The 53019-nt window shown below is 46.5% G+C and overlaps 2 protein-coding genes, 1 long non-coding RNA gene and 1 pseudogene across 3 annotated transcripts; 3 read left to right on the top strand and 1 right to left on the bottom strand.

Annotated features, from left to right (window-relative positions):
* The first annotated feature begins 1876 nt into the window (after positions 1-1876).
* SLA2 (Src like adaptor 2) lies at positions 1877-33248 on the top strand. The gene is made up of 8 exons (XM_008149759.3): positions 1877-1933; positions 5741-5874; positions 9696-9795; positions 10165-10251; positions 11936-12039; positions 31453-31602; positions 32540-32672; positions 33095-33248. Exons 2-8 carry the CDS (start codon positions 5784-5786, stop codon positions 33246-33248), a joined length of 819 nt encoding a protein of 272 aa, XP_008147981.2. The 5' UTR covers positions 1877-1933; positions 5741-5783.
* A 1191-nt stretch (positions 33249-34439) lies between these two features.
* Positions 34440-43581, bottom strand: RAB5IF (RAB5 interacting factor). The gene is made up of 4 exons (XM_008149652.3): positions 43254-43581; positions 41197-41300; positions 36158-36287; positions 34440-34717 (listed from the first exon to the last, which is right to left on the bottom strand). Exons 1-4 carry the CDS (start codon positions 43365-43367, stop codon positions 34676-34678), a joined length of 390 nt encoding a protein of 129 aa, XP_008147874.1. The 5' UTR covers positions 43368-43581; the 3' UTR covers positions 34440-34675.
* Positions 43582-43745: 164 nt separating this feature from the next.
* On the top strand, positions 43746-45221 carry LOC129150841 (uncharacterized). The gene is made up of 3 exons (XR_008557581.1): positions 43746-43854; positions 44865-44938; positions 45151-45221. It is a non-coding gene; the product is annotated as an uncharacterized LOC129150841 (long non-coding RNA).
* A 6166-nt stretch (positions 45222-51387) lies between these two features.
* LOC103293413 (splicing regulator RBM11-like) lies at positions 51388-52539 on the top strand (annotated as a pseudogene).
* Positions 52540-53019: the final 480 nt, after the last annotated feature.

Below are 53019 nucleotides of genomic sequence, written 5' to 3'. Positions count from 1 at the left end.
TTCTCGTTTTCATTTTCTTTCTTCCTGTTCAGTCCAAAAAAATCTTGGGTGCCTGCTTTGTGAGAGGTAAGGAAAGTGGCCAGGTGTACTGTATGTGATGATTGGATAAAGCTCTCTTCCAGCCCGGCTGGCATGGCTCAGTGGTTGAGCATTGACTTATGAACCAGGAGGTCATAGTTCGATTCCGGTCAGGGTGCATGTCCCGGTTGTGGGCTTGATCCCCAGTGCGGGGGTGTGCAGGAAGCAGCTATCTCTCTCCTTCTCCCTTCCTCTCTGAAATAAATAAAAATACATATTTTTTTCAAAAGCTCTCTCAAATCATTTTATCCATTTCACATGGCAAAGTGTATTGTTTTACAGAGAAGAGCTGAGGAGAGTTAAGTGATTTGGCCAAGGTCACCTCACTAGAAAAAGTTCCTAGTTCTTCCAAAATCAATGTATTTTCATGCTTTTTTCAGCCTTTTATTGAGCACCTACTACCGGCTGGGCCCTTAGCGCCTTCCTATATGTTTCCTTCTATTGGCCCAGTGAGATACACGCTAGTTCCATTTTATGGATGAGAAATGGTCACAAAGCTACTAAGCGTCGGATCTAGGCTCTAGTGGAGTGCACCTCCACTCTGGCTCCTTCAGCTCTCCATGCCAAGTGCTCACGGAGTTCATGCCAAACCAACCTTGCCTAGCAGAAATGGAGAACCTGAGCTGGAGTCCGCTGTATCAGAGCAGTGGGTCATTTGGTGTTTAAAAAAAATCTCCGCAGTACACTAAGCCCCCTAATGGAAAGGCTGCAAGTGGGTTTGGTTATTGAGATTTTAAGCTGGGAATTTAAGTTTCTATGACTGAAGGTAACAATAATCAAAGGCCATTATATCAGAGATTCTTTATCCCGGCTGAGTGATTCCCAAGCGAGGGGTGTGCCTCAGAGTTACCTGGAAGGCTTGTGGAAGATTGTTGGCCCCACCACGGAGTTTCTCACTCAGTAGATCGGAGATAGGGCCCAAGAATGTGCATGCCTAACAATTCCTGGATGATGCTGAGGCTGCTAGTCTGGGGACCACACCTGGAGAAGCGCTACCCAAAGGTCTTGCTACTCAAAGTGTCCCCAGACCAGCAACATGGGTGTCACCTGGGAGTAGTTAGCAATACAGAATCTGAACCTCACCCACCCCAGACACACTTACCCGAATCTGCTGTTGAACAAGATCCCTGGGTGATTCCTGTACACATGGAAGGTTGGGGCACATCACTCCAAGGCAGTGCTTCCTTCCCGGACTTGCCAGTCACAGGGATCGCTTAACCTGTTTAAAATTCAGAGTCCTAGGCTGCTGCTCTGGTGACTCGCATTCAGATGTGGGAGGATCCCAGGATTCTGATACTAACAGAATCAGGTGAATATTATAATTGGGTAAACCTGGAGACTCCTGCTCATTTGCCTCAGTTTTGTGTTCCTTGGGCAAGACCAAGCTGTGAAGACAGAAAAAAACCTCTCCCTCCAGGATCATGACAAGGCAGCCGCTTCTGCCCAGGAAACAGGAACTTGGGGAAGGTGGCTCCTTGATGGTCTGTGATGCCGTCAGAGGAAATGGGTGGTTGTGAGAACCACAGAGGCTGCAGATGTGAGCCAGGAGCCCCGAGGACTCGGTCACAGGCTCAGAGAGCTCTGGGCCTCCTCTGGCCCACCTGTGCTTGGGAGGCTCACCCAGTCCAGGCTCCTGTCCCATCCCAGGTAACCAACCACAGGCAGAAACCAAGCTACCAAAAGCCCTATCGAGGGCCTCTCCCTGAAGATTCTCCCAGGCCAAGAGGGTCCTGGGTGTCCTAGGACTAAGGATGTTGACAGGCTTCCAGAAGGACCCCCCAAAGCCCTAACCTCTCCGGCCAAAGCATGTGTCTCAGCTGAGCCCCCATCCCAAGCCCCTGGTGACAGGAAAACAGTAAGTACGCTTGTTTTGTTTTCCGATGGCCTTGGGCCTGTGGGGAAGGATGGGCCGCTCAGAGACTGGGAGTGGGCTTTATAGTTGGGGGAAAGCTCGAGAAGGTTTCTACTTAGGGTAAGGGGTGGTTTCTAAGGGTTCTGAAGGAACCGAGGCCCCCTCCTACACCTTTGTCCTCTGGAGGACTACATTGTGCCCTCCCGCTTGTCTGCATGCCTCGTCTGGTCCCATCTCAGTTACCAACTTGCTGTGTGACTTTGGGGCCCTCTCTGGGCCCCAGCTTTCCAACTTCAGTGAACGAGAGAAGTCGGGGTTATAATCTCTGAAGACACTTTCAACCCTAGTATCGTCAGTTCCTCTCAAAAGGGTGATATTTCTCAGCTGAAAGAGGGAGCCCAATCCAAATTCACCACTCCTACTCCACCACTGAGAAACTATCCTCGGAAGCACAAACACACCAAGGCAGGAATGGCAGGCCTCGCTCTGCACTGACCAGCTGTGTGACAGTGAGCATGGGGTCGGGCTCTGTGGGTCCTGGTTCTTGTATCTGAGTGGGATTCAAATGCAGACTCTTGAAGGATCAAGTGAAATGATATAAAAACAATTGTGGGCATTGTGCTGATCCCAGCTGCTTTTTACTGCCTCCTTCCACCCACTGGCCCAGGTCCCCTAACAGAGTAAGTTATTCAAATGCTTATATTGTTAATTATTAGGTCCTCTGTTTTAAAAGTTTTGGCCAACCCCTCTCCTCCTAGGCCTGCCCACCCCGTGGTCTTCATTTTGCGCCCCCACCCAGGAGGCTGCCTGGCCCCACCAGGTGAAGGGAGCTAGCAGAGGGTGCTGGGGGCTTCAGTCTGAGTGCACTTCTACTTCCTCCAGCCCATCCCCCAGCTCCACCTGCTGCGGGAAGAAGTTTCTGGGTTTACTGCAGTTGGTGATTGTGGTGACTTTTCTTGCTGAAGGAGGGGAAAGGAAACTAACCTTGACTGAGCACCCATTCTGTGCCCGGCTCCTCGACTCCCCCATAGCCCTGTGGACTCGGCATTATCCCTAATTCACAGATGAGACGGAAAGGTTGCATGCCCTTTCTGAGGTCACACAGCTCCAGCCTGGGTGGCCTGAATTAATCACTCGTGCCACCTAGGAAAGATCTCCCCTGGGATTTTCTGCACCTCATACTCAGGGGAGCGGCAGGAATGTTGAAAACCTGACCTGAAGGGGTGCCTTAGCAGCGAGGGAGTCAGAGACCTGAGGAGGCAGCAGCACCATCTAGGCTGCCAAGGCTCCAGAATCCCCGAGTCAGCAGGAGCCACTTCCTAATGAGGCCCGCTTTGTCTTAAAGAGCGCCTGTCCCATGAGTCCTCAAACCCCAGTGGGAGGCAGCAGAACCAGGCACTGTTACCCCTGTTGATGACACAAGATGGCAGAACTGAGGGCACTTCCCTTGCACATGTAGTTGCAAGGATTTTTACTCCAGACAGGACTGGCCTGTGAGGCCATAGAAGTCAATCCACGATAGTGACGGACACCTGTCCTCACCCGGGCTTGGTGTTAAGATTCAAGGGTAAGGACTGAGCCTGCTATATCACAAACTAGTGTAATTATGCATCTCTCTACTGAAAGGAATGAAACTACCTCCCTGAAACACTTTAAAACAGTGTTTAGAAAAATCAGCATTACCCTGGAAACCTGGGAATTTAAATTATTTTAAGAATAAGGCAGCTGAGCCGAAACCGGTTTGGCTCAGTGGATAGAGCGTCGGTCTGCGGACTGAAAGGTCCCAGGGTTCGATTCCGGTCAAGGGCATGTAAAAAATCAATAAAATATATTTAAAAAAAAAAAAAAGAATAAGGCAGCTGACCAGCCCTGGTCAGCTAGCTCATTTGGTTAGAGCCTCATCCCAATAAGCCAAGGTTGCAGGTTCCATCCCCTGTCAGGGAACATACAAGCATTAACCAATGAATGCATAAATGGGTGGAACAAGTCTCTCCTCTCTCTCTCCTTCCTCCCTCTCCCTCCCTCTCTCTCCCTCTCCCTCTCCCTCTCTCTCGTCAGTTTTTTTCCTAAGACACTTGTCTGAAGAACTAATAATTACATTCGTCCATTTAGTTCATATGTATTGACCACCTTCTATGGGCCAAGGGCCTCACAAAATGCTGAAAAAACAGGCAAATAAGGAGAGGTCCCATCTTCATTGAGCTGTAGAATAATGGCATCCTATATAATAAAAGCCTAATATGCAAATTGTCCCCTCGACCAGGAGTTCGACTGGGAGTTCAACCAGGGGATGGGGCAGACCGGCCAACCGCCCATAACCCCTCTCCCCAGCTGGTGTCCAGGGAAAGGGAAGCCTCGGCTGGCAGTCAGCTGTTGCTAGGGACCCTACCCGTGCACAAATTTTGTGCACTGGGCCTCTAGTCCTATATAATAAAACCCTAATATGCAAATTGACCGAACGGTGGAATGACTGGTCGCTATGAACTGACCACCAGGGGGCAGACGCTCAATGCAGGAGCTGCCCCCTGGTGGTCAGTGCACTCGCACAGGGGGAAGCGCTGCTCAGCCAGAAGCCGGGCTCATGGCTGGCGAATGCAGCGGTGGTGGCAGGAGTTTCCGCGGCAGCACTAAGGAGCAGCGAGCCGAGCTGTAGGGAGCAGCAAGCAGGCGGACAGTAAGGAGCGAGGGGTCCTGGACCGAGAGAGGGCACAGGCCAGGCTGAGGGACCGTGCACCCCCACCCCCAGTGCATTGGGCCTCTAGTATTAAACAAAAGCTTTAATAAATGAATAAAACAGGAAGGAACACAACAGGGAACCAAGAAAGAAAAGGGGAGGCTCTTAGGAGCAGCCTCTGGTGAAGTGACATTCAAGGCATAATAAAGGAAAAGCAGGCTTTTCACATGTGTTATCTCTAGGACCCGTATGTTAAGTATTGTTATCCCCATTTTTCAGATGAGGAAATGGAGGCAGAGAGGAAATGGCTCCACACCAATCTTCCAAGCCTTGCAAGTCATCACTGTGTCACACAGCCTCCTAGTCATCTTACTTTGCCCAGTGTCGCCTTAGCTTGCTGTGACACCAGATTCCCCTTGTCCACTTTTTTGTTGTTAATCCTCACTCGAGGATATTTTCCATTGATCTTTTAGAGAGAGTGGAAGGGAGAAGGAAAGATGGAGACATATCGATGTGAGAGAAACACATCAATTGGTTGCCTCCTGTGCGCACCCCGACCAGGGCCCCAGACCAGGGAGGAGCCTGCAACCAAGGTACATGCCCTTGACCGGAACTGAACCTGGGACCGTTTGGTCCGCAGGCTGACACGCTATCCAGTGAGCCAAACTGGCTAGGACCCCCTTGTCCACTTCTAACCCTAGCCATGGGTTATGGTATGCCTAGAGTGAACTCTGACCTATCATTGTCCCCTGTCACCCAAAATATGATCCCAGGTCAGGAAATGGTTCTGGGTGGGCCATCTGAATGAACTGCAAGGGCTGGGGGAATTCAGAGAAAGCTTCCTGGGATGGGGTGGGATTAAGACAGCCCTGAGGGGGAAATAGGATATTCCAGCCAACGGGAGGGTGCACCCCACACACAAAGGCCCAGAAACAGAACAGCAGGGCTGCAGCACAGTAAAGATGGGAGAAAACGGGTCCACTTTGAAGAGACCTTCACAGTCTGGAGCCTGGTCCTGATGGGAGGGAGAGTATTTGCAGGCATCAGCAAGGAGGTTAGTAGGACAGAGCCAGGGAGGGAGGGGGCCGCACCAGGCCCGGAGCCACAGTTCTGTCCCATCACAGCATCTCTTTCAGATTTCTCTCCACGATGTGCTTCTGAGAGTTCTTCTGAGGAGCAATGGGAAGTCAGCCCAGCAGAGGGAAAACCCTGCCAAGCCCAAGCTCAAGTCCCTCGGTCCAAGACCAGGGCCCTGTACCCATGCAACCAGGTAAGCTACGGGGCCCAGAACAGCCACGCCTTTCCCAGGGACCATCAGGCTGCACAGGGCCTTCCTGACCAGCCACTCCAAACAGCTTCAAGTGTCATTGAGTGCCTGCTGTATACCAGGCCCTCCCCGTGAGCCATCCAGGCAGGGCCCTGCTCTTGTAGAGCTTACATTTTAGCAGTCAGCATTAAACAACCAGGTACAGGAGAACATCTATGAGAGTGACAGGTGCTAACCAGGCTGGGGGATAGTCCTCCAGGCATTTCCCAAGGCTTCCTTCCTCCTCAATCAATTTATTTGGAGACTGAGCTGGCAACTCTAAGACCAATCCCACTTCTGCAGCTCTCCATAGCTGCACTGTCTGTTACAATATTCTCTAATGATGTGAAGCTATTTAAATTTAAGTTAACATTAATTTAAATGAAACAAAATTAAATATTCAGCTCCTCAAGTCACACTAGCTGCATTTTAAGTGCTCAAAGCCATATATAGCTACTGGCTACCTCAATTGGACAGCAAAATTATAGAACACTAGAGGCCCGGTGCACGAAATTCGTGCACGGAGGGGGGTTCTCCCTCAGCCCAGCCTGTACCCTCTCCAATATGGGACCCCGAGAGGGATGTCCGACTGCCCGTTTCGGCCCGATCCCATTGGGATCGGGCCTAAACGGGCAGTCGGACATCCCTCTCACAATCCAGGACTGCTGGCTCCCAACTGCTTGCCTGCCTGCCTTCCTGATTGGCCCTAACCGCTTCTGCCTGCCAGCCTGATCACCCCCTAACCACTCCACTGCCAGTCTGATTGATGCCTAACAGCTCCCCTGCCAGCCTGTTTGCCCCCAACTTCCCTCCTCTGCTGGCCTGGTCACTCCTAACTGCCCTCTCCTGGAGGGTTGATCACCTCCAACTGCCCTTTCTTGCAGGCCTGGTCCCTCTCAACTGCCCTCCCTTGCAGGGCTGATCCCTCACAACTGCCCTCCCTTGCAGGCCGGGTGCCTCCCAACTGCCCTCTCCTGCTGGCCATCTTGTGGTGGCCATCTTGTGTCCCCATGGGGGCAGGATCTTTGACCACATGGGGGCAGCTATATTGTGTGTTGCAGTGATGATCAATCTGCATATTATTCTTTTATTAGATAGGATAGAGGCCTGGTACAGGGGTGGGGGCCAGCTGGTTTGCCCTGAAGGGCGTCCCAGATCAGGTGGGGTTTCCCTTGGGGTGTGGGTCGGCCTGAGCGAGGGGCCTGTGGTGATTTGCAGGCTGGCCACGCCCCCTGGTAACCCAAGCGGAGGCCCTGGTATCTGGAATTTATTTTCCTTCTACAATTGAAACTTTGTAGCCTGGAGCGGAGCCAAGCCAAGCCTGGGGCTCCCTCCGAGGCCGCAGCCATTGTGTTGGGATTATAATTGAAACTTTGTTGCCTTAAGCAGGTGAGCCCGGCCAGGGTGTGTGGAAAGCTTTGCTTCCCCTGTTGCCGGCGGCAACCGTGGCCTGCTCTCTCAAGCTCCATTCTGCCGCCATTTGTTTGAATTTGTTTACCTTCTATAATTGAAACTTTGTAGCTTGAGTGGAGGCTTAGGCCTGGAAATGGCAGGCGGAAAGCTTGGCCTCCTCTGTTACCTAGGAAACCTTGCTCTCTGTGGCTGTAGCCATCTTGGTTTGGGTTAATTTGCATGCTCACTCTGATTGGATGGTGGGCGTGGCTTGTGGGCGTGGCTTGTGGGTGTGTCGGAGGTATGGTCAATTTGCATATTTGTCTATTATTAGATTAGATTTCCATCATCACTTCTGTCTATAAAATTCTACTGGACAGTGATGCCCCAAAGCCTCTCCTCTTGTCCTGAGAGGTGCTGTGAAATACTTGAAGCGAAATTAGAGCTATGACAATTGGAAAAAATTGGCATATGCAATGAACATGTTGAACCTATAGCTATTATTTTCTAAGGTAGTCCTGAATAAAAATGCTACTTTTTAGGACAATTAGACAATCAAAATAAATTCTAGTGTATTTATGTCAAAGCTACTGCCCCTAGTTTGGTTCTCGTTCCCCAAAATAGCCCACAAATCCTTTCTCAATGAGGTTGATTTGGGGTTTTGATAATGTATTCATCAGAGTTCTGCAGAGAAACAGAACCACAGAACCAATAAGGTGTTGGTGTGTGTGTGTGTGTGTGCACAGAGAGAATTTATTTTAAGAAATTGGCTCATGCAATTGTGGGGGCTGGCAAGTCTCAAATTTGTAGGGCAGGCCGGCAGGCTGGTGACCCAGGGAAGAGCTGATGCTGCAGAATTCCAGAGTTGAGTCTGGAGGCAGAATTCCCTCTTCCTCAGTGGACCTCAGTCTGTTTTTCTTAACATCTTCAAGTGATTGGAAGAGACCCACGCCCATTATGGAGGGTAATCTGTTTTATTCAGAGTCTACTGATTTAAAATGTTAATCTCATCTAAAAAATACCTCTACAGGAACATCTAGACTGGTGTTTGACCAAATATCTGGTGATTGTGGGCTAGCCACATTGAGAAAAAAATTAACCATCACAGATAACAGGATTACTCTACACCAAGTGGCACCTTTAGGAGGAAGGACATGGAAAACACACTTACACAGAACTAGGAGACAGCAGAACCAAATGTCTGCATATGAGTGTTGGACAGGATCTGAGTCTGAAAACTCCCTTACAATGTCTGGGGCTTCCTTCCCTCTCCTCAGCCCCTGCCCCCAATATCCTCATCTCCCTAATACCAGCCTCTCCAGCCACTACAGCCACTGAGTCCTAAAGCCCTAGGCCCTGTAGCCACCCAGTCTGCACAGAGAGCCTGGGGCCCAGCAGGCCTCTCAGGAAGAGACCGGGAAACCACACAGACCTGCCTCCACCTCATTTCCTCTGAATCTAGCTGCAGGCAGCAGCCCCAGGGCTGCTCTGAGTCATGCCCAGGCTGCTGGGGGGCGGGGAGAGGGAGTGAGGGGGATTGGATCTCCCAGCCCCCATGCAGGTGTCCTGCCTTCGGGGCTGTTCCCTCCTCTGCCAGGGTCTCCGGAAAAGGACGGGCCTCTCTCGGTAGGTCTAGTTCTGGCCACAGCAGAAACATGGCTTTTGGGCACCCCGTTCCGTGAGTTACCTGTGCATCAGACTTACATCCATCCAAAAGCTAAGGCTTTTGTGCCAGGCCTTGTGCACGCACAATCAGGGCTCACAGTAGCAGACGAGACCACAGTCCCTGCCTTCAGGGACAACCAAGTCCCAGAGATGAGTGCTTAACCAATAACCAGTTACCATTGTGTTAGATTTTGTCAACAATGTGATTGATGTAAGGGACTCTGACCAAGGGTGTCTGCTAAGAGGTTTGTCAGGGAAGGCTTCCCTAAGGAAGGGACATTTCAGGCGGGGAGTGAAGGGTGCAGGTGAGTCAGCCAGGTGGAGGGGGGCAATCCAGGGGACAACATATGCAGCTTAGCAGTTCCTAGAGGTGCATGGCCAGGGTTCCAGAAGGGGGAGGGGCCCTTCCCGGGAACCTGGTTTGACCCTTACTGTAGGATGCCCTCCACAAGACTTGCTTGCAGTGTTTATTCAGGCATCAGGAATTTCCCTCACCATGGGATGTCCAGGCCCTGTGCTGCAGACAGTTCAGAGAAAGAAAACACCCCAGGCTCAGAGGAGCTCCTATCTGGGGTCACCACAGGGATCTCCACGTGTGTCTGAGAAGACATATAGGAACCAGCCCAGGATGCCTGTGTGAGGGTTGATGGTGGGATCCCAGACTCCTAGATCTCACATCTGGAGACAGGGCTGGCCAAGAGGGTGACCATCTCTGTCCCTCCATCCAGAGAGGAGAAAGCCCACAGCCGTGGCCCTGGGCAGTTTCCCGGTAGGAGAGCAGGCAGAGCTGTCACTGAGACTGGGGGAGCCACTGACCATCATCTCTGAGTAAGTCATTCCAAGGGCATTGTGTGGGATGATCTGCTCCCTCCCCCCGCCCCATACCTGAAGATGCACTGATGGGAGAAAGGGCCACTCCCCCCAGGAGAAAAGAGCATGGCCTTTGGTGCCAAGCTCCCATGTGGTCCTAATGTTGGGATTTCAGGCAGCATGACACACCTACAGGGAGAAGCAGTGGGTGGGCAGGCCATGCAGGGGCCCTGAATCATGCCATCTATTGCCCAGGGGGTACCTCATTAGTTGGTGCAAGGAAACCTGGGAAACTCAGGTGGGATCCAGCCTGGAAGGGCCTTGTAAATCTCAAATGAGCAGTTCCAAGGGCCTTCTGAGAGGGGTCTCCCTCCTTTCTCTCTGCAGGGACGGAGACTGGTGGACGGTGCTGTCAGAGGGCTCAGGCAGAGAGTACAGCGTCCCTAGCATCCATGTGGCCAAAATCTCCCATGGGTGAGTTTCCACTCCAGGCACTGCTTTAGGGGACCTTCTTGCTTTCACTTCCCACAAGTGTAGTCCTTTATGTCCAGTCCTGTGCTGAGCAAAGTTGGGGACGGGGGAGAATCAGGCCCAGGCTCTGCCCTCAGGAGCAAGACTTGGGAGCCCAGAGGAGGTGGTTTGCAGGCCATGTGGTAGGACTAGTAGAGAATGCTAAGGGGGACTTGCAGGAGATGGAGCAGCCTGAATAAATGTTCTGAGGCAAGAAAACAAGGGCCTCTGAGGGAGGGCCAGACACGGGACACAGGGTCTCCACAGAGCACGGCATCTCTCTGCCAAAAGTGAGTGACAAAAGGAACTGACTCCAGAACCAATTCTGTGCCTGGAGAGAGGAAGGCAGTGCCGTGCCTTTGGGTGGGACCTACCTGAACAACACGGGGCCAGGAACGTGTCCCTGTCCCTGTGCAAGTGCAAGCTGTGACCTCCACTCTGGAGCTCTGAGAGAAAGCAGGGCTGCAGCACTGCATGGCCGTCCTGTTCTGGGGCTCACGGTGTGTCTGGCTCTGATGAGAGTAACACAGGGACCCTGGCACATGTGGACACCGCACAGGACCAGCTCTCAGAGTTGTCTGCAAGCCAGGCGAACCCACCTTGCCATGTGTTTTCTGATGTCTGGGCCTTCTGGTTGGAGGTTTTACATCCACAGCATGGCACTAAGTTTAAGCCACTGGATGGCACTAAGTTTGACTCTCTCTAGAAGTGCCTTTCCCTTGCCACTCCTTCCTTTACATCCTCAGTCTTCACAAGACATGACAGTTTTTATAAGTCAACAAGAATGACTTGTCTTATTTACTATAAAACAAGTCTAAGTTTGCTGCCGGCACCAAGTGAGACACAGCTTCTCTAATCTATTTACTTGGAATCATCTCCACCCTGACTCTGGCTTTGACTGTGGAATTTCATAAAATGACACGGAGACAGCATTTCCATCCAATCAGCTTCTGTAGGCTTTGCCTGGGGTCACAGGGCATGACCCTGAGGACTTAGGAGGCTGATGGCCTAGGACCAGAAAATTCCTGCAGAACCACCCTGAACTTCCCACTACGGTTAAGTCCATATAGATATATAGGTGAGGGGCTAAGGGAAAAGAGGAAGAAAAATATGGGATCAGAGTAATCAAAATCCCAGCATGGAGAGAGGCGTCGGGGAGCAGGGTGGTGGAAGGGCTGTGCGTTGAGAGGCACGTACGGTGACCAGTGGGCTGCATGATATTTTCCAAAATTTTAGGCGTCTTGAACATTTGAGTTCCAGCCTGTCTGTCCACAAATCAGCTTCATTTAGAGTTGTATTTCTGTGATAATGAAAAAAGGTTCGCCTGCGTACCTTTGGCTACAAAGTTAATCTTTAAAATGCCCAAATAAAATATTTACTAAAATTTTAAAAGAAACAAAACGCAACGGGCGGTTCTTGGATGGGTGAGTAGCAGAGTGGTGGGAGGAGGCGGGGCCGGGGGAGGACAGAGGCCAGGATCTCCCAACTTGCTCCCAGCCCCCTGGGCTCTTGGGAATGAGATCTCCAGGCAGAAAAGGCTGGGGCTGACCCCAGGAGGTTGTCCTCAGAGACCCCTGGAGCCAGGACCAGGAGGACAACGCTGGGGGGCCACCCACCCCCAGGCTGACCCCCATCTGCTCTTCCCCAGGTGGCTGTACGAGGGCCTGAGCCGGGAGAAAGCTGAGGAATTGCTGTTGCTGCCTGGAAACCCTGGAGGGGCCTTCCTCATCCGGGAGAGCCAGTCCAGGAGAGGTGGGTAAGCCCTACTGGGGCTTGACTTGGGGGCAGAGGTCAGAGGTGAAGTGCAAAGGGCTGGAGTCAGGCAGTCTAGCTGACTGGCTGCCATGAGAGCCCATTAGCCATTGAGCACTAACCTGCGTTTCTAACAGGGTGTCAACAGCCCTCAGGAGGGATCCAACAGCATATCCTTCCCTGACCAGCAATGATTTCTCCCTCCCCGAGACACCAGACATGATCCTATCGCTTAGCAAAAAGTTCACAAGTTAACAAAGTCTCCGTGCTTTGGGGCACCAGCCAGTCGGAGCCAGAAAACCCTTTGAAAGCCATCTCATGACCTTCCTTTCTCTGCTGTTCCGATGGAGAAAGAGGCCTAAGGAGGCATAGGGACATGTCACATTGCACTTCTCCCTCCTCAGGTACAGGGCCTTTGCAAACAAAACATGACATTGATGGAGTCTATCTCTGATGCCCCTTCCTCCCTCTGAGCTGCTGACCTGGTCCCTTACAGCAGAGGCAGGGAGGGACGCTGAAGGAGTGGCAGCAGCCACGTTTGTGTTTAGGCCCGTTCAGGGCCCTCAAACAATCCTGTGGGGGTTGTTCTTCCATCGTACCCATTTTACAGAGAGGAAACTGAGGCTTAGAGGAGAGAAACAATTTGCCTGGGGAGACACAGCTAAGAAGTGCAGAGCTGGGATTCAAACCCAGCCAGAGTTTATCTCACTTTAGACACCCAGGAAAGGCCCACATTGACAATATGGTAGAACTACAAGCACAGTGGTGGGGTAGGGAGGAGCTATTCAGAAGTGAGGACCAGCCTCCTGTTCTCGCCCTAATTAGAAACAACTATGATGGGCTGTCAGGGTCCTTTGTTATCTACTCAATCTCCCTCCTGGGGGAGCCCCTCCAGCGAACCCTTGCCTCTCCTCCCCTTCCTTGGGGAGCTCCCTGATCTGACCTCTCCCCAGCCCCTCTGGCTGTTTTCCAGGCAGCATGAGTATTACAAACACACACACACACACACACACACACACACACACACACACACACACACACACACACAGGCTTGCTGGAGTGGAGGCTGGGTCCGAGTGCAGCAGCTGCAAACAGGAAACCGCAGCGATGGTGTTGACTTGGGTCAGGGGCTCATAGACAGGGCCCCAGTGAGCACTGAAAGCCACAGGAAGTGCTTTGTGCTCAGCTCCCATGCCCACCCTTCTCTGGCCTCGTTCAACCCCAAGAGCATACTGACCAGCCCTTATGGTCACTGCCCCTTTCCTAAGAAGGCACATATACCAGGGAAATATCTGAGAAATACAGGAGAAAGCAGTAAGGATCCACATTGTGACTGGGGTTGAGGTTCGACTGGACTCTGAACTTCCCCGCGGCCAACACCACGGGGCAGATCAGGGTGCCGCTCTCAGGATCAGAGAAGGAAGAGGCTTGCCGACTCTGCAAGAAAGCCGAGGCTTCCCTGGTGTTACCTTGTATCCCTCATCCGGGCTTCCTTTGGACAGTTTGTCACACTGGAAACCGTGAGTCTTGTAGGGCAAGAAATCAGTTTCGTTCCGTTGTTATGGAGGGTCTCAAACTGGGTGGGCCTCAGAATCACCTGGTGGGCTTATTAGAACAAAAAACTGGCCCCCACACCCAGCGCTGATTCAGACGGTCCCGGGCAAGGCCTGAGAATGTGCCTCTCCAACAAGTTCGCAGGTGATGAGGCTGCTGCTGCTGGCCTGGGGACCACACTTTAAAAACCGCTGACCTAGACCTTGGTTGCACTTTGAAATCATCTGGGGGAACTTTATTTTTTTTTAAATTATATTTTTAAAAATATATATTTTATTGATTTTTTACAGAGAGGAAGGGAGAGGGATAGAGAGCTAGAAACATCGATGAGAGAGAAACATCGATCAGCTGCCTCCTGCACACCTCCCACTGGGGTTGTGCCTGCAACCAAGGTACATGCCCTTGACCGGAATCGAACCTGGGACCTTTCAGTCCGCAGGCAGATGCTCTATCCACTGAGCCAGACTGGTTAGGGCTGGGGGATCTTTATAAACTACTGATTCCTGCACCCACCCCCAGAGTTTCTGATTTAATTGTTCAAGGGTATGGCCTGGGCCCTGGAATCTCTAAAAACTCTCCAGGTAATTTTTTTTCCTTCTGGTGTGCTGTTTGTTTACTTGTTTTTTGGATTCCACATATTGCATTTGTTTTTATCTGACTTATTTCACTCAGCACAATATCCTCTAGGTCTATCCATGTTGTTGCAAGTGGCAAGATTCCATTCTTTTTAAAATTTTTTATGGCCGAGTCTTATTTTATTGTATATATGTACCACTTCTTCTTTTTTACTCATTGATTCGTGGGCACTTAGGTTGCTTCCATATCTTGGCTATTGTAAAAATGCTGCAATGAACATATGGATCCATGTCTTTTTTATTTATTGCTTTGCCCCCAGGTGATTCTGATGTGCAGCCAGGGTCAAAACCCAGGGCCCTGTAATCCACTGATGTAGTGGATCTGGGCCAGTGAGTGAAATGAAATGTAGCAGAAAACTTAAGAGTGTATCACTGGGGTTGGGGAAAATATTGCGTCATCAAACTTTTGTTTGTGTCCTGGGTCATAGTGTAAAATTTCATACTGTGGTTTGTGGTCAAAAAATGTTTGACACCGCAGCTTTAGGGGCCCGAGTGACATCCTAGAGCAGTGCTCCGCAGACTTGAGTGTACAGGAACTGTCAGGGGAGCTTCTTGACGGTGCAGACTCTTGAGCCCCACCTCAGACCTACCGAATCAGACTATTGGGCACCGAGATCAGAAATCTGCTCCCTTCACCATCCTCCCCCGACCCAATGCTTCTTATGTTCTTTTAAGTTTGAAAACACACTTATAATCCAGGCAACCCAGATTTAAGTAATAAGAGACTGTGTGTTTTATGTTTATACTAGTGGCCCGGTGCACGAAATTCATGCACATCAAAAGGGAATTAATTAGAGGAAATATTTTAATATTGCTATTTGCCCTTTCTCTATAATAGAAGTGTCAGAGATGAAAGAAAATTAGTAAAATGTATATGAAAATCTCCCTCCTGTCAGAGTCTGGGGTGCACTGCAGGACCCAGAGTCAAGTCCCCGCCCACCCACACACGCCTCAAAACCGCATGAGACCCAGACCCGGCCGGCCCCACTCCCATCAAGTCTTGCCGGGCGGGGGGTGCAGCCTCAGGTCCCCCAGCCCCTGCATGAGGGTGCGAGGGTGTGACAACCATTTGCATATTAGCTCTGTATTATATAGGATGTTGCATCTTGTCAAATATAATGGTAGTTAACTATTGACCAAGTGAGTAATGTCAGGACCAGCTTTTCTTTGGCTCAAGGTCCAGATGTACCTCTGGGAAGGCAATTCTGCAGGGGCTTTGAATTGTGTGTGGACAGAAGAGGAAGGCCTGTGAGCTTCCAAGACCCCTACTCAGAGTCTGTAGGGAGAAAGAGAAATCCCCCCTTCCTTCCTCTAGAGTCCCTCTGGCATACCTGATTGTGTTCTAGGCCAGGGGAGAGCCATGGCAGGGCCCAAGTCAGGCCCAAAACTTTGGTCTGTGAAGGAGCACTGAAGACTTTGTGGAGGTCATAGGACTGTTCCAGAAGTCAGGGCCAGGCCCCAACAGTATCACCCCCTTGTCTTCCTGCTGTCCTACTATGTGTCTGTTCTGTGTTGGACACTGTAAAGGTGATTGATTAGCAAGACATGCTTCCTGCTACTGAGGGGCTCACCTCTGTCCATTCTGTCAGTTAGCATCTCCTGGGAGTCAGGGCTGTTAACGCATGGTTCCTGCCCTCAGGCTCAGGCAGTGGAGGGTCCAAGGTTCAGCATCCTCCTCAGGCTGTCAGCTTCTCAGAGACCTCAGCAGAGGAAGTTCAGGAGGATCCTGCTAGGGCTACCTCCCACACACAGCTCCTAATCTGGCCCCTCTCACCACTGTGAACCACCCCCAACCCCCACCCTCCCCACTCCTGGCATTGTCATCAGAACACCTGGGAGAACATGGTGCTTGACCTCAGAGGTCTCTGCAGGCCAGGGCGTGACATTGGCTAAGGCTTCTGGAGCGTTCCCAGGGTGAGGACTTTGGATTTAAGTGTGACAGGGAGGGTTCTGAGTAGGGGAGTGACATAACCTGATCCCTCAACTGCTGTGAAGAGAGGGTTTGGCAGGGGGAAAGGTAGAAATGGGAAGCCACTGCAGGCTCCATCCGGGTGAGAAGTGGTCAGATTCTGGATGTGTTCTCAATGTAGCCATTAGGGTTTTCTGTCGTGCTGCTTGTGAGGTTTGAGAGAATGGCAGCAGTCAAGGATGACTCCAGGGTTAGTAGCTTAGTAATGGGTAAATAATGCTGCTGTGCCCTAGCCAGTTTGGCTCAGTGGATAGAGCGTTGGCCTGTGGACTGAAGATTCCCAGGTTCAATTCCGGTCAAGGGCATGTGCCTTGGTTGTGGGCACATCCCCAGAGGGGAGTGTGCAGAAGGCAGCTGAATCAATGTTTCTCTCTCACTGATGTTTCTACCTCTCTATCCCTTCTCCCTTCCTCTCTGTAAAAAATCAATAAAATATATTTTAAAAAATAATAACGCTGCTGTTTTCTGAGATGGGAAGATGGTGGGAGGATAAATCAGAACCATCCCTTGGGAGGCTCACAGTTGGTTATGTGTGTTGGGGCAGGTGAGGGGTAGGGTTGAGGGACAGATGATGGCAGAGCAGGATGCTTGGTGCTACAAAGCACTTGTGCCTGGGCAGGCCTAGAGCTGGGGCTTCTCTTCGGCAGAGGCATTCTGGAGGAGTTGTCTGAGCAGAACTGAGTTGTAAAGGGAAGGATGGGTTTGCTCAGGTGTTACATATAGAAGGAACAGTGTAAGCAAAGGGCCAGGGGCCTGGTGAGGGTTATTGGGTGTTGGCTACATGCCAGACATGCTAAATGCCTTACCTGCTTCATCTCCTGCATCCTCGTGGTGATCTGGACAGACTGGACAATTATCATCACTCTTTACAGATGAAGAAACAGATCTGAGAGGTCAAATAATGTGCTGTGAAGTGTGTGCAATTTAAACCAGGGAGTCTGAGTTAAAAAGGAGATGTTCTGGGACTGGCTGAAACATGCAGTGAAAAGGAACAGTGGGATAACAGGCCCAGAGGCCACTTACAGATGACCTTGGTAGGTGACCTGTCCCCACAATGGTATTGAAAGCCTCGCATGGGTTTGACAGAGCTTGCTTATTATACCTTTCTGGTTCTAGTAACTGTGGTGATAGTGGCCAGCATGGGGCTGCTGAAGAACCATCAGAGGATGTAGGGACTTGGTCGCTTAGTTTATGTGGGTTGGTTGGCCTCTGGAACCTATTTTCAGATATTTAGCCCTTTCCAAATACAGGGTTTTTCAGGGTCACAGCATAGCTCCAGAAGAGACTATTCTTTTTTTAAAAATATATTTTATTGATTTTTTACAGAGAGGAAGAGAGAGGGATAGAGAGTCAGAAACATCGATGAGAGAGAAACATCGACCAGCTGCCTCCTGCACACCCCCTACTGGGGACGTGCCCGCAACCAAGGTACATGCCCTTGACCGGAATCGAACCCGGGACCTTTGAGTCCGCAGGCCGACGCTCTATCCACTGAGCCAAACCGGTTTCGGCCAGAAGAGACTATTCTTAAAAGGACAGAGGTGAAAGAGCTTCTAGAATCATGTAGAGAACAAGGAAAGGAAGCCGGGATCCTACTCCACACTTCTCTTTGTATCCTTGCTAAATTCACTTATTAGTTCTAGTAGCTTTTTTGTAGATTCCTTAGGATTTTCTACATATATGATCACCATGTCTATAAATACAGTTTGTTTATTTTCCAATCCATATGTCTTTTATTTCTTTTTCTTGCCTTATATTACTGACTAGGACCTCTAATATGAATGAAGTGGTAAGAACATTTTTGCTATATTCCCAATGTCATCAAAAATATCCAGAAAAGTGCAGGAAAGAAGAGACTTTATTAAAGTGAAACAGTTTGCAAACCAGAAAAATGCAGGCTCCAGTGGAAACTGAAAGTGCACTCTACCCAGACAAAGGGGAGGCCGCCTTTTATTGAGAAAGTTCCCAATTGGTTTAACGTTATGCAAATTAGGTTCCCAAATTCATACCATTCTGAATGGTCTGAATTATGCAGTTCTGACTGGTCAGTATTGTGTGTTTTGAATGTTGAATAATCATTATAGGACAGTTCTTATTGGTTGGTATAGATGCAAAGGAGGATATAATTGTGTAATTCTTTTTTTAAAAAAAAATATTTTATTTATTTTTTACAGGGAGGAAGGGAGAGGGATAGAGAGTTAGAAACATCGATTAGAGAGAAACATTGATCAGCTGCCTCCTGTACACACCCTATTGGGGATGTGCCCTCAACCAAGGTACATGCCCTTGACCAGAATCAAACCTGGGACTTTTCAGTCTGCAGGCTGACACTCTATACACTGAGCCAAACCAGTCAGGGCCCGAATTCATTTATTAAGTCTAATAATTTTTGATGATTCTTTAGGGTTTTCTATGTACAGTATCATGTCATCTGCGAATAAGGACAGTCTTACTTCTTTTCCAATTTGGATGCCTTTTATTTCTTCTTGTCTGGATTGCAATGGCTAGTACTTCCAGTACTATGTCGAACAGGAGTGGTGAGAGTGAGCATCCCTGTCTTGTTCCTGTTCTTAGGGGAAATGGTTTTAGTTTTTGCCCATTGAATATGATGTTGGCTGTAGATTTGTCATGTAAGGCTTTTATTATGTTGAAGTATGACCCTTCTATTCCCACCTTGCTGAGAGGTTTTATCAAGAAAGGGTGTTGGATTTTGTCAAATGCTTTTTATGCATCAATTGTATGACTATGTGATTTTTATCTCTCAATTTGTTTATGTGATGTATCACGTTTATTGATCTGCGGATATTGTACCATCCTTGCATCCCCGGGATAAATCATACTTGGTCATGTGTATGATCTTTCTAATGTACTACTGGATCCGATTTGCTAGAATTTTGTTGAGGATTTTGGCATCTATGTTCATGAGGGATATTGGCCTGTAATTCCCTTTCATTGTGTTGTCTTTTTAAAAATATATATATATATTATTGATTTTTTACAGAGAGGAAGGGAGAGGATAGAGAGTTAGAGACATCGATGAGAGAGAAACATCGATCAGCTGCCTCCTGCACACCCCTTACTGGGGATGTGCCCGCAACCAAGGTACATGCCCTTTGACTGGAATCGAACCTGGGACCCTTCAGTCCCCAGGCCGACGCTCTATCCAGTGAGCCAAACCGGCCAGGGCCATTGTGTTGTCTTTATCTGGTTTTGGTATTAGGGTGATGCTGGCTTCATAGAATGAACTTGGAAGTATTCCTTCCTCTTGAATTTTTTTGAAATAGTCTGAGGAGGATAGGTTTTAGTTCTTTCTTGAATTTTTGGTATAACTCCCCTGTGAAGCCGTCTGGCCCTGGGCTTTTGTTTGCTGGAACCTTTTTGATGACTACTTCAATTTCTTCCATAGTTATTGGTTCTACTTATTTTTATAGCTTCTTAAAGTAGAAGCTTATTTTATTTTATTTATACCTTTCTTCCAATGTAAACATTTAAACTAGAAATGTATCCTTAATTACTGGCTTAGCTGAGCTCACAAGTTGTTTTTATTTAATTAAAAATATTTTCTAATTTTGGTTGTGATTTCTTCTTTGATACCTGGGTTATTTCCAAGTATTTGGGAATTGTCTAGATGTCTTTTTATTATAATTTATAATTTAATTCTATTGTGGTCAGCAAACATACCTTTAATTATTTCAATCTTTTAAAATTTGTTTTTATGGCCCAGTCTAGAGTCTATCTCAATATTCCATCTGAACTTGAAAGATGCCCCGGCCAGCGGGGTCTTCTAACGGGGGTACCGAGGCGGCGCACCTAAGAGAATGAGAGACAGACAAGGGACGCAAAGAATGGAGGCAAGACAAAGGGGTTTCTGATCAAGCCTCCAAATTTTATTTTTACAGCTTCCTTATATGTGGTTTCTAGAAGGGGAGATGTCTAGGGGAGATGGGGGCTGAAAGGTTCATGTGGGTTTAGATAATTGACTAAGGTTGTAAAGGGTGCTGACTATAGATAAAGGATATGGCGGTTAAAGGGCAACTATGGAAAGAATGCTTTGTCCTCAGGCAAGAGGAGGTGGGCCTAGTTTCTGTGAGTTTCTGTTTCAGTAACTTGCTGAAGTAAGGTCAGAGTTAATCCTTTGACCAACTCTTGGCTCCTGACATCTCCTCCCTCTCTGTTTAAGAAACGGGAGTGGGCATTAATCGACCGAGGAGACATTGACCTGGTTCCTCCCGTGGGCTTTGCATACCCACTGTGTGTGGCTCTTGACACCTTTTGGGGAGGAGAGGCAGAGCCATTATTTTTATCGATGTCAACCTCTATGCAAACCAGGTATACTCTCAGGGAAATCCAGAGGAGGTTGGAAAAATATCCCAACCTTCCCTTGCAATGCTTTGCTCTGCACTCGGTTCGATACCCATACCTCTGGCTCTGGCTAGAGCGTAGGTAAGCATCCCTCTGGTTAAGATGCTGTCCCCGTAGGGAAGGAGCGAGTCTGGGTCCGGAGGTGCTCGCGCTCTTGGTAATCCGAGTCCCACCTATCGGCCATTTCCAGGCGTTGATAATGAATCTGAATGGGTTTTGCTAAAGCTGAATCTATTTGCTGTTTTACGAGGTCGGTTATTTTTCTAAATGCCCAAGGGCCAAATGTAAGAATAAGGAGAAAACCAACAAGGGGACCAAGGATGGGGAGGAGGTAGGGGAGGAGTCCATTAAGTCCACTCCAGAGCGGGTTCTCAAATAGCTCTTTTCGTCTCTTGACGAGGTCTTCTTGTAGCTTCTTGATCTTGTCTCGGATGATGCCAGACTTGTTGGCGTAGAAGTAGCATCGTTCCTGTAGAGCCAAACATATCCCTCCCTGTTCTGCCGTGAGCAAATCCAACCCTCTTCTATTTTGTAATACGACTTCTGCTAAAGAATCAATTTGGTCCTGCAGATCACTAATGGTCCCTGAAAGAGCTTGGACATCATCAATTAATTGATTAGAGAGTTTTGTGTAGGAGTGTATTGCTACTCCTAGACCTGCTGTGCCAGAAGCTACGGCTCCAGAGATCCCTAGACTAACGAGTAAGGGGATGAATTGGACAGCCCGTTTACTATGCCCAGCAATGTAATCAAGACTGGGTAAGGGAACAGGCTCATCCCCTGGAATAATGGAGATGTCTGGGAGAATGTTAGCTTGTAAGCAAAGTCCAGTCCAATTTGTTGGCAGGGCTGTATAGGCTAGATTATTGCCACAAAGGAAAACTTGCCTGGGGGCAGGACATAGGGGCTCAGAGTAGTCAGTGATTTTGGAGCAGTTAGAAAAGGTTATAAATCCCACATCTAGATCATAACTGTCATTTTGGAATGTTCTTTGATAGCAGATAGAAAGGTTGAAACCTACGGGTTGAACCCTGAAGGGGACATTAAGACTACAATTGGTACCTTCAGTGATGGAGGAATTGGATGCCGGAATAGCTGTAGGCATGGGAGTTCCAAGAGTCATGCATAGCCAGCAGTCTTCAGCAAGGTGAGGGTTGGAGGCATTTAAAGCTATGAGAGTGGCTTCTAGAATGTTACTTGTCTGGGTGTCAAGATCTACATCCCGAGACTTTGGGAGAGCCAATGGATGGTATTGGAGGGGAGGATACATGAGTTTAATAATTTCTTCGATTTGTTTTTGAACTATGGATTCTCTTACTCTGTTGGCCCACCACCATCAGATATATGAATAGGTGCTTGTGGTGGCCAACAAGTATCTTTTCCAACATCGCCAGAGCAGGAGGCTTGGGCATATTTAGTGTGACCTGTTGAGCTGGAGAAATCAAGCTCGCCTTCCATGGTTCCTAGTTTAGTTTTCTGGAGAATGGCTGTTAGATATATTTTACCATCTGTGTGGGTACACTGCTGGACACTGTTGTAGCAGGTCGAGTGGAGTTCTATGACCTGTTGGCAATTACTGGGACACTGCCCTGGTTTGCCCTCAATTGTAGGTATAACCTTGGGCTTCCCAACACATCTCCATCCTTGCTTGAATCCTCCCCCTATTTGGCTCTCATAGATTAAGAAAGCAGTTTTACTGCCACAATCAACTGTTCGTGTATAAGAGGTGGGTGTTACTCCACTATTACCCTTCTTACAGTCACAGGGATTGCCAAACATTTTTAAGAGTAGTTTCTCATGGTTAACTGGAGGTCCAAAACCGCTGTAGGTCATTGGTATTAGGACCAGCAGTAGGACTTCAGTAATTGTTTTCATGACCTGTAGAGAGAAGATAAATTTGTCTCAGGGATAATTTCCCTGGATGTGAGATTATTTTTCTTTTGGGGGGTTAATTGGCTTGACGAGGCGTTCAGGTAGCCATCGCGGTCCTTCCTCTTGTGTATCATAGACACAGGCGGATCCTCATCCCCAAATGAGTACCGGATCAGGACCATGCCACTTAGAGGTTAGTGGATCTTTCCACATAACCTTAGCATATTGATTTTTTGTTTCTTGGTGCCAAAGACGGTCTGCAGCAGATTTTCCATTTCTATCTAGTTGTAGAAAATTGAGGGTAAATAATGCGTGATTAAGGATATTGCGGGGAGAGCCTTTTGTAGGATAAATGTTGTTTGTTTTGAGTTTAGTTATGGTATTTTTAAGGGTTTGGTGAGCCCGCTCTATTATTCCCTGCCCTTGAGGGTTATAGGGAATGCCAGTGACATGTTTGATTTGGAATTGATGGCAGAAGTTTTGGAATGCTTGGGAGGTATATCCAGGCCCGTTGTCTGTTTTAATTTTTTGAGGTTTACCTATAGTGGTGATACACTGAAGGACATGTGCTATGATATTTTTAGAAGCTTCGCCGCTATGGAGAGTGGCGAAGATGAATCCACTACAGGTATCAGTGGTTACGTGGACATATTTGAGATTGCCAAACTCAGAGATATGGGTAACGTCCATTTGCCATATCTCATTGGGGAGTAGACCTCTTGGATTAACCCCTAGATGAGGGAGTGGCAGGAGGGTAACACATCCTGGGCAGTTTTTAACAATCTGTCTGGCTTGTTCTCTGGTAATTTTAAATAGAAGGCGGAGCGTATGGGCATTAAGGTGATGGAGAGCATGGCAGTGCTCGGCCTTAGCAACAGGATTTATGGTGAGGGAACATATTAGGCGGGTGCTTTTATCTGCGAGTGAATTACCTTGGGAGAGGGGGCCGGGGAGGTCGGTATGAGCTCTTAAATGCCCAATGTAGAAGGGAGCTTGTCTTTTCAGGATAAGGGATTGAAGTTGGTGAAAGAGAGGGACAGCATTAGTAGACGGTTTAATATAGGGGACTGTTTCAAGTAAAGGGACTGAAAGTGCTATGTAGGCACTGTCTGTATAGAGATTGAAAGGGGTATTATCTAGGATTTTAAAAATCTGTAAAATGGCAAAAAGTTCTACAAGCTGGGCAGATTGGAATGGGGATTTAGTGCTGTAGCACTGTGAGTCTATAACGTATGCTGCCATGCCGGAGGAGGACCCATCAGGAAAAACCAAGGAAGCTTCTTTTAAAGGGGTGATGGAAGTTACTTTAGGGAAGATGAATGGATGTAGTCTGGTAAATTGAAGGAGTTTATGAGAGGGGTAGTGATTATCAATATTACCCTGAAATGAAGAGAGGGATATAATCCAATCATCTTCATTTTGTGAGAGCCAGTTTATTTGTTCCTTGGTGTAGGGGAGAATGAGTTGGTCAGGATCTCTGCCGAAATATTGGCGACTTTTTTCTCTACCTAATGTTATGAGTTTAGTAACTAAGAAGGGACATGTAGTAAGAACTTTAGATGGGGAAGAGGGTAGGTGGATCCATAAGAGGGGGTTGTCTTGCCATAGGACTCCCGTAGGGGTATGGGGTGTCGGGCAGATGATGAGCATAAAGGGTTTATTATAGGCTATGAATGTGATTTGTTGTTGTTGAATGGCTGTTTCTATGATGTGGAGTGTTTTCTCTGCCTCTGGAGAGAGTTGGCGAGGGGATAAAGGATTAGAGTCTCCTTGTAATGTGTCGAAGAGGGGTTTTAGTTCTTCTGCTGTTAATTTAAGATAAGGCATGAGCCAGTTAATGTCACCTAGAAACTTTTGAAAGTCATTGAGGGTTTGTAAATGGGATGTTTTGAGTTGAATTTTTTGTGTGGTGATTTTGTTTGTGTTTAGTTCAAAGCCGAGATAATAGTAGGGGTCTTTTAGTTGAATTTTGTTTGGGGCAATTTGTAACCCGAGAGAGGAAAGTCGATGATTTAATTCCTGACTACATTTAAGTACCTCGAAGGGGGCAGCCCCTGCTAATAGGATGTCATCCATGTAATGAATGATATAGATAGAGGGCCATCGAGGCCTGAGAGGGTCTACGGCCTGTGCGACAAATTTCTGACACAGGGTGGGGCTATTTGCCATGCCCTGAGGGAGAACCTTCCATTGATAACGTTGCATAGGGCCTTTAAAATTAGTGACTGGGAGGCTGAATGCAAAACGTTCTCGGTCTTGGGGGTGAAGAGGGATAGTGAAGAAACAATCTTTTAAATCTATAATTATTTTAAAATGATTAATGGGAATGGCAATAGGAGAAGGGAGGCCAGGTTGAAGGGCTTCCATTGTGAACATGGTTTTATTAATTTCCCTAAGGTCTTGTAAGAGACGCCAAGATCCAGATTTCTTTTTAATTATGAATATTGGAGTATTCCATGGAGAGGTTGTAGGTTCTAGATGTCCAGCGGCCAATTGCTCCTGTACTAACTTTGAGGCGGCTGTAAGTTTCTCATTAGTTAATGGCCATTGATCTACCCACACAGGGGAATCAGATTTCCATTTGATCTTATCTGCGTGGGGTACAGGAAAGTCAATGACCGTCATGGAAAATTTTGATTTCCTAGTCCTAATCAGTCATTTTTGGGTGTTATAGAAAGTGGTTGTTTGATGCCTTGATTATTTTTTCCTAGTCCTTGTCCGGGTGAAAAGCCTTGGTTAAGCATTTGTTGGGTAATAATTTCATTGGGGCTACACATAATGAGCTTTAATTGAGATAGAATGTCTCGTCCCCATAGGTTAACAGGTAGTCCTGGGACAATATAAGGTTGGACTTGCCCTGAGTTACCCTCAGTATCTTTCCAGGTTAGGATTTTTGTGCTCTATTTTGGGTTGGTAGATTGGCCAATGCCTTTAAGATGTGTTACAGAGGCTTCGCAGGGCCAACTGGGGGGCCAGTATCGGGTCGATATTACCGTGGCGTCTGCCCCAGTATCTACTAAACCTTTAAAAAATTTTCCGTCTAATTCAAGAGTGAGTAGTGGCCTCTCAGTGGTAATCTGTTGAACCCAATAGATATCAGAGGAACCAAAGGCAGAATCCAACCTAGGTTGTTGAATATTACTTTTATTGGTGGAGTTTAGGGGAAGTAAGATAAGCTGAGCTATTCTTTGTCCTTTGGAAGTGGATATGGGCCCTGAGGGGGCTGAAGCTAGAATGGTAATCTGTCCTGTGTAATCATTGTCAATGACCCCTGGGGTAACCTGAAGGCCGGCCAAGGAGGAACTACCACGCCCTAAGATTAAACCAAATGTTTCTGGAGGCAAGGGTCCAAAAGTCTCAGTGGAAATAAGTTGAATGCCTTGATCTGGTATTAATATTGTATCGGAGGCGGAACAGAGGTCCAGTCCTGCGCTTCCTGGGGTGGCGCGGCAGAGGGAGCTGATGCCTGGGCGGGAAGGATCTGTTGTGGGACGAACCTGATGACCCCTTGGTTCGGCACCGTGTTCGGGGCCGGGGGCTGGCCCCTCGAGGAGTTTCCCTGCCGGGGTGGAAGGGCTTTACCCTCGATATCTGTTTTTGAGTGACATTCATTAACCCAGTGGAGACCGCGTCGGCACCGAGGGCAGGCGGTCTTTGGGGGAGCCCGTGGTTGTTTGCCATTGGGGCAATACTTTATGAAGTGTCCTGGCTGTTTGCAATTAAAGCAGGTTTTTTGTTGTGTATTTGGCTGTTTTGGGGTATAATTTTCTAGAGCCGCTCCTATAGCCAATCCAATGGCGTGGGAGGTACCTATTCCAGAGCAGAGTTTAATATAATCAGAGAGATTGCCACATCGAGAAGGTCTTATCGTCTCTTGACAGATAGGGTTGGCATTCTCATAAGCGAGATGCTTCACAAAGGCACTTTCCGTTTCACCTCCCCCAACTAATCTTTCAGCGGCGTCCATGAGGCGGCTGATAAAATCACTGTAAGGCTCGTCAGCCCCTTGGCGAATTTTGGCTAGCGAGGTAGTGGCAGAATCCTTAGCGGGGAGACGGCGCCAAGCCTTAAGACCGGCGACTTGGATTTGGGCTAGTAAACCAGGGGGAAATTTGGCCTGGACTTCATTGGTTTCATAGGGGGGGTCTGCCAAGAAGTTTATCTCTGGTCCACGAGCGGGAGTTTTTACTTTCATTATTACGTTGGGCTGTTTCTCGGCAGTTTTCAACAAAGTCTGTACGCCAAAGGACATAATCACCTCCTGAAAGCGTGGCTCGAGCTAAGGATAGCCAGTCATTAGGTGTGAGCCATTTGTCACTTAAGCTTTCGAGAAGGGCGATGGTAAAGGGGGCCGTAGGGCCATAGTTACTGACCGCGGCTTTAAGATCTTTAAGATGTTTAAGATTAAGGCGGCGGTATTTTTGTTCAGATGTGTTACTCTGGCTAGGGTTGGGGTCTTCAGTGTCTGAAGCTTCATTGTCTGAGTCTGGATTTTGAGTTTGAGAGTCAGAGCCTTCTTCTTCCTCAACGACCATAGGGCGGGAACCCTGACTGCGGGTGACAGGAAAAGCGTGGAGGGTGGTTTTTGATTTCAGGTTTTTTGGGACGGTTTTGGAAGGGTTTGGGTCAGTAGAGAGGGTGATAAGTTCTGCCTCGAGGGCTTGGACTTCTTTAGCTCTTGAAGAGCAGGAGCAGTGAGACCCCAGGGATCTTCACCATCATGGCAATGAGCAGCCTGTTCATCAAGGGTTTCTTGATCTTCCGGGGAGAGTTTATCATCTAAGGGGGTCTTATTTAAACCTTTAAGTGAGGGATAGATACTGGGGACCTTAGTGCTAGGGGTAGGATGAGTTTCTTTGATTTCTTCCATAAGATCCTTTTGAGGTGGGTCTTCTGGCATATTTACCGTGACCAAAGGACAAGCCGAGGGCGGGCGGGAACTATCTTTTAAGACTGTCTCTCCTGTTTTTATTATATCTTTTATATCAGGATCTAGAGGATGAACTTTAAGAATATCATGTATAAGGTTCCAGTAAGAAAAGGCGGATATAGGGATTTTCTCTGGGCCAAAAGTCTCATAATAATCCTGAAGGGCGTCGCCCACTCTTTTCCATCGCTTTGAATCGATGGTGCCCTCTAGTGGAAACCAGGGACATGTTTCATGCCTTTCTTTTTACCCTTACTCCTCATGTCCTGAGGGACTCCTTGAGCCCACTGAGGAATACCTTGTGAGAACTGAGAGAGGTGCCCATGTTGATGTGGGAGCTTCTCAATTTTTTGCCTCCTCCGCGTAAGCCTCTGGGACGTATAAACCCCGTGCCAGGTCAGCCCTGAGTTTCCGTTGCCTAGGACAGTTGACTCGTCAACAATCTCTGTTTGCCCAAAGGCCCCTGCTCGCGTATCATAGGTCGGGATGTATAAGCCCCATGCCAGGTTAACGACCACTAAGACAAAGCGAGCTCAGGGTTTGCGAGAGACGTGACGAGGAACCGACCAGAGACAAATTACTCCTCAGGGTGATTCAGAGTTCTCGCTCAGCCAGATCGCGGTACCCTTAACTCTTCCCGGATCGGCGAGACGAGTGCTTATTAGCGGACTGGAGGTTGAATCGAGAAGCTCAAAGTGTAGGAAATCCGTCAAAGGGCACAAAAACTCATTCTCACAAGGAATTCACTCTTAAATCTTTGTCTGAAAAGATCATCTGCAAAACTCAACTGCGATCATACTCACGGACGGGCAGCTCCGCGGCGATCAAGGGATGAGTCTTCACTCACGGCGAGTTCCACGGCGACTCAAGAGGGTGTCCGGCCGGACCGATGTGCAGATGTTCCCCGGAGAGCCGACCCTCGGGCCCCACGTCTGGGCGCCAGTAATGCCCCGGCCAGCGGGGTCTTCTAACGGGGGTACCGAGGCGGCGCACCTAAGAGAATGAGAGACAGACAAGGGACGCAAAGAATGGAGGCAAGACAAAGGGGTTTCTGATCAAGCCTCCAAATTTTATTTTTACAGCTTCCTTATATGTGGTTTCTAGAAGGGGAGATGTCTAGGGGAGATGGGGGCTGAAAGGTTCATGTGGACTTAGATAATTGACTAAGGTTGTAAAGGGTGCTGACTATAGATAAAGGATATGGCGGTTAAAGGGCAACTATGGAAAGAATGCTTTGTCCTCAGGCAAGAGGAGGTGGGCCTAGTTTTTGTGAGTTTCTGTTTCAGTGACTTGCTGAAGTAAGGTCAGAGTTAATCCTTTGACCAACTCTTGGCTCCTGACAGAAAGAAAATGTATATTGTTGATAAGTGCAGTGTTCTATGTTAATTAAGTCAAATTAGTCTATTGTATTGTTTAAGTCTTCTATATCCCTATTGATTTTCTGTCCTATTAAGTACTCAGAGAGGAATGTTTGAAACCTCCAATTATAATTATGGATGTCTATTTTTTTTTCTGTCCATTCTGTCAGTCTTGCTTTATATATTTTGAATCTCTACAATTGGGTGCATATAAATTCAGGATTTTTATGTCTTCTTGATATGTCCCTCATATCTCTGGTAATCTTTTTTTTTTTTCTTAATATATATTTTATTGATTATTTTACAGAGAGGAAGGGAGAGGGATAGTTAGAAACATCAATGATAGAGAAACATCGATCAGCTGCCTCTTGCACACCCCCTACTGGGGATGTGCTCGCAACCAAGGTACATGCCCTTGACCGGAATCGAACCTGGGACTCTTCAGTCCGAAGGCTGACGCTCTATCCACTGAGCCAAACCGGCTAGGGCTCTGGTAATCTTCTTGATCTTGAATTCTACTTTGTCTGATATTAATATTACCACTCCAGCTTTCCTGTGATTAATGTTTGCATGATACATATTTTTACTTTTAGCCTGGGTTTTAATATTCAAAGTATTTTTATCGTACAGTTGAATCTTGCTTTTTCAAAATCCAGTTTGAAAATCTCTGCCTTTTGATTGGAGCATTTAATACTTCCTCAAAATAAACACTTCCTAGAACTTATAGTACCTATTGTTTGGGATTCATTCCCACCTTTTGTTAGCATTCCACAGGAAAAGATTAAGTGACAGGGTTACTGCCTCTTCTTCCAGGTTGTCTGTGACATAGTTTTCTCATCTGTAAAGAGGGAATAATTGTACTTACCTCATAGGGTAGTTATAAGAATTACATGAGATAATCCATATAAAGCATATAGTAGACAATAAATGAAAGCTACAAATAGATTTCGATCATTAAATGATAGTAACAACAGATTATTTCACTAAGAATCCTCTTTCCATTTGGCTTTGATGAAATGTTGATTTAAGAAATGAACCCCGCCGAAACCGGTTTGGCTCAGTGGATAGAGCGTCGGTCTGAGGACTGAAAGGTCCCAGGTTCGATTCCATCAAGGGCATGTACCTTGGTTGCGGGCATATCCCCAGTAAGAGGCAGCTGATCGATGTTTCTCTCTCATCGATGTTTCTAACTCTCTATCCCTCTCTCTTCCTCTCTGTAAAAAATCAATAAAATATATTTTTAAAAAAAGAAAGAAATGAACCCCACTTTACAGTTACAAAGGTATCTCATATACATCCTCATCTGATGAAAAACAACTGTATACTTTAAACACGTGCATTTATATGTTAATTAGACATCAATAAAGTCAATTTTTAAAAAAATATATATTTTATTGATTTTTACAGGGAGGAAGGGAGAGGGATAGAGAGCTAGAAACATCGATGAGAGAGAAACATCGACCTGCTGCCTCCTGCACACCCCCCACCGGGGATGTGCCCGCAACCAAGGTACATGCCCTTGACCGGAATCGAACCCGGGACCTTCCAGTCCGCAGGCCGACGCTCTATCCACTGAGCCAAACCGGTTTCGGCTAAAGTCAATTTTTTAAAAAATATATATTTTATTGATTTTCCACAGAGAGGAAGGGAGAGGGATAGAGAGCTAGAAACATCGATGATAGAGAAACATCGACCAGCTGCCTCCTGCACACCCCCCACCGGGGATGTGCCCGCAACCGAGGTACATGCCCTTGACCGGAATCGAACCTGGGACCTTTCAGTCCGCAGGCCGATGCTCTATCCACTGAGCCAAACCGGTTTCGGCAATAAAGTCAATTTTAAAAATTAAAAAACAAAAACAAAAATGGAAAAATTCTGTCACATGCATGTATATAATGTACATATATAAGTTAAAGACTAAACAGGTGCCCAATTACCAGCTTAAGAAATTATGCAATCCCTTAGAAGCCCTTTGCATGCTTCACTGTTAACCATTGTTGTTTTATTCATAGCTTTGCCATACACGTATCTCTGCGTAATAGTCTTGACTGCCTTTGACCTCTATATAAATAGAATCATGCTGAATGTATGTTTCTGTGACTTCCTGCTTCAGCTCATTATTTTTAAGGTTTATCTGTGCTTAAATGTGTAGTGGTTGTTAACGTTTACTGCTCTAGTCTTAGATTATATAATCCACCATTCTACTGAGTGCCGATGGGCTGTTCACAATTTGGGGCTTTTCCAAACAATGCTATGAATATTGCTCGTGCATTTCTAAGGTAACATGTTGGGATGGAACTGCTGGGTTGTGAGGTAGGTGCATGGTCAGCTCAACCAGTTAATGTCAACTGCTTCCAAAGTGGCTTGTACTAATTCATCTTTTCACCAGCAGGGTAATAGGTTCCTCTTTCTCCATGTCCTTGCTGATATCTACTGACACATTTTCACATTCTAACTCTTCTGCCCACTTGAGTCTTCCTAACAGCCAACACTTACCTGTAATGCTCATTTAAACTGTACCAGGCTCTGTATCCATGATCTCATTTCACAAGAGCCCTATCTATTATGTATTGTCATTTATGACCAAGAGAACAAGACTTTGTCCTTTTCTGACTATTTCTTCTGCCTGGACCCAGAGCTATCCACTTTGGCCACCTCATCTCTTCTTCCTGCCAACTTGGGCAGAGCCAGGTCCCAGCAGGACCTCAGTCCCACCTTGGACTCTTTCCTCCTCAGGCTGTTACTCCTTGTCAGTCCGCCTCAGCCGCCCTGCATCCTGGGACCGGATCAGACACTACAGGATCCAACGCCTTGACAATGGCTGGCTGTACATCTCGCCGCGCTTCACTTTCCCCTCACTCCAGGCCCTAGTGGACCATTACTCTGGTATGGCCTTTCCTTGCCTCCATGAGAGTAGACTGGGATGTGACTTTTAGGGGTCAGAGAATCCTTAGGACACTTTACCTGCTAAAGAATATCCAGACAGATGGAAGAAGGGCCTCCCCTACCCTCATGCCAGTCCCTGTGCCAAGAAACACAGACTGGCAGCTGTTTGTTTTTTAAAAAAACCACGTTTTTATTGATTTGAGGGAAAAAGGGAGAGTGATAGAAACATCAATAATGAGAATCATTGATTGGCTGCTTCCTGCATGCCCCACACTGGGGATCAAGCCCACAACCTGGGCATGTGCCATGACCTGGAATCAAACCGTGACCTCCTGGTTCATAGGCCAATACTCAACCACTGAGCCATACCAGCCAGGCAAGGCAGTCCTATCTTTATCCCGTGTGTGAGTGCAGGCCACTAACTCATCCACTGCTGTAGTTCTGAGTCAAAGCTCCAGCAGGAAGCACAGTTGTCTCTACAGGAACTAGGCCCAGATCTGTTGCTAGTGTGGAATTCAAGTTGATTCTTAGCATTTTCTGGTGCCTGTGCAGTAACAGGCACTGGAGGATGTAGAGGGGAGAATAAAACTGGGAAAACTGATCAGGGGTTTGCTGGAAGGTTGTTCATGTGATGGATACTGAGCATTCCGTAGTTTTCTTCCCGAAGTGCTTTCCTAGCCAGAAACTGGACTCAAAGAGGTCCATCAACTTACCCAGAACCACAGTAAATTAAGTCTCCCAGAACCTAGCCCAGAATGACTTTTGATTGCATCTCAGCTTCTAGGAGATGAACAGCTTGGGACTCTTGCGCTGTAATCCTTTTTAGACCATGCCCCAATCTGCCAAGTGTGTAAAGCTGTCGGGTGAGGGTAGGGGTTGTTGGGGAGGAAAGCAGGGCTGGAGTCACCCATGTCAAGGGTCTAGGTCTCTTCCTCAGAGCTGGCGGATGACATCTGCTGCCTCCTCAAGAAGCCCTGTGCACTGCGGAGAGCTGGCCCAGTCCCCGGCAAGGACATACCTTTACCTGTGACTGTGCAGAGGGCACCCCTCAACTGGAAAGAGCTGGACAGGTGAGAGGAACCCTGGGACATGGAAGCAGAACAAGGGAGAGTTAGGCTTTACCCGGGGGAACCCACAACCCAGAATGAACCTGACAACTTCAGGGATACTGGGGGCCCAGTGAGCATTGATTGAGCTCTTAGAGGCCAGCCTAGGCTCAGCAGGCGGGTAAGGGGCAGTGGCAGGGAGGATAAAGTGGGCATGCAATGGGCAGCCTGGACATGAAGGTGGCCAGAATGGGAGGAAGGTCAGATAAGATAAGGTAGAACAAAGAGTACCAGTCCTGAGTGAAGAAGTCAAGCTCTGGTTTGATCTGATAGGAAACAGAGAGCCACTGTGAATTTTTTTAGCAGGAGTGAATTAAAAACGGTGAACTGTGTGGTGAATGCAGGGAAGACGGCTCCTTGACCCAGCTCTTTTCCACTCTCCACAGCTCCCTCCTGTTCTCTGAAGCACCTGCCACAGGGGAGGCGTCTCTCATCAGCGAGGGACTCCGGGAGGCCCTCAGCTCCTACATTAGCCTGACTGATGACATCTCCTTGGACGATGCCAAAGCCCAGAGGCCAAAAGGGGAACCAAGGTTGTAGCACCTAGAATCCCAAGGCAGCTCAGCCTAACTGCGCACCCCACAGGCAAAAGACTGTACTGAGTGAGGGGAGAACAGGGATACAGAGGCACATTCAAGGTCCCACCTCTTACCTTGTTCCTTCCTCTCAGCTCTAAGAAGTCATATACCTCCTCCCAGTGCCATGGCCCTGCCTGCAACCTCTAGTTCAAGGACAGACCAGTTGAGAGCAAGGCCAGGGCTCCAAAGAGCCTAAACTTCCTCTGGGGTCTGATGTAGTCTGTGCTCAAGTTTGGGAATTCCAGCACATCTTCCTCCCCTGCTAGTCGAGTCCCATTCAAAACCCTCCCCCACCCCCTTGCTAACCAGTCTCCAGCCCCACCCACAAGGTGGAAACAACCAGTAGCATCAAGAAAAAAAACACATTTTAAGAAAATTTACAAGGGGCAGGAAAGCAGAGGGAATAGATGGCTCATCAGAGCAACAGAACCTGGACTGTCCGGCCTCCCCCTGACCCTAGAGCAAAGAGGACATCTGACAGTCCAGGTCCTTAACTGTCCTCACCAAGCCCCTTCTCTGACAGTTGTAGCTCTCAGATTTCATTTCATTTTGCAACTTATCATTGGGACCTGGCTAAGCCTTACTGGCCTTGCCATCTAGTGGCCCAATGCAAAATGACACCTTCTGAGACTAGTACACTGTGATGAGGTCAGTTATGTGTGGCTCTCAGTGCTCGGCAGGGGCACTAGGGCATCAGAAAGTGGTAAGCCCTCTCTCCACAAAGCTAAGACCTTGGCCTTAACCCATAAAGGGAAAGAAGCCTGGCTGGGGCTGCTAAAGGAGCAGGAAGAGGAAGAGGGATGGAGATGGGAGGGCACCACTTCTAGTGTTCCGACTAGGTTCTCATGCTAGTGAGGTGGGAAAAGGCTTTACCAGGTATCATCAACAGTTGTCAATTAAAGATCTGATTTATTCAAGTATCTGAAAACATTCTACAATGGAAACTGTTACCAGATGTTGCTTATACTGTGCTATGGACCACGCACATATTGCCATACTGTTTTTGGAAGACTTGAAATGCCACTGACAGTTTAAAAATTGTACACCTGATGGAGAAGTGAGGAAGACAATTTAATGTTTCATTCGGATCCAGAGATGCATCAAATTAAATGACAGCTTCAATCTGCAAACAAGTGTTTCATGATGGTATCCAAGAAGAAATGACTGGTGATGGACAATTAGAAATGCTTTCCCAAAGGCGATGGTTCTTTAAAAAGTTTCAGGTCACAACCCTTGCAGAAAACACTGACGCCCAACACACTGATTCTCGGTCCAGGAAACATGGGTCTTCCAGGTTCCATGTGGCTGAGGTGCCCATTAATCGTGTTTCATGCTGCAACTAAGAGGGTCCTTTGGACCCGACAGGGAGCAGGTGGGGACTGTACACCATCAGTCATAGTGGATGGCAGTGTAAAAGATAATCCAGATGACCTAGAGAGGAGACAAGCAATGTTCATAGGTCACCTGGTCAAAGTAGGCCCCTATTCTACAAAACAAAAATGTCAGATAAGAATGTCTGCACAGCAGGCTTCCCAGGAGCTACCCAATGCATTTAATTTCACTGAAATCAAGCTGTTCCTAACAGCCTAGGACCACCCACCTGTGCCCCCAAAGGGACCCTGGAAAAGCCTCTCACCCTACCATACAGCAAACTAAGCATCAGGGAGTGGAGTTATAAATGTAGAAACGAAACAGGTAAAGCAGACTGTACTTCTAATAGATGTTAGGATTAGCCATAAATGTGAAAACAAAATCACTATTACACCCTGTCAGAGCCTTATCAAATAAAGCACAGATTCTCAAAACCAACTGCCCATTGCATCTAGGACTTTTAAAAGTATTACTAGTATATAAATGCCCAGGCACCACCTCCCAGAAGTTTTTATTTTATTGGTTTGAGCTAGGGTCTATAAATTAAAACAAAAACAATGCCTGGCCGGTGTTGCTGTGGTTGAGTGTTGACCCATGAAACAGGAGTTCATGGTTAGATTCCCAGTTAAGGCACATCCCCGGGTTGTGGGCTTGATCCCTAGTGGGGGGCATGCAAGAGGCAGCCGATCCAGGATGCTCTCTCATCATTGATGTTTCTATCCCTCTCCCTTCCTCTCTCTGAAATCAATAAAGGCACATATAAATAATAATAAAACAACAAAACTCTGAGGTATAATTTATATTCCATAAAGTATACAATTCTGAGGGTTTTTACTTTTTTTTTTTCACTGAATCCATTTAAAAACACACACCACAATTCAAAGATTTTAGTACAGCACAGAGGTGTGTAAACATCACCATATAAATGGTTCTGTAACATTTCATCATCATCAAAAGAAAGTTCCCATTATCAGTTATTCCCCCCTCCCTTCCCCTTCCCAAAGCCACTGGTAATCACTAACTCTTTGTCTGTTTGAATTTTCACATAAATGGATTCATACATGAGATCTTTTGTCTTGATTCTTTCACTTAGCATGTTTTCAAGGTTCATCATGTTGTAGCATCTATCAGTACTTCATTCCTTTTTATGGTCAAATAATATTTTGTATAAATGTACATTTTATTCATCAGGTGATGACTTTGTACATGTTAGCTATTATGAATAATGCTATGCATATATTTTTAAAAGTTTCCTAGTTGTTTCTAATATGCAGCAGAGTTGACAATCAGATGTAAAGCTGATGATGGGCCCTGGATTTGCACAACAGGACTGTACAGTATATCACACTTTTGGGACAACATGACTGAAGAGTGGACATGCCCTCCAGCCTCATGAACTTTTTAAAAAATGGTACCCCAATCACAGTGTGAATCAGTAGGCTCCCCTTGAGTGATTCATGAAATGACACTACTTGCTGTAAAATTATCAGGTACACATACCATGAACAAGGCAAAAGACGTCATAAACCCTTCTTTCGTGAGCTCCCATGTACCACCATATTCTTCTTCATCTATCTGAAGGTAGTTGCTGAAGTAGAGGTACAGGACTCCTGCATTGATCAGGCAGAACCTGGAGGGAGGGAGGACAAGCATCAAAAATAGAAGACTCAAGACTCCTACCACCATGGTCCAGCTCTACCAAGGTACTCACAGTTACACAGTTAACTACCTCTATTATCAGGGAAAGTGAACTAATACATGGAAACACCTCAGCCCTCAAAGGAGCTACCCATTTGGCTGACCTAGAGACTTAAAGAAGAACAACTCTTTTTAGTTGCCCAGCCAAAGCAAAAAATAAATTAAAAAGCAGATGTAAGTTCTCCAAGCACCCTTAAAGTAAGATAGACTGGTCCTAAGTAGGACCAGTACTTTACTGGAGTCTCTAGGTAGCTCCTGCTGGGATGAGGGGTGGCCATGGGATAAACACACGTTAAGCTGCTGCTTCATGCCTAACTGAGCAAGCAAGGGCATATACTAAAAGCCCATGCATAATTCCCAATGGGAGACAATTTCTGGATGGCCACCGTCTGCTACTGCACTTGATGCAGATGTGAACATGACAGTTCCTGTCCTCAGCTTGCCATCTACTAGGGGGCAAAAAACAGCAGTGAAACCCTGGCCAGTGTGGCTTAGTAAGCTGGAGCGTCATTCGATTCCCAGTCAGGGCACACGCCCAGGTTGTAGGAAGGCAAATGATCCATGTTTTTCTCTCAACATTGATGTTTCTCTTTCCCTCTCTCAAATCAATAGCTCTAGCCAGGTTTGGCTCAGTGGATTGTCGGCCCCTAGACTGAAGGGTCGCAGATTCAATTCTGGTCAAGACCTCCATTGCAGGTCGATCCCCAAACCCGGTGGGGGTTCATGAAGGAGGCCACCAATCGATGTATCTCTCTCACATTGATATTTCTCTGTCTCTCCCCCTCCCTTCCGCCTTCTCTAAAAATCAATGGGAAAATATCCTTGGGTGAGGATTAACAAATAATAATAATAATAGCAGTAGTGAGAGTGGAATTGAAACCAGAGGTTTGCAAGCGCCTCTAGGAAGGTCTCTGAGCCCCATCATGTATTATTTAACTGATGGAAGAATTAGAATGCAGTGAGTAGTAATACATCGCCCTGCTCCGCTGCTCTCTTGGTATGGTCATCAGGTAAAAGTAACTTATAAAGTCATCAAGACTTTGATCTTTCCAGTTATAATATCTAATCTAATGGGGGACTATATGTCTTAAGTTCCATTCCTTCTGGAGACTGAGGTAGAAATATGCAAAGATAACTGGTTCCTCCTAGTGGATGAAGTGAGCTGATGTAGGGCAAGGCAGTTAGATGATGCTGAGTAATGTAAACTAGTATATAAGGAGGGGGGATCCTGAGGCAGCCTGAGCAAGGTGGGGGCGAGGTAAGGTGTGTTTACTTCAGGAAGTCTAGTTTCTAGGTAGTGCAAGTGCGAACTTTCTCCTGAGTGGAAGGAACTGGAGCTGGGAGACTGGTTTAGACCTCTACCATGTTTCAGGACAAGAGTGCAAATAAAGTTTGAGGACAATGACTAGGACAGTGGCTGAATGGGGAGGGAAGATGTCCCAAAGGCTGGAGCCAAAGGGCCTGGAAGTACAATGGTTTCAGTAACAGAAGGAGTCAGGAAGAACGAAGGTTTTTCTTGGATTTCACCTAAAATAGAGTCCTTGGCTTGGTTATATTGTGACCACATCCTTATCTTCTGCTAGAAATCTTGGGACCTGGCCGATCTGGCTACTTCCCTCTAACAAGAGTTGCATTTTGGGCAGGGTGAGTTTGTGGCTCCAGAGAGACTACTAATGGGACTTAAAAATGTCACTCTGGGATTCAGCTAATAAGCTAGGGCTAGAGAATGACTGGAAATTCATCAAATGAGATGAGCTGTAAGAGTGGCTGATTGGTGAGATGAGAGGGAAATACAAGGGAAAGGTGAGATAAGGAATGGTAGGGAGAAAGAAAGGGTTGGCATGAACCCTTCCTTCTAAGGGCTACACACTTAGTAAAATACTCAAAATGAGCTTAAAGATGGGCATAATTTCTATATTGTAAATGAGGGCAAGAACCTCACAGCTAATGTGTAGACCAAGCATGTCAAACTTAAAGGCTAACACGGGCCAAATAAACAAGACATGTGGCCCGTGGGCTGCAAGTTTGACATGCTTGGTGTAGACAAATAAATGAACATGCTGGATTGGGGGTTGGAGAAGAACATTAAAAAAGACTGACTTTCATATAGGTCTTTAAAAATTCTATCTTACACCCTGGCCGGGTAGCTCAATTGGTCAGAGTATCATCCTGTGGGTTCAATCTCTGGTCAGGACACATACAAGAACCAAGCAATGAATGTATCAATACATGGAACAACAAATCAGTATTTCTCTCCTTCTCTCTAAAATAAATTTAAATTCTATTCTAAAAACTCCTGTCATAATTTAAAAAAATATTGGCTCTAACAAATATGACGACTTCAGGGATGGAAGGCTACATGACAACAGTAAAAGTAAAAGTATGGCCCTGCTTTCAATGGTCAATGGGAATGCTTGTTAAAAAGAAATTTAACAAGCATTCACTGAGCACCTATTAATATGCTCCAAGCTCTATGAGAGAGGCAGGAAAGGATGGACAGGGCCCATTTCTGATCATGCAAAACCTCAGCAGACACAGCAGAACCATCACCCAGTTCTCATGCAAATTGTAATTGAGAGCTGAGGAAATTATTTTTCCTTAATGGGCCCTAACTGGTGACCCCACCAGAAAGGAGAAGACAAGCTGGGGTCAAAAAAGAGAGCAGCTAAGGCAGAAGTGGGAGGAGCGTCACCAGAACTGAGCACCAGAGCGGGTCTGCCCTTAAGTCCAGGCAGCTGGGTCAGACAGACGGAGGAGAGGAGATGTGAGCAGAAAAATCAATGTCCTTGGGTCCTTTCCAAGAGCAGGGGAAAAGGTGCCAACCAAAGGAGAGAAGGGATTCAAGTTTTGGCTCTGGCAGGACAGTGTGGGACTGTACCCCAGAAAACCGTATTTTACCATTCTTTGTAAAGCTAATCATATAGTAATTGCAGTGAGCCATTTATGGAGTGCCATAGAGGTCTTCAGCACTATATTCAGCAATTTACTTACATTATTTCATTTAATTCATACATCTTATAAGGCAGGCATTTTTATTGCCCCGTCTTTAAAAAACATATTTTTATTGATTTCAGAGAGGAAGGGGGGGGGGGGGAGAGAAACATTAATGATGAGAGAGAATCACTGATCAGTTGGTTGCCTCCTGCACACCCCCATTGGAGATCGAGCCCACAACCTGGGCATGTGACCTGACTGGGAATCTGTGACCTCCTGGTTCATAGGTTAACACCCAACCACTGAGCTATACCAGCCAGGGCTTATTGCCCCCATTTTAATGATTAGAAAATTGAGTCTCATAGAGCTGAGCCCAAAATTAATGTAGCCTGAAAGTGGCAAAGCTAGAACTTGAATTCAGAACTTTCTAAAGTTAAAAATAAAAAACAAAAAAAGGTTGGTTTGGCTAGCTTAACTCTTCTGCCACAAGGTATATCAGACTAGCTCTGGTGCTAGTTAATTATTCCAGGCTGGTGACTTCAGATAAATCCTTTAAGAATCCTACAAGACATAATAGGTACACGGGGCTCTGCACCTCTCTTAGCAAGTGGCTGTGGGAAGATGAGAAATTCCCTCCAGCTTTTAGATCACCTTCCCCGCTTCTCTGGTACTTTTCTCTCATAGAAAGCTCAAATGGGGTGACCAACATTCTAAAAATATCATCTATAACCACCTCCAACCTGGGAAAACCTCTGTGACCACCAGGTACTATGTCTCATAATCCCCAATCAGCCTTCATCAGGTGTGCACTCCATCAAAGTCAGGCAGAGATTAAACTCTTACTGGTTTCCTTCTACAAATGCTTTACTCAGTACCATAAATAAAAAATCTTCTTAGCCTGGCCGGTGTGGCTCAGTGGCTGAACCAAGAGGTCACCAGTTCGATTCCCAGTTAGGACACATGCCTGGGTTGCAGGCCCAATCTCCAGTGGGGAGCGTGTAGGAAGCAGCCCATCAATGATTCTCTCTCATCATTGATGTTTCTATATATTTTTTTATCTTTCTCTCCCTCTCCCTCCCTGAAATCAGTAAAAAAATATATTAAAAAAAAAAAAAGGCAGAGCCACAACCAGGGGCTAGTGTCCATCGTTTCCACTGGCCACAGAAGCACAGTAGAAGATGGAGGGCCAAACCTTCCACTTCTTCACTGTCTCTAAAATGTAAGGGCCTCAAACAACTGAAAAAGCCAAGATGCAGCACATCCAGCATAGTGCCAGGCACAAGGGAGTGGTCATCAAGTATAGAAGCTCTTCCACTTTCCGAACTTCCATACAAAGGTCATGCTAGAACTAGATGATGCCTGCCACCAACAGGCATGTGGTATCCTCTTGCATGAGGTCACTTTGGACCCATGAATGAATGGACTAGCCCAGTGGTCAGCAAACTGCGGCTCGCGAGCCACATGCGGTTCTTTGGCCCCTTGAGTGTGGCTCTTCCACAAAATACCACGTGTGGGTGCGCATGTACAATGCGATTGAAACTTCGTGGCCCATGCGCAGAAGTCGGTTTTTGCTCTCAAAAGAAATTTCAATCGTGTACTGTTGATATTTGGCTCTGTTGACTATTGAGTTTGCCGACCACTGGACTAGCCCAACCTTCAGGAAGGTAACATACCTGACCTAAGATGCTCCTGGGCTTGATGAACTGAGGAATGCTACACCAGACCCAGGAGTGCCACCCTGAGGCCAACTTTTTGCTTTAATCATTACACACACACAGAGAGAGTCATTTAACGTAATAATTTTAAAAACCCTCCAATGTAGTAATAGCCTTTCCCATAAAATGAAAATAAAGACCCTATTTGAAAAAGAAATGATATCACGAAACTGCAAGATACCCAAGACTTACCCTGCTATTCCCAAGAAACCTCGCAATGGTAACACTCCCCAAATGACACCTAGAACCACAGCGATAATCTGTCGGAACCAGTAGATCACATCTAAAAATTCATCCTGTAGAAAAAAGAGAAACTGCATGCATTATCTGGAGTGGGTGCCACAGTAGAACCTCTTGTAATAGGTGAGGAACAGAAAAGCTTCCTACCAATGTATCTTCCAGGGAACTGTCCCCCAAAAGCAAGAATATTAGGCTCTTGCATCTCCACCTCTTCTTGTACTAAAAGGTGGTAAACATACACACACACACACAAAACAATACTTGCCCCGAGTGATGACTTCTAAGGGTTGTGCTCTAAATAAAAATTTTAGAAAATCCCATTTACCTCTTGTGAGAAGCTGCAAAGATGAAATGGCTGTTAGTAACCGTGATCCTGGACACTGGTAACGCTTCTCTCATCTGAGGAGACCTGGGCACACTAGCCCCAGGAAGAAGGGCTGACAGTCAACCTACCCAGCACTACCTTCCTGCACACCGAGTTTGAATAAGTCACAAAGGATAGAAAGGATTAGAAACAAAAGTGCTGGAGGCAGGTGCCAGCGTACCTATTCTACCTGCAAGGACAGGGAAGACTCAGGTTTCTGACCTGCCCTAGATTGCAGAACCAGTCCTTACAGAAGGAAAGAAAGCAATGACACAGCAGATCAGAAAGGTTTTACAGGAGCTGGGGCACCTTCAGGAAGTGCCCCCCACCCCTTCTTACGGAGCTCTAGGAAGGAAAACCTAATTCACCGCCCGCCCCCCCCAAAAAAGACGGCAAATATAACATTGTTTTCAAGTCAACTGGAATCAAGCTGTTTGTAATGGTCGCTTCCAGATCATGGTTGGGGAGTGCCCAAACTCAGATCTGAATGTGTGTAACCAGTAAAGAAAAGGAAATCCAGCCAAAACCGGTTTGGCTCAGTGGATAGAGCATCGGCCTGCGGACTCAAGGGTCCCAGGTTCGATTCCGGTCAAGGGCATGTACCTTGGTTGCGGGCACATCCCCAGTAGGGAGTGTGCAAGAGGCAGCTGATCGATGTTTCTCTCTCATCGATCTTTCTAACTCTCTATCCCTCTCTCTTCCTCTCTGTAAAAAATCAATAAAATATTAAAAAAAAGAAAGGGAAATCTTGAAGCCACCAAAAGAAAAGGAAATCTTGAAGCCCCAACTGTTCCTCACATATATGTTCTTTCTTTCTCTCTCTCTCTCGCTCTCTCTCTCTCCAGTCTCTGTCTCTCTCTCCTCCCTCCTTGCAAGGTGGTCTCAGTCTCCCCACAACTCTCACACGTAAGGTATTCGGTTTTCCTCATTCAACAGTAAAGTAATGGCAACTCACTTTTTTTTTAATTGATTTTTTACAGAGAGGAAGGGTAGAGAGAAACATCGATCAGCTGCCTTTTGCACACCCCTATTGGGAATGTGCCGGCAACCAAGGTACATGCCCTTGACCAGAATCGAACCCGGGACCCTTCAGTCCGCAGGCCGACGCTCCATCCACCGAGCCAAACCGGTGAGGGCTGATGGCAACTCATCTTCAGTGAGGCTCACTATGTGCCACCTCGTCAGTGCACCACTGTACCCAGCTCAGAGCTGTTCCGCAAACACATGGAGAGCACCTGACCAAGTGTCCAGTAGATGCCTGGGGCCGTTCCTTTTCGTGCGAACGACTACGTTAACTATTAATTCCGAGAAGGTAAGTCCCTTAAGGTCCTACTGGGAGCAAAAGGTCAAGTCGAATTCAGCTCAATCTCGCCGTTCAAGCACACGCCCTGCCGGCGAGTGACACCTTCTCTGCCCGCTCCACGCTGCTTCTCGGGTGACCCGGGCGGCCTGACCGTTAGGCCACTCCGCGGTGAGCCCCGAGCTCAGCTCTCAGGCCGGGCCCGCCGAGTTCGCCACCCTTTGGCCACCCGCCCCACCACCCCAAACGATCGGCGGTACACGGGGGGGCACACTCGGGCCGGTCCATCCGTCCCCAAGGGCCAGCCGGCTTCTCAAACCTGCGCCCTCCCCAGCTCCACCTCACCTTGTCCTCCCAGGCCGCGTCGCTTCGCAGCACCTTGCTCCACACAGAGACTTTGAGGGCCCCGTTGGCCAGCTGCGGCTGAGGCGGCTCCTCCTTCCGCCTCCCGCCGCTCATCCTACCGTCGCGCCCCCCGGACCGGGCCTGGGGCGCGCGGGCCGAGCCAAAAGGAGGCGGGGTCTGGGGTCGCGGGTCACAGCGTTCGGGGAAGCAGTGCAGGCTCCGCAGTCTGGCTCAGGGGAGCGCCGCAGCGACCCGCACTTGGCCGAGCAGTCGGCTCAGCGCGCTCGGCCGAACCCAGGTGCCGCGGAGGGAGGAGCAACGCAGCGCCGTGCGTCCTCCCGGCGACGTGCCCACGCAGCCAATCGGCGGCCGCGCAGCCGCCCGAGTGAAAAAAGTACCCGGGTTCTCCGCGCAAGCGCTCTACGCATGACGGAAGTGACGGCGAGCTCTACGCGTGACGGAAGTGACGGAAGGGACGATCTGCGGAGGGGAGCGACACGAGCGCGAGGCGGCGCTGTGGAGACTGAAGAATGGAAGGGAAAGCGGAGGTTGGAGTTGAGCGTCGCCCCGTCCGCCTCAGCTCGTCCGTTCGAGCAGCGGGGTAGAACACGACCCTGCCTTTCCCAGGCGTCCTTTCTAAGCCCAAACTTTGCTCCCCGGGAGCCTCACGCTGCCTCTTATTATGTAGCCCCTGCTCGTTTCCTCCTTAACTCTACTAATATATGTTCCGTAGGACCTTGTTCAGGATGCTAACTCTTGTCTGTAATAACTTAGTGTCTCATCTTGCCCAGCACCCCCTTTTGGCTAGTGAGCCCTGAGACCCAAAGAGGAGAAATGACTTTCTAAGGCTGTAGAGCAAGTTGGAACCAGCTGAGGACTCCTCACGGGGTTGAAGCGGAGAAAGTACCTCGTTAGGTATCAGAATGTCTGCAGTGTCCTCAGTATGTGCTAGGTCGGTGGTCCACAAAGTGTGTTTCTGGACCAGCAGCAGCCACATCACCTGCAGAGTTGATGAGAGATGTAAATTCTCGGACCTCCTCAGAAATTCGGGGGGGCGGGCCTGTAATCAGCGTTTTACTCAGCCCTCCAGGCGGTGCCCTGAGACACAACGCTTGTGTGCAGGGGACCTACGGAGGCAAAGTAAGTTGCCCAGAATCATTCAACTGGTCCCTGGGTTTGTCTGACTTTAAAATTTGTACGTTTAACCCTAAGCTTTAAGTTTTAAAGGATAACAATAAGGTCAAAACAGCCTTGGCGTACCTGTTAGACAGTCACTGTGGTTCTCCACCTTAGGTGAGCAGCAGAATCTCCTAGAGAGCTTTTTCAGAATTCCGCAGCTGGGGCTTTCCACCACCATCTAACCCCAAGGTCCTGTTTGAGGAGGTTGAGTGGGGCTGGACCCCAAAGGTGCTACATGACTGCAGTTAAGACATTACTCTGTCTGGACCTGACCTGGGTGTACACCTTTATCCTTACTTTCCCATGGATCTTGTTCTTTTGGGCCCTACCTCTTTTCTGAACCCCTTTCCCTCCCACATGCAAACTATGGTGAAGCCTAACAAGCTCACTCCAGTTAGAGAGTGTACCATTGGTATAAAACTTCTTTTACAGGCTCCCTGGTGGAGACAGACTGACCCCTCTCAGAGAATATTGGAGGACTGGCCCATGGTCAAATACAAAAAAAGGTAAGTCTTCAGTCTGCTGGGTTTGATGGTACAGGTTTATTTTGTCATGGGAGTTCAGGAAGACAGCTCTGCAGGAAGAGTAGGCGTTATGAAGGGGAAGAGGAGAGAACATTTCAGAAGATAAAACCATGAGGGTTTAATGGTAAAGAATAAAGCCACAAATGAGGAAGAAAAGGGAGGGTCATGTTGAGGAATTTGTTTTTATCCCAAAGGGGAGGAGGAAGCCACCTAAAGGACTTCGCTTTTCCAATTTGCACCTTAAGCAGGATCGCTCTGGCTCCTGTTTGGAGGACTGGATCAGAGTGAGAGACTATAAAGACTGTGAAAGTTATTCAGGTGAGATTTAGTGGGGCACTGAAGATGGAGAAAATTGGAATAAAATGGAGTTTTTTTTAACTTAAAAATTGTTTAGCCGAAACCGGTTTGGCTCAGTGGATAGAGCGTCGGTCTGCGGACTGGAAGGTCCCGGGTTCGGTTCTGGTCAAGGCCATGTACCTTGGTTTCGGGCATGTCACCAGTGGGGGGTGTGCAGGAGGCAGCTGGTCAATGTCTCTCTCTCATCGATGTTTCTGGCTCTCTATCCCTCTCCCTTCCTCTCTGTGAAAAATCAATAAAATATATTTTTTAAAAAAAACTGTTTATGTTGCTGTAAAATATACATAACACAAAATTTACCATTTTTCAATATGTAGCTCAGTGGCACAGTGAAGTATAGTCACTTTGTTTTGCAGCCATCCCTACCATCCATTTTCAGAACCTTTCATCTTGCAAAAGTGAAACTCTCTACCCTCTAATCTGTTAACTCCGCATTTTTCCCATCCTCCAACCCCTGGCAATGACCATTCTACTTTCTGTCTCTGAATTTGACTAAGTACCTTATAAGAGTGGAATCACACAATATTTGTTCTTTTCTGATTGGCTTATTTCTTAGCATAACACCTTCAAGGTTCATACATGTTGTAGCATGTGTCAGAATTTCTTTTTTTTAATGTATTTTTATTGATTTCAGAGAAAAAGGGAGAGGGAGAGAGAGATAGAAACATCAATGATGAGAGAGAATCATTGATCGGCTGCCTCCTGCATACTGGGGATGGAGCCCACAACCCAGGCATGTGTCCTGACTGGGAATCGAACCTGACCTCCTGGTTCATAGGTCAATCCTCAACCACTGAGCCATGCCAGCTGGGCCAGAATTTCCTTTTTAAGGCTGAATTAATAACTTTGTTAAATTTTGTTAACTATCCATTGTATGTATATACCACATTTTGCTTAACTACTGAGGGACACTTGGGCTACTTTCACCTTTTTGCTATTGTGAATAATATGTCAATGTACATTGGTGTACAAATATCCATCATGTCCATGCTTTCATTTCTTTTGGTGTATACCCAGATTTGAATTGAGCTGAATTGCTGGATTACATGACAGTTCTATTTTAAACTTTTTGAGTAACCTTCATACTGTTTTTACCTGAGGAAAATTTTCCATTTATTTATTTATTTATTTATTTATTTATTTTTTTTAGAGAATGGAAGGGAGGAGGAGAGACAGAGAGGAGAGAGAGAAACATCGATGTAAGAGAGACACATCGATTCATTGCCTCTCACATGTGCTCCAACAGGGGTGGGGACCGAGCCTGCATCCGAGGTATGTGCCCTTGACCAGATTCAAACCCACGACCCTTCACTCTGCAGGCAGATACTCTAACCACTGAGCAAAAACGGCTAGGGCTCCATACTATTTTCTATAGCAGCTGCACCATTTAAATTCCCACCAACAGTGCACAAGAGTTCCAGTTTCTCTACATTCTTGCCAACACTTGTTTTCTCTATTTTTAAAACAAGCGCTGTGAAGTGGTATCTCCTTGTGGTTTTAATTTTTATTTCCTTACTGATGAGTGATGTTGAGCATCGTTTCATGTGTTTGTTGCCTGTTTGTATATCTTTGGAGAAATATTTGTTCCAGACTTTTGTCTACTTTTGAGTCTGGTCATTTGTTTTTTTGCTGTTGAGTTTTAGGAGTTCTGTATGTATTCTGGGTATTTAATCCCTTATCATGTATGTAATTGGCAAATATTTTCTCTCATTCTGTAGGTGGCCTTTTTACTCTGTTGATATTGTCTTTTTATATACCAAAGCTTTTAATTTTGATAAAGTCCAGTTTGTATAATTTGTTATTGTTTCTGTGCCTTTGGTGTCATGTACAAGAAATCATTGCTATATCCAATGTCATCAAGCTTTCGCCTATTTTTTTCTCAGAGTTTTAGTTTTAGCTCTTATGTTTAGGTCTTTGATCCATTTTGAGTTAATTTTTTAAATTTATTTTTCAGTTATAGTTGACATACAATATTATATTCATTTCAAATGTACAACATAATGCCTGGATACTTATATTCTTTATGAAGTGATCACCCTGATAAATCTAGTACCCTCCTGGCACCATACATAGTTATTGCAATATTATCGACTATATTCCCTATGCTGTACTTTACATCCCCTTGACTATTTTTATAACTAGCAATTTGTGCTTCTTAGACAGAAAACTAACCCCTTTGAGAACTAATTTTTAAAAAATATATTTTTATTGATTTTAGAGAGGAGGGAGAGAGAGAGAAACATTAATGATGAGAATCATTGATTGGCTGCCTCCTGCACGACCCCTACTGGGGATTGAGCCCGCAACCCAGGCATGTGCCTTTGGCCGGAATCGAATCTGGGACTCCCCAGTCCGCAGGCTAACGCTCTATCCATTGAGCCAAACCAGCTAGGGCGAGAATTAATTTTTTTAAAAATATATTTTATTGATTTTTTACAGAGAGGGATAGAGAATTAGAAACATCGATGAGAGAGAAACATCGATCAGCTGCCTCTTGCACACCCCCTACTGGGGATGTGCCCGCAACCAAGGTACATGCCCTTGACCGGAATCGAACCTGGGACCCTTGAGTCCGAAGGCCAACGCTCTATCCACTGAGCCAAACCGGTTTCGGCGAGAATTAATTTTTTAATAAGGTGGTAGGTCAGGGTCCATTTTCATTCTTTTATACGTGGATATCCAGTTTTCCCACCACCATTTGTTAAAAAGACTTTCCTTTCCCCATTAAGTGGTTTTGACACCCTTGTTGATACTGAACAAAGTCAGTGGGTCCCTTGCCTGCCTGTGGCACCCAGAAAAGCCAAAGTCTGAGGCAACAGGTTTTTCGCAAAAAGAAGGATTTGTCAGGCAACCAGACAAGGCTCAAAAGTCTCTCAGATCCAGGGTTCAGGGCAGGTTTTTTTTTGTTGTTTTTTTTTTAAACATATTTTATTGACTTTTTACAGAGAGGAAGGGAGAGGGATAGAGAGTTAGAAACATCGATGAGAGAGAAACATTGATCAGCTGCCTCCTGCACACCCCCTACTGGGGATGTGCCCGCAACCAAGGTACATGCCCTTGACCAGAATCGAACCTGGGACCCTTGAGTCCGCAGGCCGACGCTCTAGCCACTGAGCCAAACCGGTTAGGACCAGGGCAGGTTTTTGAGGGATTAGGAGCAAGTTCTAATTAATTAGAACCTTGGAACTTTGCCACTTATGGGAAGGGTTCCAGTGTTCAAGTTCCCATCATGTCCCCATCCTTTGCTTCTGGGTGCAGCTTGAGGACAGAGGTGGCATGTGTGCAGTACTCTCTGTAAACTAACTCAAGGATTGCATTAATCATGGATCTGCTTTAAGGGAGCAGAACCAGTTTTAGGCTGTTCAGGTGATTTTTGTGCTGTTTCAATTTGACCATACTAGTATGTGCGAGGGTTCATTTCAGGGCTGTCTATTCTATTCCACTGGTGTATTGGTCTGTCTTTATGCCAGTACCACATGGTTTTGATTAACATAGCTTTGTAGTATGTTTTGAAATTAGAAAGTGTGGGTCCTGTAACATTGTTCTTCTTTTTCAAAATGTTTTGGTTATTATTGGGGGTTACTTAAGATTCCGTATGAATTTTAGGATGAGTTATTCTATTTCTGTAAAAAAAAAAAGTCACTGGGATTTTTTTTTTTTTTTTTTTTTTTTTTTTTTTTTTAAATATATATTTTATTGATTTTTTACAGAGAGGAAGGGAGAGGGATAGAGAGTTAGGAACATGGATAAGAGAGAAACATTGATCAGCTGCCTCCTGCACACACCCCCCGACTGGGGATGTGCCCGCAACCAAGGTACATGCCCTTGACCGGAATCGAACCTGGGACCCTTGAGTCCGCAGGCCGAGGCTCTATCCACTCGGCCACACCGGTTTCGGCAGTCACTGGGATTTTGATAGAGATTGAAATAAACCAATAGCCGAAACCGGTTTGGCTCAGTGGATAGAGCATCCCAGGTTTGATTCCGGTCAAGGGCATGTACCTTGGTTGCGGGCACATCCCCAGTAGGGGGTGTGCAAGAGGCAGCTGATCGATGTTTCTCTCTCATCGATGTTTCTAACTCTATCCCTCTCCCTTCCTCTCTGTGAAAAATCAATAAAATATATTAAAAAAAGAAAAAAAAAAAAAAGAAATGAACCAATAGATTGCTTTGGGTAGTGAGTAGTATTGATATCTTAGCAATATCAAGTCTTCCAATCTGTGAAAGCAAGATGTTTTTCCATTTATTTGTATCTTCTTCAGTTTTGTTCAGTGATGTTTTGTAGTTTTCAGTATATATACCTGCCAGCTTCTTGGTTAAGTTTATTCTTAAGTATTTTTTTCTTTTTGATCCTATTTTATTTTATTTTGTTGTTAATCTTCACCCAAGGATATTTTTCCCATTGATTTTTAGAGAGAGTGGAAGAGAAGGGGAGATACAGAGAGAGAAACATTGATGTGAGAGAGACACATTGATTGGTTGCTTCCCACACAGCCTGGCCTGACCCTGGGCTGGGGATTTAGCCTGCAACTGAGGTACATGCCATTGACCAGAATAGAACTCGTGACCCTTTAGTCTGTGGGCCAACACTCATAACCACTGAGAAAAACAAGCTATTTATTTATTTACTTTTTAATGTTTTTATTGATTTTTTGAGAGACAGGGAGAGGGAGAGAGAGATAGAAACATAGATGAGAAACATCTATCAGCTGTCTCCTGCATGCCCCCTACTGGAGATCGAGCCCGCAACGTGGGCATGTGCCCTGACTGGGAGTCGTACTGGTGACCTCTTGATGTATGGAACAGTGTTCAATCTACTGAGCCAAACTGGCCGGGCTAATGCTATTTTAAATAAAATTATTGTCTTAATTTCCATTTTGTATTGTTCACTGTTATTGTGTAACTGATTTTGTATCCTACAACTTTGCTGAATTCATTTATTAGTTTAACAGTTGTGTGTGTGTGTGTGTGTGTGTGTGTGTGTGTGTGTGTTCTTTAGGGTTTTCTACATCTATGATCATATCATCTGCAGAGATCATTTTATCCCCCAACGCCCAAAAAGAGTTCATTCTTTATGTGAAGCTCTGGTCAGAGATTCATTAAATTTGTGTTTTCATGGGAGGAGGGTGTAACAAAGTCATTTGGAAGGGTCCTCGGATTCTACATGCCTGCCCAAGGTCATACAGCAAGTTAGAGGTTCAACAGGCAACCGAAATGTGATCTGTGTTTTCCTGTTAGCTTTCTAGGAGCAGAAAAAGCCAAGTGGAGGAGCTATGGTGGAGAGCCCTTGTCTAGTAGGTTATCTGTGGGACTGTGCCTTGTTCCCTTTTTGCTTTCACCCAAGGTTTTCCTTCTTTTAGGAAGTAGGGAATCTGGCTGAATCCCAGTGCATCCATCTGGTTAAAATAAACATATTGGGTGGTCTAATATGGAAAAGAACTTGATGAAGTCAGATTTGGAAGTGAGAGAGACATTTGAAATTAGGAAAAATTTGCCCTTGTCAGATTGGGGCTTCTTAGCACCACGCAAACATATGATCTCAGCCTTGGAGTGAGTGTAGACATACCCCTGAGATCTTGTTCCAGAGCACCACAACTCACAATAAAATGAGTTGTAATCTTTTTGCTAGTGGAGGGTTTTGCCTTCAATTTGTAAGAAACGCGGCATCTGTGAAGCTCAATAAAGCCAAGTGCAAAATAAAGTGAGGTATGCCTCTGTGTCTTCTCAGCTGAAAGCCTCTGTACTATTGCCGCTGCCTGTAGTAAGAATGGGGAGGAAGGTTTGCTCTAAGAGGGAAGGCTGCGGCCCCAGACATCATAGATGGAATTACAGAAATCCGTTCTGAAGGGGAAACCACGAACCATGGAAAGAGCATCTGTTGTGAGGTAGAGGTCTGAATTTGTACCTTGGTTCTCTTTTCTTTTTGCCTACTATAAATGTTTTACTAGCGCTTTGAGCCCTTAGTAGGTGTCAGCTTTGCTAAATGTTGTACATTTGTTTTCCTTCAAAAGCTGGCCAGGGAAGAGGGCGGTGTGTCAGCATCTCCTCCTCAGTCCTCCGCCAAGACCGGAGGGATGTTCCCTGCTCAGGAGGAGGCTGACAGGATGGTGTTTGTGGGGAATTTAGAGGCCCGAGTGTGGGACGAGATCCTTTATGAGCTGTTTCTTCAGTTTTTTTATAAGCTGGGCCATTAACCAAAGTGACTATATGCAAAGACAGAGAAGGAAAGTCGAAGTCTTTTGGACTTGTCTGCTTTAAACACCCAGAATTGATGTCTTATGGCATAGCTTTGCTGAATGGAATTTGTTTATGTGAAAGACCAGTTAATGTGCAGTATCGATTTGGGAGTTCTCGCTCTTCTGAACCAGCTAACCCAAGTCTGGAGAGCTGTGTTAAGATCAATTCACAGAGCTACAGAAATGAAGAAGCCACGGGCAGTTCTTTCTTTCCCATGCAGTTCTTTCCAACTAATAATGCAGCTTTACCTCAAGAATATTTTTTCTTTCAGAAGATGCAGTGTCATGCATGTAATCCAGCACTGCAGCTTCATTACTGTGAGATGACAGCACCACTTCCTAAGAACACAGCTGTGCCTTCTTCACTAAACTATGTTCCAAATCTAGAGGCTGGACCCAGCGACTCATCAACAACCACATGACCCTGACCTTTACCAAATTAATAAACAAAAGAGGCAAAAACAAACTAATGATAGTGATAGAAGCACAGAAAACATTAGAGAAAGTGAATATGGACAAAAGTTCCAAAAAAGTGCAAGAGAAGAAGATATTAGTATTACCTTCAAATGAATTTATCTACACTGGTCTTGATGCTTTTAAAAGGAAAGAGGAAAAAAAAGCCTGTATTCTACCAAGTGACAAATCCCCCAAATGGCGGAACCGGTTGCTATGACGTGCACTGACCACCAGGGGGCAGGCACTCAATGCAGGAGCTGCCCCCTGGTGGTCAGTGTGCTCCCACCAGGGGAGCGCTGCTCAGCCAGAAGCCGGAAGCCTGCCTCTACCGCAGTGCTAAGGATGTTGGACATCCCCCAAGGGCTCCTGGACTGCAAGAGGGCACAGGCCCGGCTGAGGGACCTGCCCCCCCCCCCCCCAAGTACACAAACTTCATGCAGTGGGCCTCTAGTATATAATATGGCATCTGATTTGCTATTGAAATTTTGTTTTCAATTACAAAAACTTAAAAATAATATACTACTTCTTTGGTAATGGTATTGACACATTGTCAACAAGAAATATACTTTTGAATGATATATTTTAGTAATGATAATGAAATTTCACTAAACTGTCAATCAAAAGCCACTTATAGATAAGGCACCATGTTTTCCTAGAGTGTTGCTTATATGGAGTGTTAGATTTTCTGAGGGAAGCTAGTGCAAATATTTAAGAGTTACATGTTGTTCCTAACAAAAATGGAATAAGCAGGCTTTAGTTTCCTTTGCTAATATCATTTTTTTTATTTCTCAATGATATTTCTCAGCCTTATGCTCCTACAGGTTTACTGCATTTCATAAAATGAGGCTAATGGCAGTGATACCTAAGGAAAAATTATTATTATGGAGCTGTTTTTGGCATCATTCCCTTTTTATACAGCTGTATATAAATATAAATATAAATATCTGCCTCTACTCATTTATTAATTGTATTTCATGAAAAAAAAAAAAAAAAAAAAAAGCTGGCCAGGCTCTT

The sequence above is a fragment of the Eptesicus fuscus genome, chromosome 12 (assembly GCF_027574615.1).
Source record: "Eptesicus fuscus isolate TK198812 chromosome 12, DD_ASM_mEF_20220401, whole genome shotgun sequence".
Classification (NCBI taxonomy): domain Eukaryota; kingdom Metazoa; phylum Chordata; class Mammalia; order Chiroptera; family Vespertilionidae; genus Eptesicus; species Eptesicus fuscus.
The sequence above is the reverse complement of the archived record's forward strand: the minus strand, read 5'-3'. Positions and strand labels throughout refer to the sequence as shown.

Coding starts and splice junctions, on each gene's coding strand:
- SLA2 (XM_008149759.3), top strand. CDS start 5,784: ATGGGAAGTCAGCCCAGCAGAGGGAAAACCCTGCCAAGCCCAAGCTCA. Junction 5,875..9,695: donor CCCTGTACCCATGCAACCAG/GTAAGCTACGGG, acceptor CCCTCCATCCAG/AGAGGAGAAAGCCCACAGCC. Junction 9,796..10,164: donor CCACTGACCATCATCTCTGA/GTAAGTCATTCC, acceptor TTCTCTCTGCAG/GGACGGAGACTGGTGGACGG.
- RAB5IF (XM_008149652.3), bottom strand. CDS start 43,367: ATGAGCGGCGGGAGGCGGAAGGAGGAGCCGCCTCAGCCGCAGCTGGCC. Junction 36,288..41,196: donor GGTTTCTTGGGAATAGCAGG/GTAAGTCTTGGG, acceptor CCCTCCCTCCAG/GTTCTGCCTGATCAATGCAG. Junction 34,718..36,157: donor CGTCTTTTGCCTTGTTCATG/GTATGTGTACCT, acceptor TCTCCTCTCTAG/GTCATCTGGATTATCTTTTA.